We start from the raw sequence: 72,089 nt of genomic DNA on the forward strand, positions 1-72,089 counted from the left end.
AGTCTCCAAGACTATGAAGATGATTTCATTACTACAACATAGTTATCATAGAGAAAATGTAGTGTAAAGCATAAAGAGACACCAGGACTTGAATTTTCCTTTAAGTGTTGTTAAGAAGAAATCTGTAGTGACAAAAACATATAATTTGATAGCTCTAAAATGCAAAGCTGAAGATATTGCATACTTTTTCCATGCCTGTTCTCTCTCTCTCCGTGTACAAGGGTTGACAAAATAGCTCAGCAGTACACACTGCTAGGAGAAATCTGTAATGAAAGACCCCATATTAGCTCTTCTAAGCTGTATTGAAACTCATTTTTCAGCTAGCTTTGTTGATGAATCTTCAGTCAGTTCTAGAATAGATTACGATACAGCACAAGTTGCAATGGTTTCCTCAGTAAAGCTTCCTGAAGGAAGTCAAGGTGGTACAAAATGTCCTTCTTAGTATATCCCTTTGGATTTGACGATCCATATAAATCAATTGCGTGAAGCATGGTAGTACAGAGAATAGTTGTGAGTCCACTGGCTTTCAAAGTATATTTGATTTGATATTAACTCTGTTAAAAAGAAGGTTGCTATACAAGTTTCTTTCTGTATCTTGATAAGATTGATGTGAAATTGTCTCAAGAAGCTAGTTTCAAAAATCCAGAGAGAAAAAGAAAAAATTGTGTGATATTTTTACTGATTTTTAAAGGATCCCCTATTTCTCAAAAAAGTGGTTGTATTTTCTGTGATTTTTATGTTGCAACATGAAATAACATATGTAAAATATTTATTTATGTCAGTAACTACATCTCAAGGTCATTAATGCCAAGTTGGAATTTAGAAATAATAAGTGTAAACACCATGTGAATAGCATAGCATAGAATAACAATATAACAATAGAATACAATACACTGCAGTTGTTCGTAGGAAGGAATCTACAAAGATAAGCAAGTCCAGCTTCCTGACCACTTCTGGTCTAACCAAAAGTTAAAGCATCTTATTAATGGCATTACACAATGCCATCTCACTAGAAAATCAGTTCCAGTATTGGAGCATCCTCATGGTAAATGATTTTTTCCTAACATGCTGTCTAAAACTATACTGGCTCAGTTTTGTATTGTTCTTGTGAGTCCTGTTATTAGCAGGAAAAGAGATTGACAGCTCCCACTCCATTTCTCCTCCTCGGGAGGAAGGTGCCAATGAATGCTTTCAGTCACAAAATATAAAGAAGTGAATGAATCTTCTTTAGCTCAGATGTGTGGTTTTCTTTTATGTCATAGCAGTTTATAAGCAACAAAGTATAGGTAACATTCTAGGAAAAAAAATAAAAGAAGATGAATTGTAGAGAATAACAGTGTGTTGCATGTTGTCATTGAGTGGATGATGCTCACTAAGTACTTTGAAGCTCATTTCATCCATAACTGTCTGTGGAATCACATGCTTGAAAGTAATGGGTAAGAAATCCCACAGCAAACAAATCTGGGATTAATTTTTTGTTACAGTCCCAAAGAGAGATTATTTTAAATCCTGAAGTATTTTACTTAATATTTCTTGCGAAGTTTCTTTGTATTTAAAAGACTTTTGTAAACACTACTTATAGAATTTCCCGTAATTTCTTTTTAAATCTCACTAAATTCTTATTCATGTGTAACTGATGTAATTTATATGAAAGTTATGATTGCTGTTTGTAAGACATTTGTATGAATTTTCATGAAATCCATTGATCATCATCAGTCATAGCCTTCATCACCCATTTCTAGCTGCCTATATATATCACTGCATTCTGGACTCCTGTCTGTTAGGAGAGCTTCTGAACAATCCCTAAAGCATGCCTCTATGAGGAAACGAAACTATTTTCCAAAGACCTTACAAATTGAAAAACAATGTACGGCAAGTCTATGAGGCTGGCAGAACAGCAGGATATTGTAGTGCAAATTATCAGTGTGCCCAAATCATAGATGTAGCATGCAAATTAGTAGAAGCAATCAAAGAAATTGCATCTTGCACAGCTGCAGGACTGGATCTTACGTGGGAACTTCCCTGAAAGGTGCTGAGTGCCCTCAGTTCCTGCTATCTGCTAATGCAGGCTGAGGGTACTAGGAAGAACTTATCCTATTTTGAATCAAGCCTTTTGATAGCTTCAAGAAAATCTCTGATTATTATAATTTGTTTTATAGTGTGTCACTCTACACTTATGAAAAATGAATATACTTGCTATAATTCAAGTATTCTACAGACACTTAGCTCGACTAAAAGTGTGCCAAGTACACTAAAAATATATTACTTTTCATAAGGGTATAATTTCCTCGTAATCAAAAGATATCCTCTGATTCAAAAATTGCTATGATTGTTAATGTTGGTGAGAACTTCTAAGGCATCAAAGCAGAGGAATATTTGTGATGTGAAGCTGCAGATAGGTGGAGATCATCAGTGTTTAAATCATAAATAATGCACCTGCACAGTAGATTCACCGAGAGAATACTAGAGTATGCCAGATGGGTAGTATTTTTCCACTTCAGGGCAGCTTTAATGTTGGGAAACCTTGTTCAGAATCTTTCACTAAGGGATTCAAGGCGTTCCTTTTCAAGAAATTGCAGTAATAATTACTAGTATTTTAAAAGCTTCATACAATTTCTTTCTGTTTGGTCCTCACACTTTTGTAAGTCCAGTATTTTCATTGCTTCAAATAATTCAGGTGTTTCCAATATAGTGCAGAACTAAGTAATAGGGGAGGCAAGTAGGGATAAGACAAGGGGCCAAGGGAAAGATGGATTGGAATGCAGCTGATAAGGAAGGGAGAAAGGATAGAGCCACTGTAGTTGAAGTTGTTAGAAAAAAGGAAGAAAACCGAGGCTATAAAAACAAAAGTTAGTGTGGGAAATGAAGAACAAGGAAAAGGAAAGGTGAGAAGAAAGAAACAAAGAAAAGTAGTTAAAAGGCAAATAGAAACCAGGTACAAGGAAATAAATCAAATTTAATTGATAATGGACCATTTTACCTGGGTAGAAAAAGAAGTAATGAGGTATAGCACTAATCATAAATACATGGGCATCTTATGAGTTGACACTCTAAGGAATAAAGGTTTTTCTGTTAACTACTCAGGCTGTGGAGTGGAGACAGAAGCAAACTAGTCAAAATAGAGACTTTTTTTTTAGTGGCATTATGACAATGCCAGAGTCAGAACTAATGTGAGAGTAGTTAAACCTATTGGGAGAACTGTCTGTAGCTGTTGATTGTATCTTCTGCATCCAGTTGACAGTCATGGTCTATGGCACAGCAGGATATTTTTGGGTCTCATCCTGTGCTGCTTCCATGCTGCAGCTTGACAGCATAGAGAGTATAAAACTTCTGCTTCTATATGTGAATGGTTTTCTTGTGGTACTGTTGGAAGAGAAAAGTAGCATCAAATTTTGTAATATTATTTTCCTCTGTTCATCACCAAACTTACTCACAAGTACTTTAAGACTTGAAACAGGCAGTACTATGTATTCTTTTCTTTAGCAATGCTAGTGATGTTTTTGTTCTTCCCTCCCAGGCAATCAATGCTGTACATTTGCAATTATCATTTTCTTAGTGGCATTCAAACTCTTTAGCTCTAGTTCTTTTTAAGCACCAAACCATGCCAGAATCCAGGGCAGCCTGTTTTCTCAGTCCAAGAAAGCACTCCTTTACGCATTATGAATATTCAGATTTTTCTGCACTACCTGGAAGTTTTTGTCTCTCACAAAAAATACGCTTCTCCAGTGGGAGGGTGTGTATTGCATTTGTGTTTTCAGTACCAATGAATCACTGTTTGCTGCATGGACTATTTGTTTTTCTAGTTACTGTTTCAGTTGTTCCTTGACTCTGCCATATTCAACACATAGAGTAGTTTTTTGCTCTTGCTCTTCATCTGTGATTCTTTCCATCTATTTTGTGACCATGGCCTGTGCTGACTATTGCTTTTGATTTAGCTTGTGCATTTGTGCAGAAATACTATAGCTACGAAAGCAACAGGAAAAGCGAATTTTCACAGATTTATATAGTGGTAGAAGAAAAGGTGAAGTTATTTTTATTTTAAACAACAGAATCAAGTTCTTTCTAACGTGTTTATTAAACTTTTGTTTTGCAAGATGTGCTGTAAGACAAAAGTTTTTCATTACATAACCAGATACCCCAATCTTAGCCACCCACAATAATTTGAATTAAGTTTTAAGGATTCAGGTTGAACTGTTAGTACTAACCAGTAAATATTCTCTACTAATATTCCTCTATTGTCATGTATGTGATGTGCTATTTTTATTCAGAGTGCATTCATTTTCTCAACATTATATTCATTTGCATTCATTTACTTTGTGTTCTTCATACATCTTCTCAGCCACAAACTTCTTAGGATGTCGTGACCATTAGAAAAGTGTCTTTGTCTAGTTACTGTATTTACCTCAAGTTACTTCAGCATGCATTAAAACATTTAACTTGACAAATGAAAAAAGGTGAAGTAATAAAAATACTGTGTTTTATTTGAGGATTTGTAGACTAGATCACATTCAATTATTGCTGAGGGAAATTACTTCATAACCTGTCTACTATATATTGTTTAGTTTGATTTCTATATTTGTCAGGTAAGCATATAGCAATGTCTTCCAAGTGGATAGATCATTAGTAATGATCTATTTTATAGTATTGCTGGGTCAGAACAAATAGTTATGGTCCTGTTGATGGTGATATTATCACAGTAATGTTGGTTATAGACAAAAGATTTGGGCTGGAATACCTCAAGGCTTTGATCCTATAATTTAGCTAACACAGAACTCCAGCAGGGCTTTGCTCCTTATTCTGAGAGCTTATATTGATTCTTAGGTACTCAGTGACTTAATGCTACAGGCAGAGAAACACACAGATTTTCCTGATGTTTGCAAGTTTCAGGATGTAAAAATTATGCAAATTGATCATGGTTTGCCCAAAAAGCAAATTAGCATTGTGCACCTGTAGCAAGCATAATATGTGTATTTCAGAGAAAGTATGAACATTCAGCACATTTTTACCTCATTAGCACTCCGGGGGTAGCAGTGACTTAATTCTTTCCCGCTGAAAGCTCTGCAGTTGCTACTTGTGGACGTTTTACAGTTGCCCATGAAACACGTCTGTCAAAAACAAACATAAATTTTATGAAAAGTATTGAGAAGTCAGGGTAATGATTCATTCCTTTATAGAGTGAATAGCTCTGTTCAGGTTGTAAAGCCTTTTGCATTCCAATTTGGTGGGGCGTAAAAAGAAATGCCACTCCCAGATTTGGGCTGCCTGGCTTTGTAATGCTTCAGATTTGGAAGCAGATACTTGCTGCTCAGGTTGCAGAGATCACAGAACACCTGTTCTGACCATATGAAGCTGCATTTTGCAAAGGAAGAATTAGATGAAAAAGGCTTAGGAAGAACACCATGAAACAAAATGGACTTCACTGTGATGTGGTGTGGAATGAAAAAGAGATGTGAAAAATCCCATCTGTGAATGTCGTTCTCTTTGTTTATGAGATATTAGTTGTTGGATTGAGAAAGTAATCTTTAAGTCTCCACAAAGTGTTGATAACTTTCACATGAGGAGTATAAATGGTTATCATTTGTCATATTTGTCTCATACAGCGAGAAATGAGGAAAGAATAAAATGAATGAAGAAAGATAAAAAAAAAATTTGCACAATAATGTTGTTAAGTTTCCTGTTATACTTTGGAAAAGCATCATTTTGGAAGCTCTCTTGCAACCACCCCTGAACTGTTTTATTAGATGAGCAATAATCCTTATGCAAAATTAGCTTTTGTTTCCTTTTAGCTGAATTACTAAAGCATTTCATTTTCTGTTAGAAATCCTTTTTCCACCTTCTCTTTTTTCCCTATGCATTGTTCCCTTTTAAAATACATTTTTGGTATTTTAATGTGGTTCTTTATATGGTTATTTTTACACAATACTCTTTGCTGCTGAACATTCATCTAAGTCCACAAATATCCCTGAAGATACTATAGGTACTCCTGAGCAACAGCTGAACTTTTCTTTCATATGAAAGAAATCTGTTGGTAAATTTTGAAATTCAAATATAGACATAACACGGGATATAACATATCAAAGGATGTAACCACCTTAAGTATTTCAACTGAGCATAGCATGGGGTTATATTAACTTTCCTCCTCGTTAATGAACTGTCAACTATCAACTTAGGAGACAAATCTGAGAACAGTTATGAGTATATAGCCAAAGGTGCCTTCTCAATCTGCTGTTTAGAAAAGCTAGCTATCTTTTTGAGTTGTACTGAGAATTTACTGGAAGGCAATTCTTGGTAATAATTTATGCCACCATATATGATAGTATATGGCCTCATCCAGAAGCTTTGCTGAAATCTTTGGCAATCCTTCTTAGAAACAATATTGCCACATTTCACGACAAGGTCAGGAAAAAGTGAGGAGAATTGATGAGAAAGCTCATAAAAAACTTAAAAGACCAAGAGATTCCTTTATGAAGAAGAGTCATATGAGTGAACACCTGAAAAACAGCCTCTCCCACTAACAAAACTCAAACCTATAGAACAGCGTAAAAGACAATAGATAGGAAGGTATTATTTCATATTTTATGAAAAAGATACTAAGAGAAACTGAAGAAAGCTGATTCAAATCTGTGTGGGGAAATTCTTTTTCACACAGTATATAATTAAACCATGAAACACATTTGTACAGGTTGATACTGAGGCCAAAAAACTGAGCAAAATTAGAAAAAGATTTGAATATTTATATAATAAGGAAGAATATACAAAATGTTGACAGTGGTGGCTGCCAACACATTTTCAAAGACTGTTAATTTTCAAGATGCAAACAAATCCTTAGAAGAATTTTTAGTGTAATTATGTGCCCTAACTTTATTATGTAGTTCATCCTTTGATGTCCATTGTGCGACCCCTCTGAACTGAAAGTGCCTTGTTTATGCTCTAATACGGAACTGAGAGGGGCTTTCCATCCCAAACTGGGCCATATGTCCTCTCCTTCCTTCAGTGGGTTTTCTTTTTTTTTTCAATATAGTTGTTACATATTTGCCATATCGTTTACTAGGTAGACATATATTTGTTCTATTCATGCAAGACTTAGCCAGCTGTATGCCAGCTGTTCGCACAGCACTGTATTTGAGCTAGTGAACCTTGCTGAGGTGTTTGATTTTTTTTTCCTCAGTGAATGTTCAAAGGGCTCTTAAAAAGCAGCAGATTTTTTGCTGAGTGATGTAGGATATTTTTTTCTCTGACATCTCATTCTTCTGTAGCTGTATTGTAGCCTATACATCAACATTTAGTGACCAGTGCAGTAAACAAATATAGCTTATTTAAATTTATCAGGTGTCCATAAGCTGATGTGGATTTTAACATGATATATTCATTATTTTTGTCATCAAATCAGATGTCTACAAACAGCATAACGCATTGATTCCTTGCTTTTTTTTCAAATTTGTGGGATTTTTATTACCCAAGCTGGTCACATGAATATTTTCATGAACAAAAAATATTGATTTGAGTGCTACTGTGAAGCAAGTGAAGGGAGTTGTAGACATCAATAAAGCTGAATTCAGGGCCGATGTTTTAAAAATATATATTCACAGTTGCTAATGTTGCCTGTGGTGTTCATCCTGCTTTGCTCATAGTAAACATCTGACTTAGGGATTTAGTGCAAAAACTTTTCTGATGTAGCATGTTTTTTGCTTCTATAATAAGGAACAGGCAGCTACTGTTTGCTGTAATAGAGCTTAAAGACATCCCTTCTGTCCTCTTTGCATTTGAAAGAATTTATCACTCATTACTACATTGTCAAAGGCAGGATTATGTCCTATGTGCACTCACAGGAAAACCTCTGCCAACTCTTTCAGTTGCTGCCAGAAAGCCAGTGAACAGAAAATTCCTTTTTTTTTTTTTTTTAAATGAGGCATGGAAAAATAAGTATTATCTTGAAAAAAAGAGTCTTTAAGAATAGGAATAGAATACGAACAGAAATTATGATCCTGAACAATAAAAGGCCTGTGCACACCTGTCAAGACTGTGGTCAGCAAAATCAACTCTGTGTCTCTCCCAGGAGACCAGTGAATTTATTCTATCCCCTCTTCGCTATGTCCTCATATAATTCAGGAAAGACATACTGAAAGCTGAATAGTGAATGTAATTCACTTTTACTGGAGAACTCTTGGATTTAAGGTATTGAACCGCTGCTGTTACTGGACATACCTACAGCATGCTGAAGAGCATGACTCAAACGGCCCTGAGCTCATGCAGTTATGCTGGCTACAGCACCATGCATAGAGGACAGCTTGCAGGAATGCAGGAAACAGTTATTAAATTTAGACAACATTGTTAGTTATTATGAATACTCTGTTCCAACAAATTTTTAGGGGCCTTTCCATAGCTTTGCAGAGTTCAGTGAAGACATGACATTCTCTTGAATACTTTTTCAACCTTGAGTTCTTTCGTTTTTCTCATAAAACTATCCTTAATACATTGTCCTCATTAAGACATACAAGAATTTAATAATACAGCACAAGTTATGGAATAAATCAGTCTAATAAATAATCCTTATGGCATAAATTATGCAACACAGTGTGGGTCCTTTGGGAGTAGTAGAGGAATGTAAGTGAAACTGTGACAAGGAATATCTGTTGCATAAGCACTGGCATTTTTCCCCGCTCAGTTTGATCAATGGCTGTGCTACACAGTGGCCTTCATAATATATAATGATTGTGGTGTAAGTACACGTGCTCGCTTGTAGAAGGGCAAAATATTTTACTTTGGCACATTTTATTGAAATAGACCAGGAAAACTTTAAAGCCAGCATTAGTGGTAGGACTTTAGGACAATTACTTAGTGTGATGCATAGGTTAATAGCTGTTATATGGTCACTTCCTTGCACATCACATTGAATAATTACACTTTTTTGTTTCCAGAAAAATAATTAATCTGTGATGGATGGGAGACTAAATTCAGAATGTGGGGTCACGCCCCACTTTATGATGGAATAGCTGCAGATAGTTTCTGCATTTTGAAGCATTCATTTCAGTCCAGACTATATCAAATCTTTCCATCCTTTCAGGCCATGCAAACTTAGAAACTCATATATTACCTTGTAAGAGAAAACTGATATTTCTCCTGATCTTTTCACAATCAGACGGTACAAATGAGAATTGTGGAGTTATCCAGGATAGAAATGATGTCCTCTCTATATTTATTAAATGCTGCTTTCTAGTTCTAGGACTTTGCCATTGGATCAGGGGCAATCAATATCCCTTGAGTAGAGCTGAAAGAATCATGGAAATGAATGTTCTCTCAAATTTGTTTGAACATGTTTTGAGAACATACCTCACTATTATTTACATGTGAAGTTGACCAGAAAATTTACATTAAAATATACTGGAAATATGCTAATTCATTGAAATAAAAAGTGTGGACATCTATTGACAGCTTTTAGGTGAAAATTGCTTTTGTTGTAAAATGCTCGAATATCTCTGACCTGACTCAGGAGAAACTTTAAAATCTGACATTTTTATTGGAAATGTGACATTTTAACACAGATGTTTTATGAAAACATTAAAATCATTCTGTTTAGTTTCAGTGTGAAATGAAAACAAATACTGAAAGCGTAGCAGTTTTTGTGAAATGTCAGCTTTATTTGTAATCTCTTTCATAGTCTCAGTATTTTTCAAGGCCTGTTTTCATCAGAATGTTCATGTAGCATGAAATTCTTCACTGTGCAGAGAGTTAAAACAAGGTTTATGTCACATTTAAATTGTATTTAGGACTGTGATATAAGGAGTAAATAAAAGATAAACATCATATAGGTTCAATACTATGTTTAGACATAAAGAATAATTTTCAGGAAAAGAATTGCATATTAAGAAATTTTAGCGCTCATTTATTTTAAACATAAAATTTGTGCACTCAAATTGAGAACGTGAACTGACTGTACAGAAAATGAAGAAAGATAAGATTCTTCAGGATTGATTGAGGGCAACCCTTGTGTACCTTTGCCTTGCTGGCAGCTTGGCCACTTTCTCAGAGTTGACCTGTCATGCACCATGAACAAGAGCATGTACTGCAAATATACAACACTTGAAATGATAGCTGGTGGACGGGTTTCTGTACACTGATATGTTTTCATACTGATCACTTGTATGAATGAATGTGAGTATCAGTTGAAACCTTTGGCCAGATCTGTTTTAGTGAATATTTTTGTCCATCTTTATCCCCAAATTAAAAAACAATTAGAGGAAAAATGTCAAATTATTTCTGAGAAAATTAACCTCTATTGTATCTGTATTTTTAATATCTAAAGTTTTTTTCACTTTAGCGTATATAGCATGTAAGTGGGATATATTGACTTTGATGAATTTAGATTGTTTCATTTTTCTGTAATGTAAACCACAGGGTTTACATTGCTTTGTCTGAATTACTAGATAACACCTTCAGAACACTATCACTTTCAGAGACATTGCACATGAACACTGCAGATCCACAAGCTATCCACCTTTGCAAAAAGATCTTTATTTAACCATTTTAATCAAAGTGATTTCATTACAGGATAAGATGATTTCTTCATGAATTCCTGGAGAGCACAGCTACTTCAAGGAAAACTCAATGTATGTGCAAAAATTTCCTTTTGCATTAGTAAAACTTAAATGTACATTTAAATGTTTTGCTCCTTCTTATCTCTAACACTTCCTTCTGAATAGTGCCAAGAAGCCCTTAGCACTGCTGAGGGCAGATGGTGGCCTTGGGGCACTGGCAAGTTATGTAGATTATGTGTCCTCTAAAAATTGGCATTTACTCATTTTGCCAAGGAGTTCTGAAGAAGTTGTGTGCTGACTTCTATTTCAGAGTGATTTCTTTCCCTAAGCAAGACAAACCATCCAACAACAGTCTGTAGAACATCTGCTCAAAAAGTGGAAAGACTGTATAAGTAAGTATGTGGTGTGTCCAATTAAGAACTCTATGTGCATGCTTATTTAAAGTAAACCCATGTTTTAGAGGTAGGAATGATATTTATGTAATGGTTTTACAGCTTCCGCGTGGTCTGCTGTATAAATCTTTAGTTCTGAGTGAAATTCAGTGCATGGCAAATATAGAGAGAATTTGAGTATGTTTTTCTGGCTTCTCCCTTCTCCCACTTCAAGTGTATTGAACAATTTTATTGAACTACCATAAGTGAATTTTGATAACACTCCATCTTCCTGGATACTTATATACAGTTTTGAAATATTAGATAGCTTTGTTTCCAAGTCTTTGAATCACTTAAAGCTACCCAAAGTTTGAGTTAATCAGTATTAAAAGCCCCTGAATCATACATAAATTTCTTTCTCCAGTTTTAGTTTCTTTTTTTCCTTTTTCTTTTTGCATATTACATAAGAATTTCTAATACATGAAACAGATAAATGGTTTATAATCCTAATAAATTCTGTGCAGGAAAGATTAAATTTCTGTACTCTCACCACAGAGATATGCAAAGCAGTGCTACTGCTCCCAGAGAAGGCCACAGCCAATCTCCAGTACTGATGTTATTTGGGTGCCCTCTGCATTTTCACTTGTGCTTTTTACACCCTGACGTTGCATCTTCTACCTGCTACAAATTTTTTGTAGAAATCTGAGTTCTTATAGAGAAAAATAGATCAGAAGTATTTTAGGAAAACCTGCAAGAATTATCACAGGAAAAAAAAAAAAAGAATATGATTTGCTGAGTTTCTTCTCAAGTTAATGAGCAAACTAAGCCTGTGGTCAAACTCAGGGTGATGGAGACACTGGCTTGAATGTCACAAGAGCTGGGGATCAAACTGCTCCTCCCAAAGCAAAAAACCTTTTTTTAGAAGCCCAGTAACTGAAGTTGGCCTAATGAGTTTCCTGGTCTTAATGCAGAATTTTAATAGGTCATTTTTAGAGAATCAATCTGTTTTGTTTTCCAGTTCATGAAAATGAGATTGAGAACACAAATTGTTTATGTGGAGGAAAAAAAAAATCTATTTTCTGCAATTACTGGAGACGGTGAGAAATGAGAGTTTCCTAAGGGAGATCAAAGGTAATGACTGCATTTTTGATATTCATAATTCATTTCCTGGATCTGCCTTTCAATGTGGGGTAAATCAGCTTTGGTAGTTGATAACAGCATGATACGGTTTTCCTGCATATTCATGCATGCATTCATCAGTAGCTATGTGAGTGGGGGTGGGGGAGGATAGCAGGTTATGTTTATTCCTCACCTCTTCAAATGCCTCAAAGAGTAGGTTTGTCTCCCGCCTTAGTCTAATCCTAATCTTGCTCAGATGGTGAATGCAGACAGGGCACACAGAAGAAATACATTGTTGTACCTTCACTTTATAATATTCCTGATGATAACAGGGTATTTGAAACTGGAGTACTAGACACCAGAAAGCACCATGGCTGCATTGTCCCCATTCATTTCTTCTGTTTTCTGAAAAGGGTTAAAAAAATAAGTCTATGAACAAAAAAAGCTGCTAATCTGGAGGGAAATAACAAACAAATAAAAAACCCCACAGGAATAAAAACAACAAAAGAAGAACTTATTATACAGGAACTCTATGATTTTATCTTTCAGTTCTCTTGTTGACTCTTCTTAAAGACATAAAAGAATAATTCAAACTTTCAATGTGTTGAGTTCCAGAGAGTAAGAAAAAAACAAGAACCTTTCCTGTTTTCTTCAGCAACACTGGCTCCTTGTAAAACCTTTTTGATAGTTTTAAGCAAATTCTTTATTACACGAATATCCTGGTCTCTCTGTTTCTCACTCAGTCAAACATATTACTAATTCACTCACTGGCATCTTTTTCAGAGTTTCTGTACCAAAGAACATTTCCAAATAGGTTGATATTGCTTTCTGCAACAAATGCTTTCAGTTTCAGGATGCTCAGGCTTTCTATTAGCATCTTCACTCAAAAGAAAATTAAAAAAAAAAAGAAGAAAAAGAAGTTTCTTGTTTAAAAAAAGTACTGATTCATGGTTACTGATAATTTGGTAGTTAAAAAGCTAAGTCTCTCCTGTAGTAAGGAGTGCTACTAAGTCTTCAGGTAGGCTTACTGAGTTGTCAAAGAATGAGCTTTGGTGAATGAGGAAGCTGTTTCCTCTTAGATTTGTAGCTTGATTTACAACCTGGCAGCCCACAGTGTCTAATAAACAGTTGTGTATCCACAAACAAATATATTATCTGTCCTTTTTGAGCTTGTGATCCTTTTCATTATTAATCTTTCATTTAAAAAAAAAAGGCTGATTCTCTATATTGTACTGTTTCTTATAATTGCTTATTTATTTATTTATTTATTTATTTTGTGGCAATGTATGTTTGATCTGTTTGCAGTGTTCCATGTAGATTTATGTTCCTATATAAATATTTATCAGAAATAGCAAGAGCAGCATTGGTTTATGCCCACACGAATGCAGGAAGACCAGCTGCACTCTTCAGAAAGATCTGGTAGCGTATGAACTCTCTTTCAGTCAAGGCTGATGCATTTATTAGCATGTGTGAGATTGTGTGGGAACACTGGTGGAAAATAACGCAGCAGAGGAAAGAGAGCCAATGGGCAAAGCATTTTGGCTGAGTATTTGGTACACTAACTTATCTCAGGCATGAGATTACCTAAAGCTGCTTCCAGGTGCATTGTGTCCCACCAGCTGGGATGTTCATCACATACACTACTCTCCAAATATCTCATTCAAAGCTATGAAATGCTCATCTGCTCTAATAGTAAAAAGAAATCTGATTGTCAGCTAATAAATAAAATGCTCAGATAGTCATATATTGGTCTAGTACAATAATACCGTCTTCTAACACTCATCTGTTACAATATGAATAAGAGATGGTAGATATTAAGTGCTTTGAGCCAAGATGTCTGCATTAATGTAGAATTTTCCTTAGTGAGCTGAGTCTGTGACTGACTCATTTTACAGTATAAATAAAATTTTACTGTGAAATATAAAATACCCCTTTTAGTGGTTATGTACATAGAAAAGAATTATGCCAAAAAATACACTAGAATGTAAGGGTACTAATTTGTATTCGTTTCTCATATCTGCTTCTAAACTTTAAGATTAGTCATTGCAGTACTTTAGATATTCTATCCCATATCTTCACAAGTAAGCCATTGCTTTCCAGGTCCCCATTTAGCACAATTCCAATCTGCCATTTGCCATTTTAGATGCCAGATATGCAACATGTTGCATCCTCTCCGTGACAAGATGCCACATGCAATGATTTGCATCTTTTAAACAGAGAATATAAATTTACATGGCATCTTTGAGAGAAGTGTCCAAGACAATTCTACTGGCAAGAAATCCTGTATTTTTTTTTTATTATATGAGAACAGATGCTTTCTAAGGTAAAAAATTCTCCCCATTCAATGATTTAGTATGAAAAATCTTGATAAATCTTGATAAATAGTATCTTCAAATTTTCAGTAAAATGTGCTATTTTTATATAGTGCTTCTGATGTGGGAAAAGGAAAAAAAGTGTTTTTTTCTTTTTGTTTTGTTCTGTTTTATTTTGTTTTCCTAAAGTAGAGTTTAAAATTGTAACTGGTAGTGGAATACTTACCCTTAATTTTTAAAAGATGGTTTCATTCTCTTCAATATTTAAAACTGATTCATTCAGTTAATGTTGATGAATGTAAATTGTGGCTTAATGTGTATATTATACTTGCTGTTTACTTACTATATTGTATACCTACATATATCTTTTTTTGTTTAATTATTATGTTATGTTTATTATACTATATATAATGATGATACATATATATTCCATTTAGCCCACCTTCACCTCTTAAAAAAAAAAGCAATTTGATGTTCATATGAACTGATATTGAAACAGCTTCATGTTAATCTTTCACTCCTTCTGAAAGATGTGGAAAATTGGGATGCAATAGGGTGGATATAGGATGGATTCCCATTTTGTTCTATTTTGCTTCATCAGAGCATAATTCATCCTAATACATTTCTACTGAAGACCAATTTCAAGAGATTTTCATGCAAAAATAACAACAACAACAAAAAAAATAGAACATAAAAAGATTTAAGCAAACTGTTCGTTCCTGTCAGAAAGGTGAAACATGATGCTGTGGGCTAGTTCTGTACTCCCAGATTTTCCCATTCTTTTCTGAAGTTTGGAAGAATTCATAAGTGCAAGGTGGGTGGAAAATAACACAATTAGAATTGGTAAATTATTTGCATAGATAAGGGAATAACAGAAAGAAGATCTTGGCCATATGCAGTGAAGGAGAGGGCACATTTAGCTACAATCCCGATAGAAATAGAAACAACACAATCTTGCTAAAATATTCAGCCAAACAGCTGGAATTCTTGCAAAATCTGTCTTTGAAAGGATTATGAATATGAGCACAGAGGCATTGCAGAGAATTACCCATACTCAGTAACAAATGTTTGACACAATGTGTTTGAAACTGGTGCTTATTTTGAAAACTAATAATGCACGTCCTCTAGGTGTAACCTGAAGCTGTGTCACCTATATCTACATGTACAACTTGCCATGGTATCAATGTGTTGTCTGTGCCAGGCTTACCTGATGTTACCAGCTGCATTTTATATTGGGTTCCCTGGGAGACTGCTGTTCCTTGATGCTGTCAATTCCTCTGTGTTTGGAAGGATGAATCTTGGCTTTACAGGGCTATACTTCTACTTTATTCCTTCAGGAACTGAGAAAACTTTCGAGGGGGCACATAATCCTTTATTCCCCTCATTTCCTCTCTCAACTTCTCTCCTCCACCTGAAGAAATTGCTCTCGCACTGTGATCAACTCAATATCTTCATGCCAGTTTCAACAACCATCTCTGACAGTCACAACATGGCCTTTTAATACACCTGGACATGCCTGGGAAGTCAAGGATATGAGAGCTTTAGGCTTTGCAACCTTAAATCCTGTAGCCAAGATTAGAACAAAAAGAAACAGTGATAGATGAAGGTCTGTACAAGTGATGAACTTCACACTTCCACAGCTAGTAAGAACCACAGAGAAAGGAGTCTTCATTGGTAACTCCAGGGTATTAAAATCAGGTTAAAAATTAAATTTTGCTGGCCAAAGGCAGGATGATGAATTACATACTTCCCATTGTGATACAAATAGCTTTAATAATTATGTATTTTAGGAAGGACTTTGTCCTCTAGCAATGTCCCTCTTACATTGACCTCATGTTTATGCTGAGGTTTGCTCTAAAGACTCTTGTTTCCTTGCAACGAAGCATTGTAGAGATTGAAAAATATTTGGTCCTTTCTAGTAAACTTTTCACTCATGACTGCTATTCAGCATTTTAAAGTTCATGAAAATTTCATTGATGTTCTTTTTTTTCCAATTGTTTGTAAAATTCAGCTACAAGTGTTTCCCTGATGAGATCTTTGTTATAATGTTTTAGTTCATTTGCTCTATTCCATAATTAATTTTTCTGAATAATTTTTTTAGAAATTTTCTTCCTTAAAGTTCTCCCTTGAACCGTTGCAGTTGCCAGTTCATGGTTGAGAATTAAACACAGAACACTCCTACCATTCCCCCCCCACACACACACAAGCACACACAAAAAGTGAAAAAAAGGGAAGGCTACTTTGCAGTCTGCTTTAAGTATTTTTTGTAAAGGAAAAAAAACTCACTGTGGACAGATGGGCACTAGAAGGCAGCATGATGTCACAGAGGGATGTGAGAAGCTGCAAAGCCTCTGTGAAGGGGCATACATATTGAACCATAATGATCTCCATGGAAAATGAGTCGTAATGAAATAGATGGGTTTAGAAAACAGGTGATGATAACCTTTGAGTTTCAGAATGAGATTCACTGTACCAAAGATTTCACTAACCATATTGACTAGAATACCTCTATTTTCTAAAGGAACCTGGATAGCTAACACAGTTAGAGAAGACATTATTGGAGTTTACATAGGAACAGATGAACACCATCCTAAAATGCAATTAGTTTTTGAGGCAGTTTGTCTATTCTTTAATTCTATTTATTTCCTTCCAACTGAAACATTTAAACCCTGCTCTAGGAGTTAATTGGGAGCCAATTGCTGCTACAAATATAAGTATTCATAAGTATTTACTGGCTCTTTTAATTAGACTTTTTTTCTCTGATTTCTGTGAATATCCCTCTTGTACTTCTGTATGATGGATGGAGGTAACAAGCAGGAAGCCATGGAACCTGTGATAATAGTAAGAATCCAATAATGAAAAATTTATGTTAACATGTTGCTATTATGGAACAGTATGCAACTTTAACATTTTTTTTCCATATCCATTAGCACTGTATAAGTAAATAGACCTTATTCTCCCATGGATTTGACCAATTTATATTCTATTTTGCAGAAAGAGTGTGGAGGCTGAAGACAAGTTAAATTATTTGGCAAAGAACTGGAAGAGTATCTGAAGACAAAATTTAAGCATTCTGTTCTACCCTTTACATTCAGACAAAGGGGTTTGTTTGAGTTAGAGTAAGATCATTGGTAAGAGAAGGACTATAAGACTATAAAATACCTTAGTGCATAATACGGGAGTCTGATTGATGAGATATGTGGGGAAAACCCACCTGTGCTCCTGTCAGAAGAGTGTCTAGGAACCAGGATGGACATCATCAGCAAAACAGCAGTGAGCTGACGTTGAGAAAACAGCTGAGAAGGTTGCAATCCTCCACAGAAGGCAAAGATTCCTGTGCAGTTTTTGGGACAAAATTTTCATTGCTTTTCAACTATGATAGAAGTTAAAGGTTTTGGTCTAAGACCTAAGATGTGACTGGCCAGATTTTCAAGAGTATTTATGTGCTTAAAGAATGCAGATGTACTTCAGTTTTTACCTCAAGGTCAGTGGAAACACCACTGGCTGTTAGTTTATCTTCAATCTTTAGATGTCTTCTAAAAACCTACTCAGATGTTCTGCCTATTCATATACTCAGTTACCAGAGGAAAACAGAAATTCAGCATTCCTGGGCAAATTAATGTATTAGGACTGTGAAACTGTGGTCTGCACACATGCTCATCTTGAAAAACAATATCACAGCATTACTTAAAAATTTTGGCTGTAGTTCAGAAAAGTACTCTAACACATGCTTAAATTCCATTTATATCACTGAAATTTAAATGTGTTCTTAAGTGCTGTTCTCTATAGGAAAGGTCCTTTCAGTGAAGCCTTTCAGTTGGAGAAAAACCATGTGCAATAGGAGAAATAAAAATGCAGCTTTGAAAATAAAAGTGATCTTCTCATGAGATGGATTTCAATTAGTCACTGCAATCTGCATGTAAAATTTTAACATCCTTTGTTTTCCATGAGTTTTGCAAAAGCACTGTAGGCATAGTATTTCTGTGCAAGCCATCATCATTTCTGTCTTCAATATTTACAATTTTTGCTCTTAATTTATAATATTTTAAAGTATACCTTGATGATTGCTTTTCCCAGCAATCTTTTCATCATGACATCCCTAAAAGTTGATGCTCAGTTCAAAAATGTACCATAGAAAACACACTGTACTAGTATAGTTTAACACTAACCAATATATTACTTATTTTTGTCTTGGTAGTAATGTTTATATATATTTTGTTAGACAATATGTACTTCTCTCTTAATCTACATTTAAATTTAATTGATAGTATATTCAAGTTATGATTTTTTTTCATCCAAATATTTGAACAGTAAAGCCAGAGGTGGATTAAAGCTAACTGTAACGCTAACAAATCAGAGGGTTGGCTCTGTTGCAATTTTTGATGGAATGGAAGCGTTTTGCAGAGAATATAAAGTTGCACTTCCAGCTGAACAGGCTAGCATTTGAATATCTGTAAATGTTGTGTTAACCTGAACACAAACTAATAGCCTTTTGATATTGATTAACAATGACATCTTGTTTGGTAGAATCTCTTTCCCATAGAAATTACATTATTTTGCTTTTTACCATTGTGACCTAAGTATCAGTTCCTTTTGAATTGAGACAGTTACTTTCATCAAAGGTTTGAACACTGGATTGTACATACTGGGCAGTGGAGGTCCCAACAAGGGACTTAGGATTTACAGCTTTCCAACCACACGAACTGCTACCTAGTATCTTTTATGATGGTAATTTGTCGTTGTTGTCATTTTAAAGAAGACAATAAACATACCGAATACATTTAAAAAAAAAACAACAGTAAAAACTCCTCAATGATTTCTGTATTTTTATTGTAGGTGATTGATTCAGCAGGTGTAAATCTGCAACCTTTGCAAGAACTTGCACTCACTGCACATGTCATTACTCGATTTCCAATGAAAGTGAGGACATGACAAGCACTACCTGTGGCCAGTTCCAGTCAGTACTTATGATAGTTCTGACCTTGGGGTCAGAGAATAGTGTGTTTTGCAGTTTATTTCACTGACTATCTGGCCCCTACTCTAGGAAGAAGGGAAATAGGGTAAAGGCGGATAGGGGGTATGATTATGGGCAACTTTGTTCACTGCCTGTGAAACAGTCAGCTCCCCTCCAAATGAAGAAAATACTGTTGAGAAATACTTCCTGTATTCACTTTTCACTGTGTGGTGCTCTGGGTTTCTAGTCTTGGTTGTTGTAATATTTCTAGATCACAGAATCATAAAATCGTTTGAGTTGGAAGATTCCCTTACAGGTCATCTTGTCCAACTCCCCTGCAATGAACAGGGATACCTACAGCTGGATCAGGGTGCTCAGTCCATCCAGTCCGACCTTGTATGTCTCCAAGGACAGGACTTCCACCACCTCGCCAGGCAACCTGTGCCAGTGCCTCACCATCCTAGATGTATTAATTGAATTTGACATGTTAACTTCTGGATGTGTGTCCATGCACTTGAGAGTGGATTAAGATTATTCACATCAACACAGCTGTCCTTTGTGTAGCAGAAAGGAATAGGATGCTGGGCTGGTCAAATCCATGTTAGACATTTGAGTGGGCCAAGTGTATGTGAGGGGCATATATGTGGCACCTGTTGGGAAGACATGGTGGGCTCAGTGCAGGTGGCACAGCAAAATGTTAATTTATAGGGATGTCATTCCAGATTGCAAAAAGGGATGTAATTCCAGATTGCAAAAAGATGAATCCTGAACCACAGGAAAAAGAGCAAGTAGCCTAATGGTCAGGTAATGGTCTGTGTCCTTGCTGGATTTTCTATCATTTACCATTCCAACCTTTGAATGTCTAATTGTTGTCAGCTGTGGGAGTATGTTTGGGGTTTTTTACTAATTACTCATGCTATCTTTGTGATTTCATAGAAATTGTGACCCTGTGTTCTAGCCAACATTTCAGCATCCAAGCCATCCTTTGGTCTGGTTACAACACAATAAAGAAGGAAAGAAAAGTCAGTAAATATTTTTTCCCCATAGATTTATACAATTTTTTGTTTAAAGAATAGCAACTCATCCAGACTAGTTATATATCCCTTCAAATACTACATATGTGGGTTGAGGAATTTACTGTTTTTATTTTTGGCAAGTGGAAAGTATCATCTAGGTAGTTTATGTTGCTTTTTACTGTTATCATCTTGAATGTAGAAGAAATCTTGAGTTTGATTTTTATTACTTGTGTCTCATTCTTTCAGCTGTCCCGATCTGTCGTACATCTTTCTCTATATTTCCTGTTGGAATCATTAAGTTGCAAGAGACATAGATAACTTCCTAAAGCTGCACAATACTCATAAAATCTATAAATTTAATAAAAGAAAAACACAAATGTCTGAGAAGTAATGTAACAGTACTGACCATACCAATAATATATATTCTTGAAGAAATTGTAAGGCTAGTAAAAGTCTTGCTGACTTCAATGTAGAATTTTACTTTGATTGATGTATACAAATAAAATAAATATAAAATACAATAACTATAAAATGATGCGTTGTGTACATTAAAAACACAATATATTATTCTATATATGTATCCCAGACCAAGACTGTAAAACTGATCAGTTGAAATCAATAAATTTAAAATATCACAGTAATTTAAAAATAATATATTCAACAATACTATTGGTTTTGCCTGGTAAGAAATGGCAATCTAATACTACTTCTGTACTTCTGCCTTGCTTTAATTGGCTTTAGCCAGCACAGTTGAAATGTCTGAATGATATTAGAAGAAGAAAATAGAAGATACCTAAAAGACGTTTTCTAATGCAAGTAAAGAAACATCATCTAAATCTGTCCATAGGGCACATGTAACTTGAAAATTATACAATTGAAAGCTATGAATGTGGAAACTGCACAAGCTTTTTTGTTCATAAGAAGTCTAGATGCAAAATTTATATTTTAAAATTAAAAAAAAAATTTGACAATGAATTTGTAGTTCCCACTTCTATTCACTCAGTTTATGAAGATTAAAAAGATCTCTGCTGAGGTCAGATTTTAATATTGCACCTACACATTGATTAGTTTTTGCTTTTCTCATATTTCAGCACAGGATTTTTCTCCTTTCATTACCTTCTCCCTCCCCTATATCCTTACATCCTTTTGTAATGCTTTCAGCCAGCTATCTTCCAGCTGGCCACAGGAATTTCCTTGATTTTTGAAGAGTTTATTTGCCTGGTAGCAATAGTTAATAGAATATATTTCTCAGGCATTTCTTGTTAAGCCTCTTCTTGCCTGAAATGAAAATACCCTTGTTTAGGCCTGAGGTGACGTGCAAAATGTAGGTAGTCCCCTTCCCCTGCTCAGCATGTGGTCACAGTGTTGGTCCAACCATGATGGCCCCACTGCTGGAGGTGACACAGCGAACTGGTAGTGGGAAGTCCCAGACCTTCCCTCATGCTGAGGTGTCACTGCTGAGGAAGACTTTCAGTCTGGGAAATAAACTGAATTCCTGCCCAGTCTAGCAGAGAGATCAAAGATTGGATAAATGCATTGAGTGTTCTCCTCTACAGAAGTCACAGAGCTGTTTATTGGTTACTTGATCATTGTAATTTACCTAGCACACCATCTCTACAGAGCAGCTGTGCAGTTATGGGTAGCTATTTTATTTGAATCACGGGAGATTATACTGAACATAAGAAGAACTATGATTTTATTTTTAAATTGCATTTTTCCTAGAATGCTTGATTTGCTAACAAATGTCAGCTCCAGCTAAAATGTAAATTTTCCTTGTACATGGTTACTAATTAGCACATAGCAGACTCACTTCTAGACATACTTGGACATACTTGATTGTTATTAACATTATGTATGAGGGAAATGTTGTTTCCTTTTTTTTCAGAAACAAGGACATAAAGTAACCGAACATCAATGGTAAAGACATCATATAATTCCATTAGGAGTATCCAGAGTGCCATAGAACATCTGGGTATCTCTTTGTTGAAGAGTTATTTTTCATGATTAATATATCTTATTTTTTAATCAGTGAAAGACCTGTTGATGAACACCAAAGAGACCATGGTGTTTTCTTGTTTTATGTGACGTCAAACATTTGTATCCCTCTCAGAAATTACTTTCTAAAATTTCTTTGCTTTCCATAGAATTTGAAATCTAGAAAATACTAAGGACGGGACGGGCATCTAAGAAAGTGACTTTTCTTTTCTGAGTAACACCACTGAGAACAAACTTGAAAAATTAAAGTGTCAGTTTTAACAAGAAAAGGAATTTCAAAAGAAATATCTTTATTCAAAGAGAAAATATATTAATGGAGAAGACTATTTGCTAGACAAGTTTAAAAATTTTTCTTTCAATTTAGAGGATTTCTAATGGTGTAACTAGATATATGGTGCCATTTCTTTCAGAGCAAGGCCCAGAATGGAATAACATTAAGAATTTGCTCATATTTAAGCTGTGTGATAATTAGAGGGAGTTTAGTGAGCTGCACAGAAGTAAAAATCTCCAAAACTATTTTAAAAGCTTGCTAATAATTTTTACTGCTGTTGATCAGAGAACCATGGTTTATAGATTATGCTTAAAGCCAATTTCTATATCAGTTTTTGTGGTGTTTGTACCATGCAACAGTGTTTCGTAGAGAAGCTTATATCATGAATGGAAAAAAAGCCATGAATTAATTCTGTTTTATCATTGTCTAAAGAATTACAGCTTCGTAACACTGCACTAGCAGAAAGGCAGTTTCAAACAGCAGGGCTTCCATGGCTTCTTTAGGAACTGGCTTCCTATACACAGATCACGTTAAGCCATTTATTACTGTATACTTCTATGCAATATCTTATGCTATAGCCAATCAAGATATGGACATGCTTTGTACATTCTCTTTCCTCTGAGACTAAAAAGCAGCAGCATCCCATTGCTACCGTGATTTGTCCCCTGTGTAACAGAGTTTTCAATGGTTCCGCTCATTTATAGACCTACAAGCTCTTTGCTCTTATATTTGCTCTTGAAATGTCAAAATTGGTACAGCGTACATTTGGGACCTCTTTGCTTCCACTGTGAGAATCAGTGCGGTACCTAGAAATGAGTATTCAGCAAAACATAAACTTTCTGTAAATTAATGTCATAAATACTAAATTGGGCAAAAAGTGTAATTTTACTTAAAGATACTTGTACGAAAATATAAATTCTACAGAAAAGTGCTTTGTGAAGTAGAGTGTGCCTGATATGTTTTATTGTTTTAATATGTTTTTAATCGTACATTTTTACCATTTTTCTTCTTATTCACCAAGTTATTATTAGGCAACCATAATTAATAATTTACAGCCACCTATTCTGGCTTTTAGCACATTTATATGGCTCCCCCGGCAGTAATAGAAGTTTAAAGCATACTGTATATTCTACTATTTGGTTTGTAACATGAATCTGTTGTCACTTTCCATAGCATTTTAGCTAGGAATTTTCCACATTCATTTTACATTTACAGTATGTATGTTTTTAGTTTTATAATTAGTCTCCTCAGATAGAAATTACAGTCTTCAAACGCTTAACTACCTCAGCTTTTTCACTCAACGTTGCTGCCTCTGGTTGGGTTTGAGGAGTCAGCAATGTAGTTACCAACAGGATGTGGTTACTGTGCATCATGGCTTTGGTAAGCTGCCCATCACAGGTACTGATGGTGTCACACTCATGGGAAAACATCACGTAACTTCATGCCACCCTGGGGCAACTCTGCTGGGGACTAATGGGAATGAGGGCTTCATTCGTAGCGCCTGAAGAAGCTCTGCATGAGTTTGGGCTCAAGCTCATAGACCAAGTCACCCAAAAAAGTTGCATTTATGCTATCTAAAAGCAGAACACTGAGCTGTGAGCAATTTTGCCAGTTTTTGTCTGTTTCTTTACCTGGATGTCCAGTTAGCTCACTTCTAATTAAACCTGAAATGTGGGTCAGCTTTGTGACAGTGAGAACAACTGGGGAGTTTAGGCTCACATTCTTGTTCCAGGGTAAAATGACAGAACAGGCATTGCTTAAATTATCAGCTTGTCTTTTTCCTATTCAGCAATTCAGTTCAGCCTCATTCTTTAATCTTTTCCCTGTGTTACCCTTTCAGCTAACCTACAGCATGATGGCTGCAGTGTGTATCTACAGTGCTGTGTGTAACAGGCACAAATATATTTCTTGCAGTCAAATGTGAAGGCCCTATGTGGCTCAGACTCTCAGCGAAACAACAGCCTGTTCTGCCACGATGCAGTGCATGGATACTGCTTATCGATGTTTTGTTCCTTGTGAACCACAAGATCAGGAGGTGACACTTTCTTATCACCTGCACCTACAGCATTCACAAGATCTGTGAATTATTACAGCTTTTCAGGAAGCATCTCTTGATAAGTTTTATTTTGCAGCTCCGTGAAGATTAAAAAACAAACCTGTAAAGATCTTACGTAGGTTTGTGTGAGTGAGAAGTAAAAACAGGTTACAAAAAAGAACCGTCTTATAGTATCGTATTCTATCTATTTGAACAATCTTCAGTCTAAACTAACAGTTTTTATAATAGCCCCAGAATGGGGGCTGACAGGTAGCAATCTTTTTCTTTGATCTTTTGTCTATCTTCTCAGCAACATCTCACCAGTATAACTCAAAGGGTTACACATTTTAGGAACAGACAACAAAGAAAAATACCATCACTCTATGCTGTCTTATTTCTTCTACCTTTTAGTAATATACATGGCAAGGAATAGGCACTAGATTGCAGATCCTTGGAAGGAAATAATATATTTGCGTGCAAGTGAATTCAATATTAATAGAATGTATTCATTCTAAATATATTACCAGCTTTGCTTTTCTTAAAATTTACAGGTTTCAGGAATACCCTGCACTCTCCATGGAACAGAATGATGAGTTAATTGTTCTTGCAAATGACAGTTTACTCTGCTGTGAGTTTATGAGGCAGTAAATTTGCCTCATAACTTGCAGCATTTACCCAGCACTTCTTCAGCCAGCTTTGTGGTGCTGTGAGCTATTTATTACCAATTGTGTTTGGAGGGAAGTGAAATGATCATATTTGCACTCAGAGGATACGCACTATGATGAAAATAATACTTTTCCAATAACATCCTTTTGGTCTCTCATTCTCTTCTCAGTTTCTTTGCAGATATAGTGTTGCTGACATCAATGGATTCACAGTGCTATATGTCAATTGGAGATAGCTGAATAACATATGTAACCCCAGAATGTTCAATGTAATCTACAGGCTAGGTTCTTGTACTCTTATATGCTGATGATATTTGAAGAAGAACATATCAATCTGAATGACTATACTGAAACGGACTGAAGAGCTATCTAACCAAATTGTAGATGTATGAGTAAGGGAGGAATATATTTAACTGTACTTCCCCTGAGTTTCTCTCAGTTTCCAGTGCCCTGGAAATTGCTGAATGCAACAACAGTGGAGATCAAATACTTCCTGAATCAGAAGTAGTGCCTTTTATTTATTTTACTTTTAAATGCCATTTATCACACTTGTGTCACTGAAAATGCTCATCCATTGTACTGGTTGTTTTCATAATGATTGTAAATATGTAATTCCATAAGAGCCAGTAATTTAATAAGCTGATACCTAAGTTTTCTGTGACAGTAAACATCTATTCTCAGTATAATTCAGTGTGTGCAATGCATTGTAAGCACAGACATTCTCAGTGGTCCTAATGTATGCTAATACTAAATAAAGTATGTAAATCCACCCTATGAAGTCTTGTTTCCCCTTGATATGTACAAATAACTCCTCTTAACACTTGTGTGAGCTAAGCCTTATTTATTGTTAACTGGAAGATAAATACCCCAGTGACAAGGAAGCCCCGACCAGTAATGCAGTTTTGTCTGTGAATGAACAAACTAGAAGAAGAACTTGAACAGGTGCATTAAGGATGAGGTCATGGGCCCTCCATGCAGTCAGGAGGCAGCAGGAACAAGGCTTTCTTCAGCTGGAAGCTGGCTGAAGGTCCTGACCTGCCTTCCCTGGGTCCTCCTCCAGCACCTCCCCATGACCTAAAATTTCATCTCAGCCCAGGGTCCTCATTCACCACTAGTGGTGGCTGGATATGAACCATGCAGCCTTCAGAACAGAACTTCAGGCATATACAGGCATAGGTCAAGTTAAATTTCACATTCTTTCCAAAAAAGTAGGCAATTTCTCACGGTCAGAATTGTGGGAATCCATAAATAATAACCAATAGTGAGAAGCCAAAGAAAAAATTCTGGATAGACAGGGAATGTCACACCATGTTTTGAAAATCTAAAGAGAGATTGATTCCGATATTCCAACAATCCTTTCTGCTAATGTAATGAAAAGCTAATTATGAATCACAGCTGTTTGTGATATACAGCAGAAATTTTTTGAGGGGGAAAATGAGGGCAACAAAATATTACAATCTCATCTGCTGAATCACTTTCTGGGCTGCCCTTTTGACTGAGGTAGGCTGATGACTGACAGTTTTTTCCTTTCAATACTGTCAGGTTCTTTCCATCATTCATTTCCACTCTGTCTTATAAGAAATTATTCCTAATTTTACAGAATAATTATGAACAAATTTGGATGGAATGACTCCGAATGAATCATTTTACAGTATTCACTTGAACCACAGACACAAATGTCCCAATGGCTATTGCTGTTTTGTATAAATTAAACTTATTTTTCCCAGGAATTAGCTGCAGTGCAGCAGGAAAATCTTCATTCTAAATTTCTTGACCTTTCAGGGTGAAAAGAAAACAAATTTTTCTTTTCTGGAGGCTCTGCTCACTGGCTGAGAACTTTCACCAACAGTTACCAAGCTTAGTGCTTAAGTCTGCAATCTTGTACAGATATGCATGCTTTGGCTGTTGCTATAAGCATCCCCATTAGGAAGCAGGTTCTGTTTGAGATGAAGCATGCAGTGATGTAAAGTACAACTGTATCACTTTCAACAGTGTCACTTACTCTAGCACTGTCCTTGCTTAATTTTTTGTTTGCATTACTGTTCCAAAAAGAAAAGCAGATGCTCACTGTAGATGTGTCTAAATACAGTTGAAGGTTTTAGGTGAACAATCCTCCATACTTTCATCTGTTTTAGAAATAGCTTGTAGTTGTGCTTTTTTTCCCCCTACTTTAAAACAGATTTTTCAATTGAGAAATTCACAGTTTACTTTCAACTTTTATTAGTATTTAAAATCCACGTTGACTAGAATTCACTGGGTAGCTAAATCAAATAAAAAATATATCTGAAAGAGATAAATAAAGTGCAAAAGACTTTCCTTTTTGGCAAGCAGGAAAAGGATCTAAGGTGTAAGAATTTTAAAATGTGAATTATATACTGTTTCATAATCAAGTATAGACAGCCAGCTAATCATCCTCTAGTCCATCTGTGCATTCTAGGAGAAAAATAAAATGAAGTTTGGGCAATAGATACAATTGGAAACGTATGAATAATTATTTTCTGGATTTACTTCTGTGCTATGGTGAATTGTGATCTGAAGATGAAAGTGGAAAATCCAAACAGATTCTAGTGTCCAGCTACACTCTGAGAGTCCTTATTGCTATCCCCACAAGAATACAAATATTGTCTAATACAATGCAAACTACAAAATGCATTTCATATTTCTGGCTGTAGACAAGATTTTCTTCTTTACATTGAAATATTAAAGTATTCCTTTTGTTCTAAGGCTCTTGAAATATTTTTTTCAAATATTAACAAGGCTTTCAGGCACTTCAGGTTCAGGTGTAAAACATACTGAAACTGATGCCAATGAGATCCTGACTCTTAAGTGCCTCTTTAAACACTGAGATGAGGGTGACCTGTCCTGTCTTCAAGTTCCTCAAAAACAATAGAGAAAAATATGTATTCCAGTATTTCCATTAAATTTGTGCTTATTTCGTCCAATATTTCAGTTACGGGAACTCAATAACGTGCTTACAGAAAATTCGTATCTGAAGATTATATGGCTATGTTACTGAATTTTCAATGAACAGTCATTTCCAGAAATACTGATCTTCTTTTTATTCACTGGAAAAAAAGCAACAATTATAACAGGGGATCATGTTTCTAAAAAATGCTACTGGTTAAGATTTCCCAGCTCCAATATGAGTAGGCAAAAATCCTTAAATAAGCACATACTGTATTTAGACATTATAAGCTTCTAGTCTGTCTTAGAGAGACACAATTTCTTTTTGGAAATGTATGAAATGTATTCTGTTCAGAGATAATCCCCTTTATGTTGCACATATTTTGAGTATTTCACTTCCTCTGTTGTTTCTTTAAGTAATTGTGTTCTGGTAAAAAATGTTTGCATAATCTAGGTGATTTATTTTGCAGGGTTTTTGTGTTTTGTTTTGTTTCCTTTTTTGGTGTTTTCTTTGGAAGCTAGGATATAAAAACAACCACTTAAATTAGTGACATATGTAAATAACTGTGCATTATATCCTTCCTTCTGCATTATATCCATAGAAACCGATACCTAATGCCCACAGCCACCTCCAGAAATGTTTTGGTTCACATGCTGGTTAGACTACGAAAATGTAGACTTCCTAGTACTTAGGAAGTTGATTTTTACAATGCAAACATAAGGTCATGATAATTCAGGCATTTATGGACACTGCAAAGGCTTTGTATTCTTCAGCCAAGTATGGATTTTACACTTCAGTCTACTATCTTGGTGATTACAGACTTCCTTTCTGCCTGGTTCAATGACATGCAGTTAGTATTATATTTCTCTAATTCTGTCAGCAGTAAAGAAACACAAAGATTCAGGGTCACCTCCTTGCCCCAGGGAGGTATAAATATAAGCACAACTTCGTTACTACTCTCCCATGTAGAAAAGTAAGACAAGGATTAGAAGTACTCGGCTTTGCATGTCATGATTGCTTCTTTGAAATGTTCTTAGAGTGACGTAGAACATTTCCCTGCCTTAGGGTAAAATCTATTCCTAAAAATAGGAATAGAGATCCTTTATAAGGATATGTACATGTGTGTCTAGCATATGAGTTTTTACATATGACTATATGTGTGTTTCTGAATGTGTGTGTATACATGCATTTGACTAACTCTGTGTCTTCCTGAGGCGAGGTAAAAAAGGAGTAGAGGTTGCTTTTAAGCTTTAAATTGCAGTCTTGTCAGATTCTTGACCAGTCTCTCTTGACCTTATATCGGTGAGTCTTTGACTAGTGCTACAAAGCTGAGTTTGGCCCTGTGAACATAAAGCATACCACACACAGCCAAGAGACAACTACTGCCCTTTGTCAGCACTTCAGATGAAGCTCAGTACTGCTGGTATTGTTTCCTGCATTCACCACTGATCTGCCCATCCAAAGGAAAAAAAACATTTTTGTTCTTACTTCAGCCAAGTGATTCCCCTGTTAGCTGTTTGGGTTATCTTGGTAAAGTGAACGTTCACTATTCAACATGAATGGTAAACAATTGGGGTATTTTATTTCTGCATTTTTTGAGTGTCTTTTTTTTATCGTGTGCTGATTCATATGGGACTGTGTGTGCAACAACCTTACTGTTATGTAATGGTCTGCCCACACCATAACACGTACCTTCCCATCTTGCCTGCCTTTCTCATCAGCCTTGCAATTAAGCCTGGGCTGATCCTTTCTGGCAGCTCACCATCTGCAAAAGAGGAAACACTGGCTTTGCTGTGATTTCACACTTCTCTTGATTAAGCTCGTTTATGTCTGAGAGCCTTCAAGGAGAGCCATGTAACACATGGTGGCTGTGGTCACATTTTCTTTGGGGAAAAACAGGCAGAAAGGCAGCAGCAATGGAGTACAATCTGGAGTACGCAACAGCGCTGTCCAAACCTGTTAGCTTCTTTTATACTTCAAAGGCTGTGTGTTATGAAATGGATGGTCTAATTTCAAGGCGTACGGCTCTACTTTCCTAGAGGGAATTGCACATATTGTTTTATGACCTTGCAGCCTACTTCCTGGTGGATAAGCACAACTGGAAGGATGAGGCTGGCCCAAGCTCTGTGAGCAGCAGCATCTGTTTTAAATGGCTATGGCTAGAAAATCAAATACCCTCTAATTGCCAGTTTTTCTATAGACTGCTTTCTGCTTTCCAGGCTATAAGTCCACAGCAAGAAGTGCAATAACTGTTACTGTCAATGATCTGTCGCTGTTACTCCTTAAGGCAGGTAGGGTGTTCTTCTTTTTTCTTTATTTTTTTTTTTCCATTTAAAGATGCTATGAAGAGAAATGACTGTTCATGGCTGAAATTGTTCAATTCATTTCCAATACAAGAAAATACACTGTATTTCTTGTGTAAGACTGTAAGTTTCTAATATATACACTCTTCTTATAATATGTTGACTGAAGAAACTGAAGCACACAGCTCTTATTCATCCAAACTTTTGATTCACTTCACTGCTCTGATAGTAAATTTCCTTCAGATGGATATGACTTTCCCTTCCCAGGTTATTTTAAAATTTTCTCCTTCTACTGTGAATTTCCTTCCTAGTTGTTCTAACTGTTTATCATGACTTTTTTCTATAGGAGCAAGAAGGTTTCTCTTTCACATCACAGATCTTATATAGTAAATTTTGGAAATGTATCTAACTACAGCAACTCATTAGACCATTTTGGTCCTCTGGGGAGATATTGGCTATGTTAATCTTCTTTCATGGTCCTTGTCTATAGTCTTGCCTCAGCCCATCAGATTGTATGTTAATCTGATGCACACTGATACAGAAATATTGTTTTCCAGATCAAGAATGTGCTTTAATTTTGACCTCGTGATGTGCCTGAAATTATGAGTGAGAAAATCACAGAAGTTGAAGTTCTGACTTAATTTCATTGTGTAATCACAGGAAATATCTATGTCTCAAGTTATTTCCAAAATAAATATTCCAGGATAGTACTCTCATCCAGCAGCTTGTCATATTCCTGCCTTAGTTTGTGAACTAAGGCTCACTACCTCAAACAGTGTTTTTCGCTGTCCATGAAGTTCCTTTTATGACACTAGTACTTATCTGATGTTGAGTGCTTCTAACATTATTGTCTCTGCTCTGAGGATTACTGAGATTTATAACTTTAAAAGTTAGTACACTGAGTTTGAAAAAATTTTGTGAGGATCTAAGTCAAAAAATACCCTGGAACTCCATAGAAAGTTGAAATGATTGAAAGAAGAAAAAGAATAATAGTATGATTTTAATTATATCAAACTGAAACATAATTTGAGTGTAATATGAATGTGGTAATTGAATGGGATTGGGATCCTGTAGTGATTTGTTATCGATTTATGCCATGTAAAACACTCATAAGAACTCACAATGAACATGTGTTTCCTTAATACTTGTTTTTTTGTTTTGTTTTTTTTTGTTTTCTGAAGTTGTAGTCAAATTAATATTGTCTTCATGAATCTCAGGAAATTTTCCATAAATTATCTATGTGTAAATCCACACATCAATAGAGAGTAAAATCTTCCAGAAAGATTTCAGCAAAGGGGGACAAAGATGATTAAGGGTCTGGAGCACCTCCCTTGTGAAGAAAGGCTGACAGACTGTTCAGCCTGTAGAAGAGAAGGTCTGGAAGGGATTCCATCACAGTTTATAAATGTCTGAAGTGTGGGAGCCAAGTGGATGGTGGTGGACTCTTTTTGCCGGTGAGCAACAGTAGAACAAGGGGCAATAAGCACAAACTGGAGCACAAGAAGTTCCTTACAAATACAATGAATAACCTCTTTTCTGTCTTCTTTACTGTCACTAGAATAGTCTGCCGAGAGAGGTAGTATTCAAGACACATCTGGGCAATTTCCTATGCAACCAACCATAGGAAACCTGTTTTAGCAGGGGGTTGAACTTGATGATATCTAGAGGTGCCTTCCAACCCCTACAATTCTTTGATTCTATGAATATGTAATGCAGTGTACTTGGAGATACACTGACATTTGCTGTCAATTTCAAATACTGAATGTATTGGAGATATTCTTGTTAGCCAAAGTTCTGAGTCTTTGCCGACAATTACTGTTATGCATATGTGAGACTGACTGTAAAAGTAGGGCAGGAAGATATATCATAATGCAGATCAAAGTGGACCAAGCAGAAAATGGAAATAGCCAAGCAATGTCAGTCTACCATGAGATGAACCAGTACCAATAGCCTGAGAGAGTACTAAGTATCTCTTCCTGCAAATCCTGCCTCCACTAGTTCATCAGAACTGTGGCAACACAACCTACAAAATCAGGAGGTGAGTGTGTGATGATTTATGAAATACCATATAAAAAAGTATCATAGAAAAGTCTGTGCAAAAAGTAATGTCAGTTTTCTGAGCTGGATTTGAGTAGCATGCAGTAAATAAAGTGCTTCAAACAACAAGGATAACACAAAATATTGACTGGCTGCTCAGTAAGTGAACCACATACATATTATGCCCTGAGGCAGGCATTCTGTTGGAAAAACAGTATGTGCTCATGTAATTAAAGAGTATAGCATCATATGCCCAAACAGAGGGTTCAGAAAAAATTGGCACTACAGATTGCAGTCTGATATTTCGTAACTTTGGATTTCTTGACTTCACAGCTTTAAAGATGGTCTTATAATGTTGCACATTGCACACAGAAAAGTGTCCAAGAATCTGGAGTGGTTGTACCTCCTTACATTTCAAAAGTCTTGTAAAGCTGAAATAAATCGTCATGTATTTTTTACATATATCAGGAAATGTCTCATGTTTTCTTCCTCTTATTTTGAAGAGGTCAACAAGACTTAGCTGATTAGCAAACAGTTGAATTATCTACTTGTTTTTTGATTAAATATTTTGCAAGAAAGGTGATACAGTACAATTAAACATTAATTCACATTTTCATAGATACTCAAGCTGCCCAATCTAAATTAAAAAAAGATAATAATGAAAGCTTGGGCTGGAAAATGTGAGTGGTTATATTGTACTATTTTGTTTTGTGCTAATGAGATTTGCAGGAAATTATTTTCCTGACATTTTAATGTACAGATCACATGACCTCTAGCATTAATTATTTCCATGAGCTAGTTAACAAATGACTCCTTCAGGGCCTATGACATCTAGAAGTAAATTAATCCTCAGAGTTTTATATGATTGTTGGATAATATTTTAGCTGAGCCATTAGTCGTGGAAGTGCCAGTCTTCTCTAGTTTTCCAGGCAAAGGTTTTAAAACACCTCTGTAACATTACTGGTCTTGCAACCAGCTTAAAATGGAACATAAGGACCATTGTTTGATAGAAAGCTTGATAGAATGTTTCCTTGCTGAACATGTGCTGTTTAGTGTTCCCCACTAAAGCAACACAACACCGTAAAAGTTTAGCACTGCAAATAGTGCTGTATATGTTGATTACCTTAAGCAAGTATCATAAAGCATAAAAGAAGAAAAATTTAGATAATACAGAGGAAAAAAAAATATGGGTGAACTGGAAAAGTGCTATTTTGCATAGTTTTCCTATTTCTGACAGTAAAATAAAATTTTTCTCTTATCGTTTGTTTGATATAATGATGCTTTACTGGTAAGAATTGTAGATGAAGTGAAAAAATCTGGTTGTAAAAAAAGTGCAACAAATGCTGAAATTTGGATAAAGTATTGCAAAGAAATACATGTATTGGAATTTTTATATGATAATATATGAAGTGTGATCCCAATCTAAATTCCTTGGATGGGCTATTCCCAGTGCTTCAGGTGTTTGGAGAATTTATTTTTCATAATAACAATTTATGAGAATTTTTAGCTCAACTCACATGAAGAATTTTATGCCAGTTCTCAAGTGGATGCAACAGAGACTTACACTCTGGGTTATCCTTTGAAAAAAAGATGTCAACATCATCCATTCAACTGTGTATGTCTATATACTTTCATAAAGTTCAACTTAACTCTTAGTGTGCTTGATTCAGCTTCTTTACACTTTATACCCTTTTTAGTCAGTTAGTTTAGACTTCAAGGAATACTGAAAAGACAAAATGATAGTTCAGTGGGTCAGAGATGGGAATATGTAGTTAATCAGATTTTAGCTTAATGATTCAATTCTCCCTTAGCTTAAATCTATTCAAAAAAATATTCTTGTCTGTGAATTCTTTGACATTTGTACAATACCTTAATATACCCAAATGCCTGCAAGAAATTTTTCTGCAACACAAGAAAATGTTTTATTTGGAATTAACTGGAAGTTTAGACCAGCTAGGTTGGGAAGAAAATGAGCTACCACTTATAAATTAGGAAAAGCCCAATTGACATCTAATGACAGATTGCTGTAAAAGCAAAAAGGAGAAAAAGGGAAAGAGAGAATGTTTTTGTTGTCTTGAATATTTTTGAATTATGGTAAAACTCTACTAGCTTTTGCCTTTGTATTGCTATGTTTCTGACTGGAGTCCATGCATGAATATTTAGGCTTCAAGACAATTGTACTATATTCCAGGTTGGTCTATGAACATCAGTGCAGCAGCTCTTGCTGATGCACTTTGACAATCCTCACTGAACAGGTACTTTCTTAACAGCCACATATAGATAGATCTTGGCATAACATAAATTAATTGAAGTAAATATCCCAGACACTGACACAATCTTGGGAAAAGGCAGTATGCACCACCAGTGACCAGCCTATGTTAACGAATAGTGAACAGACCTTTGAGTAATATCATAAATACTGTGATAGTCTGACCACAGATGTTGACTTGATTGAGAGTTTTTAGCAATCACTGAAATTTCTGAATGAAGGCTACATTGCATTTCCTTCATCCTATTTCCTTCTTCCACCTCTTCCTTTGACCCTGCATTTTCAGGCCCTCCCCTGGAGTGTCATTTTCTCTGAGAGGTCTGTACAATTCAGATGATGAAACCTTTCATAAGTATAGATGTATCATGCTCTTTCTTCTTTCCTATCCATAAATTCACTGATGCTCAATTTCACTGGAAGAATAAAGCAGGAGAAATTCCAGGGCCGTGCTTAATGCATGATGATATGGGCAATAGCTATTGCTTCTATTCTATGAAGAGAGGCTTTTCACTGCTCTTCATACTCGTCTCTGAGTGTGGTTCTGTGTATTAGATTGCCCTGAGGAGTTGAAGGTTTTAAAGCACTTTTGTTCACAGAATAGAAAACTCACTATTGAGTAACAGTGCCTATAATCATGATCCTGATACTTTTGAAGCTGTGACAGTAGTTCATAAGTAATGTTAAATCACTGGAGCACGTATGTTGGCATATGCAATGCTTATATGCTGCCCTAATTCTAAAAGGTTAGAAAAGATACACCTAGACATTAATTTTGATCTAACCAATGTTCTTAGTAATGCTTTCTCTAGATTAGTAGATTGACTAATTTCTTTATTATACAATTATTCATAAATGATTATAGGTCATTTCTTGTAAAGTTTATGCTCTTGCATGAAGTGCATTAATCAGCCAGCGTTCTTGTTCTGTGACACTGGAGAAACAGATGGCAACAGCAATAGCAGGAATGACTGTCTCTTGCCTCTGCAGCCTAAATGTCTAGTCAGTCAAGAAAATTAGATTATTATGCCCTCAATTTACTTGAACTCCAGTTATTTTGTCCCCAAAGTGCACTCGAATATTAAAGTTTTAAATCCATATTTTTATATTTTTCATCTGAATGAAACAGATTATTTACATGAGAAAAAAATTACAGTTTCTATACCTAACGTACACCTTGACTAGTAAGTAATTTCTATTTCTGTTTGCAAACAAAAACTTAATCTTAGAATGGAAAAGGATTCTGTCTAAAAAGTCATTGTTTTCATGTTCTAGTGGCATTAAGTTATCTGATTCACCTAGGTTTTAGAATGCTTTTGAGCCATATCTAATATAGAAGGTGGACCTGCTTCTGATGAAGTCAACTGTGTAGGCTTATTGAATTATGACTCCTGTGTTACTACTTCAAGGAGGAAATGGGAAGCATTCTACAGAAACACTGTATTAGCTGAGTTTTCAGTGAGCTAGAGAGCATGTTTGCCTCCTCAGAGCACCTTTTGGGACAGTTGTCATCTAAAAGCCTAAATCGTTCCAACGACAGTTTCCTCAGCTTTCCAACTGGAGATTAAAATAACTTGTAATATAGAAGGCTATAACTGCTGTCGTTTAACCTTGGAACATGAAAACCAGAAGTTTACATTTTGTTGAGCGATGCTCTGAAGCAGTCTGCCTTCCTTAGCTTCACTGTACCACAAGCAGATCCTTTTTTTCCGCCTAGAATTATTACACTGTCATGTTTTTTCTTCATCTTCAAAGAACTATGCAGAGAAAAAATTGTAAATATAATTTATTACTTAGTGGCATATGCCATTTTCATAGAAGAAAGGCTCATTCTTTATTGAGTTCTTTATAGTGAACAAAACAGCACATGGTTGGAAGTACACATACCCGCATTTTTCACTGTTTTTCGCACATGTAAATAAAAGAATACACACTGCAGAGTGATAGTGTTGAACTTCCAGACAATTTCTCAGAAGCAATCCATTTCACAAGGTAAGAACAAGCTGCAAGGAAGGAAACATTTCCACTCAATTCATGCTGGCAGTGCTTATCCTAACATGATGCTCCTTAATCCCAGACGCTTGGATACAAATTGCCAAGGTAGCAATAGCTGAAATCTGCAGTAACAGTAGTTTGTGTCAACTCACTTAGGGAAAACAGTCTCTCTGCCTTAATGATTGTTTCATCAGACACATTGAAGCTCAGATATTCAGATTTGCAATATAAACAATGGTTATGATTCCCCAACCCAGCTGGTGCTGTCATGAAAAAAAAACCTGCAGTCATTTGAATGCAGCAAGATAAACATACAAGAACGTTAATTTGTTCAAATATCATTCCACTTTGTTACCCATCTTTGGCAGATATAAGTGCTTAATTATAGTAGTGATGTCCACAAGTATCACAGAAGATTTTTCATCAGGTGTTTATAATACCAAAAAAAAAAACAAAAAAAACACCATCAGACAGAAGTATAATAAGCAACATTTCAGCCCTCAAAAATTATGTGTAAAACAGAGTGAGAAAACCTACTTTCAGTCAAATTTTCCAGGTGGAGAAGTGTCAGGTTATATTCTTGTGTTTTGAATATTGCAAATTTATTATGGGACCATTCTGATCCGTTCTTCTTCTTGCAATTGCTTTGAAGGTCAGAACTTTGTAAGTGCAAAATCCTTCTATATTGCAGAATTCTGAGCAAAATTGAATGATATCTAAATCAAGTTAAGAAATTTCTAGAATCTTTTTAAAATGAATTTTTCTGCTCAACTACATTTATTATTGCATTTGACTGTATCATTCATCTGAGCAATGGCCTATACAGCCTGAAGAGTGCTATTAGGCAGCTTGCTTATGGACATGCTATGGAGCTATGACATGTCAGAAAGCCCTCTTCCATTTTTGCATTGAGTCACTCATTTTCAGAATTTTTTTTTAGTCTGTATCCTCTGAAAAATTGCCAAACAGCTTCTAAAAGAATATATATGTTTATTTTATAAATATAGGTATACTAGTTCTCCAGTTCCTAATATTTGAACACAATTGTAGCTTCTTAGAATGGTTTGGGTTGGAATGGACCATTGAGATCTAGTTTTTAAAAGCTAAGAGGGGGCAATTTTTAGATATTCCAGTTCCAGGGAACAGTGTTCCATCCATCTCTTTTTGCCCTCTCTCTTCAGTCGCCTGCGCCAAACTCGTGTTAAAATCTGTATAGCAGAGATTGCAATCTCACCTTGCTTCTGCAAGGAGCTATAGTAGCTATGTTTATGTACTCTTTAATTAGATAATTCATGTTTTCTCACTATGAACACAGAAAACCATGGCATTAGATGTGCAGTATGATTAATGCATAGTTAATAAGCAAAAAAGAGGCAACATGTAATAATCCCCTTCATCCCATGTTTGTATATAAGAATTAAATATTTAACTTTTGTTGGAAAGATGATAACATGCATCCTTGATTCCTGCAATCTTATGATTTATTTTCAATTACTTAAATGCTCTACTGTTAAATAAGTAAATAAGTAGATAAATAAATAATGGAATTAAGTAGTAGAATTTGATTTTATATGTTGACAAAATAGTTCAGTTGAAAGAGACCTACAAAGATCACCAAGTCCAACTATCAACTGGCATTTTAGTAAAATCCAGATTAAAAAACATGGCTATTTACATTTTATAAGTGCACACACAATTAAAAAATCTAAAAATCAAAAAGTTTAGAGTATATATGGAAGTGAAATAGCAGATAATTTTCCCAACTAAATATTTTTCTGCCATATAAAACTGCTACCTGCACAAATGTTTGCATACATTAAATATTTTAATGACAGTAATGCAAATTTGTGCAATCAAGACCCCTGCATAGATCTTGGACATCATTTGAAGAAGTCTGACTGAGTAAATATATAGAAATATATCCTGTGACACTGAAAAACTTGGTGACACTAAAAGTTGCTGGCTGCCTACGTGGAAAAAGATGAGGTAATTAATACTTCTGAAAAATTCACTAGCTCCCTATTTGCATTTATAGACAGTTTAAAATTCAGGGCATCCACTACAGTTATGGTTTGGAGTAGTGAGGATATTGTGTTTTTCAAAAACTAATTTTCAAAAGCTAATTATACCTGAATTATTTTAGTCTGCAACAAAACTAGATTTAAGTAGAACTGCTATTGACAACACTACATGCAGTTTGGGTATTACTCATTAGAGCCAATGCAATAAAAAGGAAATACCGTCTTCATACTAGGCTAGATTCTGGAACATATATGAAAATATAAATTTCAGTGCAAACAAGTTCTTGTTTTTCTCCAGGCAGACAGAAAGCCTTAAATCACTGCAGAACTTAATTTGCGAACATCTGACATTTTCAGAATTTGTAGGGAGACCTAAACAGGCTCTCCAGGGATCCTCTAAATAGAGGTGAACTCACACAAGCTAGGTATACCTTGGTGATTATGAACTAAGAAGTAAATAAAAGTAATGTTTGCTTTCAAATATATCTTGAAGTAGGTCATGGATTATCTTCTCTGAAATTCAGATTATTTAAGGCATTGCCAAATGCCAGTGATAATTGCTTTGTTTAGATCTGAAACATGGACATGAATGGAAATTAAATGGTATGACTGTTAAGAAGAAAGGAAGGCTTTTTTTTGCATTATTGGGAAGAAAATGTAGTTTATAATGCTACATTACTCCTGTTTTCAAAAGAAGAATAATCCTGGTGTAAGATGTCTCTTTCCCAGGAGTACAGATATGCTGCAGTCTAAATTTCCGTTATTAAGATTTCCTTCCAAGAGAAAGGAAATTCCTTTCTCTATTGAGGAGGAGGAGAGCATTCCAGGTAGGCAGCCTACATGCTATCCAAACACAAGGTGAGAGTTTCAGGTTTCCTTCTGACTATATTTGGTTGACTCATTATAGTCCTTTGTCATTTGAATTTTCTTGGAAACAGAACAATCTAGACTAGAACAAAACAATTATGTGACAACATTAATCTCATCTAATAATTATTCTAGTGACCTATTTTTAGACAAGATATTATTATTGTACCTCTTCTGCAAAGTCTTCTTTTATGGTTATGAGAATGAATCTTTCAAAATAAGCTGAAACTGCCTGCGTTTGGCACAAGAGAGTAATTTTGATTGCCTTTCTTTTGTTCCCCCAAGAGCTATTTTTCATTTCTGCATGAGACCAAAAAACCCTCTTTATTTTAAACTGATTTCTTTTCTTCTTCTTACTTTCCTTCTCTTTTTTTCTTTTTCTTTCTTTCTTTCCTTTTTTTTTCTTATGGCAGAGAATCAATAAGAAACTCTCCTCAGTACCAGAGAGAATGATCTTTGCATTCTCAGCTGATGATACTGCAGAAAGGTTTGACACTGGTATGAGGCTATTATTTCTCTGCATTCTCCAGATACATGGAATTTTCCTAATACAACTATATATAAAATTAAATGAGGCTATTTGTTAAAAATGAACACAGATGTCTGTAGTTCTGCTTGACTGACAGCATTTGTCTTCACCAAACATTGTTTAGAGAGTCATTAGAAGTTTTACCAGGAACAATTTTCAATGTAAAGAATGACTTGATAATGCAGTTTTGTGAGTAGTTGTACAGCAGTATTACTTCTCTGTTCCGGTGAGATGATCAAAACAACTTCACTTATTCACTAAGCCTTTCTGAAACAAATTTGTCCATACCCACATTTCCAATCTTCCTTTTACAGCTTATGCCATATTTTGCTCAGTTCAAATCTTTGTTCTGCTCATAAATGCCATAAATGCTCTTATGCACAGGGTGGACATAAACCAGAGCAAACAGTTAAGATTATGTACTTCATTCTTCTACACATCATAAAGGCAATTTGGAACAAACTCTTAATACCTCATTAAGCGTTTTTTCCAGCCTGGTCTGGCTTTGAAAATTTCTGCCTGCATCTCTCAATTGCCCAAAAATAATGTCTGTTTTTTCAGTTTGCATTCATTTTGTTCACATTTCATGGACCCTCACAAATTTACATCACGTGGCTATTGACTGCAGTTGTTATTTCTATACTGCTTGTGCAGATCCCGCATTGCCTATCTACAGAGCTTTCATAGCAAACACAATGTAATGAGAGCAAGTCCTTAGCTTGAGTAGCATAGCTGATGGTTTGATGAAGACCTAATACACCAACATATTAGGAAATAATCTTGAAAGTGAAAATGTTAGCTGTAATACTGAGCTGCTCAGATTACACAGATACAGATTAATGTTCTTTAATCCAACAAACAGGTTGATGAAACCCATACTGTTTTCTTTAGGCAGTTTATCCTGTAGTATCTAATGTTACATACAACGTATGACATATGCTTACAGCTCTTTCCCCGGCTTCTGGTGGGCAGCAGCTGAGCAATCAATATTGCTTAGCACAGTATCAGTCACTATTCCCTAGTTCTGAGGAGCTGCAGAAATGACTGAAATAACAAAGTATCTGAGACCTTCTGTAGATTTCCTGTGGTACTGGTGGATTTCATATATAGAGCGTGTAACACATTTCTTTCAAATTATTTCCTAACTATTTTAATTATGCTCCATTTTATCTCCAAAACTGCCAAATGCTAATTTTTTTTTTTATTATGGGATCATTCATTTTAATAAAGTGAACAACACACATACTGCAGCAGAAGTTGAACAATGGTCTATATTACATTTATCTTAAGTTTTAATTTAGGAACTGCAAAGAAAATGTACATTTTTATCATCTATGGCAAGTGCTTCCAAGTAATTATCTGCTCAGATCAATTGTAATTCATTTTTGCTCTGCTAGCAACACACGACTACAAACCTGAGAAAGTTCAGTTCCCTGAACAAATGACCTCAATCTGTATGTGGGAGGCATCCAACCACATCTTTGCAGCAGCATTATCATCCATACTTGAACTTACAGGAGTTCAAAAAACCTTCAGGATAGTTAAAGTTGGTTAAAGTCTGCTAAGGCAGATTATTTTGTGAAAAGCCACTCACGTGAGCAAGGAACACAATTTTAACATCTTAGAAGTTACAGACCAACACACTCTCTAGTAAATTTTCTTGCTAACAAGATAAATTGAACCAATTATGTATACTGGAGGTTCAAATGTAAAAGAAGATATTCAGCCCACTTGAGGTGGTAGGAAGCATTGCTTATATATTTCTGCTAGACAAGACAATGTCTTCAAAGCAGATGGAAGTTGGATGTACATTTCTTTAAATATAACAATCTAAAATAATAGCAAAATGTGAGTAGGTTAGGGTGTTATATTTGTCTTTACTGAAGTCACACATGCATCTAAAAGAATTTGTACGCATTTAGAGGAAGATTTACATATGAAAAGTTTTGCAGCGTAGATTTGATTTCCCTTCATTATCTTTGAGAAATATTCCTCTTAGAAGACCAAAAGAGTAACCATTCAAGAATGAAAAAATTCCTATGGAGATGAGGCAAAATATACAATTAGATAGTAGTGCCAAGCTATCAGGTGTATTTCCCTTCACTGAAGTAAGATAATCAACTGAGAAAAAAAAAAGTTGTCAAAGGAGTTTGTATCTCTAGGTGGAACTGGACTATGAAAGTGGAAGTTGTTATTCACCTGATCTTTAGCAAAAATAATGTAATCTAAAAATTAAGAAACTCGCTTAAGTTATTTTTTGTGGATGTCTCAGTAGTCTATGGACACAAAAATCCCCAGAGTATAGTTCGCTCTATCTCAATGTCAAACATCTAAAACTGATGTTATGAAATAATCATTCAGCAAGCATCTGTCTGTCTCTGATAGTAAGGAGAGAGGAAACAGGGCGAGCAGCTTGTAACAAACACCTGCTGTTTACTAAATTGTAATAAATACCATCTTAATTTTTAGCATTTTGAGAACGCAGTGTATTACCTTTTTATTTTTCAACACTCTGTTAGGTCAGTTTTTTGTTTGTAAACTCTATAACCTAAAAGAAGAAAAAAAAAAAGAATCATAATTGATATTAAGACTGCAATATTTTGTTCTGTTGAAACTATCCTTATGTGCTCGCATGTGGACTGGAGGTCTGGATCTAGATAAGCTGTCAAGGTTGAAGTCTGCATGCCTGACAGCCTTTCTTACTTTTGCCAGTGCTCATGGTTTTTAAGAATCCTACACTGAATTCACTGAATTCATAAAGAAAAACGTAGATCTACTTTTGTTTCATAATGAACTCTAACAATTATTGATAAATTCTGATAGTTTTATATATCTGTTTACGATGTACTTTCTGGTTACTTGTCAAATTAAAGTGTATACAAAACAAAAAGGTGGTGGAGGAAGCAGCTGTAAAAGCTACAGAACTCTGATGGGAATAACAAAAGTCTCTTGACAGTGTCTGCAGATCCTGTGAGCCAAATGTATAAAGTATGGAAAGAAAAAAGATTTTGGCTGAATGGTGAATGGTTGTGGAATTAAGAAGGGATTATAGCCCAATGGGCAAATCAGGGATTTTCACTTGGAAATGTGACACAGTGATCCCAGCTGTACTGATCAATCACTATATCAGTTGAGGATCTGGGGGCAATTTAGGAGATTCATGATCTTTATTCAGGCCATTTGCTCAGAGATCATTTTCACAGTGAACAAATGTCGAACTGAGTGGTGTTTATGAATTCTTCACTTCTGATTCAATTCATTTCTGAGTGTAATGACATTACCAAGTCAAGGCATGCTGATGTTCAGCTTCTGTTTTTCAGCCTCAGTCTAAAGTAGGGTGTACAAATAGCCTCGTGCCAGCTCATTCAATAAATTCTAGATATGAGTTCTGACTGGATATCTGAATGCCATACTGCCAGGGTTGCTGCTGAAGTGGTTTACTGAATCTGGTAATAAGGGAAATAATGAGAATAAATTATGGACAACTATCAGACAACAATTAGTGAAAAGAAACAATACATTTCTAACAAAGAATAACCCCAAAGGCTGAAGTATGTAATAAATTAAATTAAATATGTATTCATTGAAAGACAAGAGATTTCATAAATGTTTGCAAATAATTTAGAAATACAGCTCTTACACTACTGTTAAAACTCTTGTTTGAGGCCCGTTCATAAATAATACTCTTTTCTAGAATTGTGTGAACATCTTAATTTTTTCATATAATTGCTAACTAATAAAAATAAATTGCTAACAATTCTAAATAAAGAAATTAAAGCTCATTTGCAAAGCATGCCTTATTGCTCAGTTTGAACACTTTTCGCATTATCTTTTGCATGCTTTTTAATACTTTTAATGGTATGGATATGACATTCAAAGAAATACACAGAGGTTACTATTTATTATAATAGTTGCAGAGAGTAGTCCCACCGTCAGGTTTCTGATAACAGTATGTTTCTAGTTACTCTTGCATTAGTAACTTAGTTGAAACATTAAGTTGCTGACATATTTCATATTTAATAAGTTTTATAAACCATGCTTTATCAACATATGTTTGATAAAAATATTATAGGTCATTTATAAATCAGTATAAACCTTCAATTTTTTGTTAACTTTCCACAAGTTGTGGAAAATAACTTACAGTTTTATTAGACAGTACAAATTTTCTTTGTATTATCAACAGGTATTTTATTTCAGAAAAGGTTACTCTTCAATGGGGTCCTTATTATAGTTTAAAGAATTTTTATTTTGTTGATACATCTGTATCTGAATTGTCATAAGGTTACTACACTATTTAATAATAAACTAAGTAATGCGCATACAAGTGACAGATGCAGGAATATCGCATATAAAGGTAATTGGATGCATATCCTATCTTCTCAGCCTAGTATCCATGTATCTCTACATTTGTACACTCCTTTCAGGCAAAGGATGTCTCCTAAAGTTTTGTTCTGTACTGTGACAGCAGAGTCTAGAAATCCTAACACTTGATGCCACGCCGAAGCTCAGTTAAGAAAGGTCTGCAATTTTTTTTCATCTATTTCTGATCATTTTCTATTGTATACAATATCTTTTATTTTTGAACAACTTGTAATCAGACAGATAGCTCTGCCTGGTCATTTATAGTACATGTCTTACTGTAACACAGGAAGCTGTGGTAATGGATTCCAGAACATACACTGCTGCAGTGTTGTCTTTCTTTAATTTTGCAGGAAAGTTAAAAGCATCCTTAAGTCCTTTTGGATCACAAAAAATACTATTTTGCAATGATAGTCCTGCTGATTTCAATGGGAAGCTTGGCTGCAGTGACTGGCAACATATGATTCTTAATAAGATTAAAATTCAAAGTCTAATTATGCTCATTTGAGAACATTTTCATGGCTGATCATCACCAGTTGAGGCATGTCTGGCTGGCGAACATTTCCAGATTGACTAGATTTACTCATCTCAATTGACATTTGACAGGAATAAAAATGCAGTTCTGTCCACATAAGAAGGGAAAATTCTGCTGCAATGCACATTGCTGTCCTGAAAAGATATTGGTATTATTTCTCACTGACGTGTTTAAAAGAAAGATGCAATAATAAGTATTAGAAGAGCATAACAACTGTTTTGTTAGAAAGTAGCTTCTGGAATTATAATGGTGTACTGACCATTTTCCCAGTTAGCATCATAGACCTTTGGAAAGTATATGATCAGTACACCTTATCTTACAGGTTTTAATTTGTAAAAGTAAAAAAAAAAAAAGAATGTTGCTTGAATAAGTGCATGTGGTGAAAGTAAAGGGCAGCAGTTTCTTGAGACCTTAGCAGCCTCAGTATAGCATCCTGATTGATCAAGCATGCCACAAAGAGAAGACACGTACTCCGTATTCATATGCAGATATTCACTCGGGGCCACCTAGTTTATTAACCATGTGTAGATTAGCATGAGGAGTTAGAGTTAAGCCATATTTGTAAAGGACGTTGAGACACATCTGGCTACAGTCCAAGGAAATCTCCCAATCAGTCCTTCATTACATAGTGTCTTCCCCCTGAGAGGTGAGGATACTAACCTGGTTAGCTCATTTAAAAGTTATAATCTCTTTGTAGTCAGAATGTCTGCAAAACAACCTATAAAACAAATTCTAAACCAGATGTCTCCTTACTTCTCCATTAGGTTTGGATTCTGCCAGAAACCATGGACAACTGCACTGGCACAGCACATCTCTGCCCGTGCTCTTGATTCAAAATACTTTTTCTTTGGCCCTTTTCTGGATGCAAATGTACTTCATGGATTGAGAAGGGGCAAGGCTGGGTGGAGGGTCAGATCCATCTAGAGCTGCAGAGTTAGGATGAGGTAGCAGCTTCTAGACTTTGATTAATTCTTGGCCTTGAAGGAAGATGAGGTCTTATGCTATGGCTTAATTACTGATAAGCTTCTGATAAACGCTTTTTTTGTATCCATGCAAATTGGAAAAAAGCTGAGTACTGCAATTAAGGGGGAGGAGGGCATTCAGATTGCAGCAAATTCCTTAAAAAACAAATTGAAAAAAAAAAAATATGACATACAGATTGGAAAAGGATCTGTGTAGCAGTATGTCATGAACACTTTCCTCAAGCGTGTGGCTGTGTATTGTATTTGTTCCTCAATATTGCCTTTGACCTGTTTGGTTTCCCAAATCTGACCTTTTTGGAGTGGATGAATGAATCTTTTTTTTCCATTTATAAGAAAATATAGATGTTCTCTATGAATTATTCTGAAGGCAGAATCTCATCTTGAATGAAGCCTAGATTGGGATACGGCCTTTTATGAATTTAGAACTGATTAGATTAAGAGCCCTGGAGTTAGAGCAGAGAAGGTAAAGTAGGGGCAGCCATTTATGTTGGTTCTGTATAGTTTAGTTCAGCAGCAATAAACCTAGTTCTTTTAAACAGCTAATTAATATTCTTGAATGCCACTCGTGAGGGCTTAGTATTAAAATAGAAAGCTGTACGTATGGAATAAAGGAAAAGAAAATTCTGTGCTGAAGTGCAGCACAGTGAAATACTTTGGATAGTAATGTACACTTACAGATAAGGAGCAAATTCATATATATTTGCAGACTCCTTTGCTGAAACACAGGGAGATCACAGCTGCTTAATTAAACTGTTTACATCCACCTTAGGGACATAATACAGGGGACCTGAGGTCCCAAACCTACTTTTTTTTTTTCTCTTTTATGTCATTAAAGAATGCATTTCCTTCATCTTCTGTACAGAGTAACAAAAGTTTATAACTTCTTATGATATAGATGTCAGGGAAAGACTGATCGGAAATACCAGTTCAGATCTTACTCTATCCAGCAGAGGGCACTAATATGCATATACAGCATTAAAAGTATATTAAAGGTTATTTTGAAAAATAGTTTTTCAAAAACATTAATTAGAAGCCTATTCGCATTATTACTGTTAATATAATGTTGGTTTTATATTATAAGGGTTATTATTTCTATGTGTGTCACTGGGATTATTATTTTTACCGGCTAATGATTCAAGAGATTATATTGAAAAATAAACTGTTCTGTATGAGTAGTGTACCATACTTAATCTTTTTTTGCCACCTAAAATTCATACAATAACACTTTTATCAACAGAATAATGTTAAGAAGAACCTTGAATCAATTTAGTGTCTGTACTGAAGCACTAATTATAGTAAATGGTATCCTTTATGTGGTTTCCAGAAAATCATACACTATTGAAATAGGAAGTTTAGGCAGTTCCTGTTTATGGCAGAGAAGGTAAAATAATTACATATAAGCATGATCACTGTGAATAAACTGAGTTTATATCTGACTTTATTAAAGCACATTAATAGGCTGAGAGCATAACTTCCTCTTAAATAATTGCTTAAATGATCTGAAGATGCACTAACGAAAAAGTAAAAATAACAAGAGCTACAACTCTCATGACACACTGCATACCTAGTTCTAAAGGCAAGATAAAAATACAAAACGTTTATGCACACTGCATGCATTAAGGTCAGCTTGAGCAGATATAGTGGATAAGCTTTCCTTTCAGAAGGAGCAACTGATCTGTTCTTAGCCTTTCTGCTTTGAGTTGAATGCAGTTTCTGAGTTAACAAATCATACTGTAATTAGTAACAGGTATGCGAACTCACACTGAAAGCAAGTAGAATGCAATTTTCATTAATCGGTTCATTAATTCATTTTTATGGAAAGAAGGAAAAGTAAATGCCTGGTGGCATTACTTGAAATAATGATGGAATCAAAGCTGCAACTCAGTAATAAAGGGTTGCAAATAAGCAGATTCAGTTTTGTTTCCATCAAAGGCAGCATGTGATGCAGGTAGGAGTAGGCTGTAAGAAAGTAGGAATTTTTTCTACTGAGCCTGAACTGAAGTTAGCTCAATCGGTGTTTGAATGAATGAGGAGTTTGTTGTTGGTTGATCATTAAGTGTCGTCACAAGAAATTACATGGGTAGAATATAGCAGGAGTTGTAATGATCATTAACGTCATAACCTGCTTTTCTAAACGACTGTTTCTAGAAGCTGTGTCAGCTATCTTAGTAAATTGTGTTGAGCAGGAGCAAAATGGCTGGTTGGCCTACTAGGCATGTGGGGGGGTGGGGTGGGACTCGATGACCTTTAGAGGTCCCTTACAACCTCTACAATTCTGTGAATCTGTATTTATTTCTGCTGTTCTTCACAGTTCCAAAAATACTTGATATGGAGCACAACTGTTATCATCTCTAACGTCCACTTTTCATCTGCTCCTAAAGGCCTACATTTGTAGCTTTTCGTATTTTCTTCTTCTTTAAAAATTAAACATCATCTGCAGAAATCTGAATCATTCTAACTTCACTGTTAGTTAACCTCATAGAAGTCTTCTTGATAGCTCATTAGATTCTCCACTCTTAAAAAAAGTACATGAAGAACAATTAACAACTGAGTTGATATGCATCAAGTCTCTGCATGCAGAGAAAGCCTTTGACATAGTGGTGTGGAAATAATTTGCTGATCTCAAAAAGTTTCATCTTTTCTGTTCAGTTCTCTCCTGGCAGAGCAAGAGCTGTTTGATTTTAACTTTAATAATTTTAAGCATTCAGCATCACTATTCTAATTCAAGATTGCTTACAATTTTATATTTTTCAAAAAGATTAATTTATACTGTTTTTACTACAGAATGTATGCAACTATCTAGAGCTTATCTCCATTAGAATATTTGGAAAAAAACATAGATCCTTTATACTTAAAACTAGGTAGCTCTCGTCCATGATTACAGAGATCATTAGAAAAGTAGAGCTAGAAAATGAAGTTGCCTAATTTATTTATACTTACTGTACGTAAGCTAGCTTTGATTATTCATTTTATCGGTAGTAAATGCTATAGGAAGAGTAGTACTGTGTTATTAATGCTGCATGTTGTTATTGATCATTATGCTTTTTTAAAATTTACTTGCAACATATACTTCTACGTGCTATTTAGAATAGCAACGCTCAACGCTCATTTAACGTCGAACTCTGAAGCTCATTCTGATGAATGAATTGCTAAAAGTATCATTTCAAATACTCTGAACTTATCCGTAACCAAGTTTCTTTCAGAACAAAAGGGATGGCTTTTCCACTGCTTAGGTCTGCGAAGATAGACACACCCACACAAACAAGATTCCTAACTCCCTTCCTTATTGTTACAGACGTAATCTTTACTATGAAGGATAAAAGGATATAATAATTTCTTCTCTTTGAGAATTATATTTAAATCTTCTCTTGCTTGTAAAATAGCTCTTAGGATTCAGTATTGAATTTGGTATTTATTGTGTTACAGGCTGTTAAACAAGCCATATAGGAGATAGGCTACAGTTGAGGTGAAGACCAGAGACAAAAGAGTCAATTTCCTTCCCGAACAACCGATAAGCTAGATATTATATCATCTCTTTAACAATATAATTATGTAAAACATCCTAACCTCTCTACTGTGTTTCAGTGTTGGGCATTGTTCTTAAGTGGGGGGGGGAGGGAAGGGGGAGGACGGGACACGGACGACTGGGGGACCTTTATCAGTTCAAGGAAGCAGATGCCTTCATTTGGAAATACTTCAGGCAGAAGGAAAAGCTTTGTTTGCCTGAGTGGACCACTATGGCGCTGATTACGAGAATGAATGGATGATTTGAAACCAATAGGAATTCAGGTGGTAACATGTTAGCCTGTACCAGCCTAGTCGAATGTGGTTTTGAGTAGTTCATGCACTGTAAGTTAAACATATTGTCTCGAAGACGTAAGTGTAGAATTTTAAGGAAAATAGGTATAAGTCATTTTGAGCCTCCAGTGTAACATGGTATCGTGTTAATCTCATCGAACCAATGCTAGTATTAATATATTCAGATCTAGGGTCATCAAAAGCCTCTTGGAAATGTTTGAGCTACAGCATTTACTGAACTGAACAACTAAAATATGCTTTTGGTCTTAACAAATAACATTTTTTATTTTATTTTATTTTATTTTTACTTCCAGTATTCAGTATTTTATGTACATACAGATAATTGTGACTCTAGCTGACCCTGTCACCCTTCAGAAAGATTATTAATTTGCTGAAGCTGCCTGAAGGCAGCTTTCATCTTTCTCTGTTAAGTGAGTCAGATAGTTCTATGGTAGGAAATGCCAGGAAAAAAATGGAGGAAAACACATAGACTGACATAGAAAACGTGATGGAATAAGTATAAAAATAGCAACGAGATTTGTAGCAGATAAGATTTATGATATATAATTTCAAATTGTACATAAAATTGATCTGGATCAGCGTCAATTTGTGGACTTTATATTCTCAGTATATTATAAATGTGAACAAGGGCTCATGTTCTTTCTTTAGCAACAGGAAGATAAAAAAATAAAAATAAAATAAATAAATAAAAAAAAAGTAGTTTTCTGTACCTATAAACTGAACAGGTTAGCAATTGGCCTAAGCTGGTTATTGTTAGAAGAGATAGCCTTATATACCAGATTTGATTTGTAGAGCACCATGAAGTTTGAACTCAGTTTATTGTTTGCTCCCAAATGAATTTTCCTCTGGTAGAAAATATATCATACTGACTGCAATTTGCTCATATTCCTGGTCAGGACAATTTTCAGACTGAGAAAAAGCAGAGCACCTACCTTTCTGTGAGATGTAGTGATCCTCACTACATATTTTTCCAGGCATTGTAGATCATGTAACAAAACTTGTATCTTTGAAATTAAATGGGAAACCTCTGTCATTCATCCTGGATTATAAAACTCATATGATATGAAAGCAATAATGATATTTTGGAATTGGATAAAAGCTATGCCAAGAAATTGTAGAAAGTCAAAGAATCATATTCCACCTAAGAGATGCTAAGTACCTTACACATCTACTGAGAAATACAGACTTTGTAAACTGTCTTTAAACTCACATAAAGAAAGCATATGCCCATAAACCAAGTGGGTATCTCAGTGTCCTAAGTAATAAAGCTGGAACTGATGATGCCTCTGACAGCCTGTATTAGACAGTGCCTTTCCTTCACCTACTCCTTGCTAATCACAATGTTTTCTGAAAGGTAATAATCACATAAAGCAGTACAAATTTCATGAAGCTGCTTGAGGAACTTTCTACTGTTCACTAGGAATAATTCAGTGTTAATAACGAATTAATCAATTAAGTTTTTTGTTGTTGTTGTTCAGTGATCAAAGAAGGGATGGAGAGTTTAGTTTTCTTCTTTATTTTATTAAATTTATTTATTATTTTATTAAATGGAAACGATTCTTCCTGGCTTCTGTGGTTTAAAACGCTAAAATTTGCAGTTGTGTTCATTTACTATATGTATCAAGCTAATGGTTTGTGCTAGTGTTATAACCATCTAAATTTTAGGCTGACATTAGATGACTTACCAATTACATTTTTATGATAGCATTTGAATCAGCCAGAATCAGTTTTGTATGTTGCTGTGCCCTTTCCCAACTGTCACTAGTCACTACATCAATGCACGTATTATAATTACTGCTTGCTTTATTTGTATTTTCTGTTTTACTTTATTTCTCTGAACACACAGTGACCAAAAGCTTTCTTCTGTAGTGAGTACTGAGGCTGAATGAGTGAATAAATGCCTCTGAGAAGTGATATGCCTCTAAAAATACATCATCTTCATTTAACAAAATTTATTGTACTGTACATTTGCCCACAGCACTTTCAATATGGTTCTGCTTGATGACTGTGCATTCATTATCTTATCATAAGTGTAGGTTCATGGATTTGAACCAGACAGAGCTGGTTTGTGAATTCATTGAAGCGATACATTCATGGAGAGGAAATGCTGCATAATAAAAAGAAACTGGTTGCAGCAATTATTGTATTCTGAGGAGAAGGCTGCCTGGTACACAAGTGCCCTCACAGTAGGGAAAGGAAGGAAAATGGACTGCCCTAGGCTTTGATCAACTTTGAGAAAGTGCTATTCTATGAACCAGATATATTGCAAAAATGTTGAATAAACATGTCCTAATAAAAATGATACTGTAAACCTCAACATATGTTGTTTCAGTTTTAGGGACACAAAGGCAGTTAAGATAAAATGTACTCTTCTGTAAAAGTGTAATATGTAGGAGGTAACAATGCAGTAAATGATACTGGGCAATGCAGAATATAGAAAGAATGACTAGATTCTGTGCCAGCTGCCTGCTGATAAAGCTGGGACATCTAGCATGCTTAGCTGTATGATGCGATGCAGTTTTGGTATAAAAAATATCAAAATGCCCCATATTGGGTATGCAGTGTCTAGAGAAGTTTCATTTGGCTTAATTTTTGAAGTAACAGCTGCTTACAGCAGAAATCATGTGGGTCAGCAAGTATTCAAGTATTTGAGAAGCAGGTTGGCACCAAACTTGACAAAATATGATCTGAAATCATTTAAGAATTTTGAATACTTGTTACATGTTAAGTGATTTGGATTCCAGCTGTTGCTTGCATGTTATCAGCAGAACAGAGTAATCAGGCATGCTCATGTTAGCCTTCATCCCAGTTGCCATCTCATGGAATCAGCATGTATTTGCAGTGCTACTTTGATGGTGTGAAAACTGTCCAGAAGTGCCCACTTTTCTGATCAGCAGAAACAGAGCCACTGTTGCTTAGGACCCAAGTGCCCTCCACATTGCCTCCCGTTTTCCATCACTCAGGATTTTTCATTCAAATGTTGTATCTGTCCTGCCATCAACTTCTAGAACAAAATTAATTAATTTGATAAAGAACATTGTAAACTTTGAACTAAGTTTACATTGAAGCTGAATTTTCAGTATGAAAGTTGAAATATTTTCAACTAGCAAAAGAAAACAAAAGTATATGCCATCTTATTTATTCACGTATGTATCTAGGTAGGGTGCAGGAATAATATCATTTGATTTGCAAAACTGCATGTCAGCTACCCATCTGACTAGAAAAACACAAACTCTAAACTGTCATTCTTCACAGATTGCTGTAGGATAATGAACTTATTGTTAGCCAAGAGTCATTCAGTGATGAAATAACAAACAAAAAAAACTGAACGGCAAGTGCATTTGATAAGTTCTAGAATTCATCACTTAGCTGTCAGAAACAGCTGCAGGAAGAAACCCATATGCATTTTAAGAAATCTTCTTACAGAGAGCAATATAATCCATACAAATATCTCACTGTTTCTCCTACCCAAACACATTAAATTCATGGCTTTATTCCAGTGACTCTGAATAATTTAAATAATACATGATTTTTAAATGGACAAGGAAGTATTACTTTTTTCTTTTAATATCCTATTTTCCAGATTCTGAAAGTGACATTTCTGAGCTGAATTGCAATACCTGTACTTAGATCACTTTTTCTGCATTTCTGCTGCCAGCCCTCACTCGTTTTAGCCAGCACTTTTACCAATCTACAGAAGAGCTAGTTGAAGACCAAGATAACTATAGCTTGCAAGACTGTCTTGCTGGGGATAAAAACAAAACAAAACAAAACAAAACGAAACAAAACAAAACAAAACAACAACAACAATGAAAAACTGCTGTAACAAGCAGGACTCAATAGGGATCGGCTGTTCTGTTGAGATTTTGATGTATGGTCCGAGCTGGTTATTCCCATCTTTAATTTCATTACTTTATATTGCAAAGTGTTAGGTTTTACACAAGCAAATCTAGGGTGTCTGAGTATGATTTTTGGTCTCTTCCACATTAATTATCCTATATTTAATTTACATTAAATGACTTGTTATCAGTCCATCATTTAACTACATGACATTACTTTCTTACTGCATATGGGCAATTTTTCTTTTATTTTGCTCATATCTGTAAAGAGAGATAATAATTTTTTGCTAGTCAAGACCATTTACCTTCATGAATCAAATAAGTGATCATCAAACTCGCAAAACATCACCTGAACTTCTCAAAATTCTTAATGTTTACTGCATTTTTCTATTGCTTCCACGTGCAGGCATAAGCACTTCCTCTAGGCTGCTACAAAGTTTCAGAGGTATCTATAATGTGTAGTGTCAGAGGTGAGCTAACAGCTCCATGGTTTCTCTACCACGATTTTGCTAGTGTTACAAGACAAGCCAGCTTTGGTGGGCACAGCTTTGGTGGGCACAGCTGTGCCTGCCCCTATGCAAGAGGCCTGGGTCTTCCTGGAGGCTGAGGCCTGCACTGGAGTTCCTCTCCAGCAGCCGCTGAGGCTGATGAGGCAGGTCCTCCCAGCTGGGGTTTTTAACCTGCCCTGCTGGCTGCAATTTGTACACGCTGGCATGGCAGACATTATTCCTGGCTCTGTCCATGATTTATCAGCCACTCTCTGAAAACTGCCAGCTCCTGGTGGGTGTCTGCACTCCCTCGGTTTTCCCTGGCTCAGGAATTCCCAGGTATGAAGCCAAAAGCTGCTATCCCTACTCTGCACCGGAACAGGCCTGCACCGGAGCTGGTCACCTCGGTGAGTGGCCATTTTGCTACACTGAGACATGACTGCACTTCTTAGTCACTTTCTGCACATTTCTGGGATGTGAAAAGTGCCTTAAACACATGTCTGTGAAGCCAGTACATTTAGGTCAGTGCAGTGTAAAATACAGCTTTGAAAGATCACTCTCTTCTATAAATCTATCTAGGTTTTTGTTTGTTTGTTTGTTTTCTTCACTGTTAAACAATTCCATCCATATTGTGTAGTTAGAAACCAGCTTCAGAAGAAACTGTATGCTTAAAAAGAACTGCTAACAGTTATCGAGCTCAGCTAAAAGGCTGTCTGATGAGATTTCTTACAGTTCTAAGGTACTACACCTAATTTCTCAGCAGCAGATAATTAGTAATAATAGTAAGTGCAGATTTCCTAATTTTGAAAAGAAAGAACCAAGATTTTTACATTTCTAGCGACCTTCCCAGTGCCATCAACTGATCCAGTGACAAAACTGGATTAGGAAAATCCAGTTACTAACTTCTATTCTAAAATTAAATCTGATAAAGCAAACAAGGGAATATTTGGTTACAAACCCTTACTGCGCTCTAAAGTAATGTAATACAGCATACTTATTAAAAGAGTGCTCAGTCTTTGTAGAAAAAAAAGGTACGTAGAAGCATTAGCTATAATTAGAAGAAAAACCTTATGATTAATTATGATTAGCACACATAAATATTATATGAATAAATATTATACATAATTGAGAAACTCAAGAATAATAAATAGACAATGTTTTATTGAAATTTACTTTTTAATGGATCAACTGTTTATTTTATTCTCAACAAGAAAATCACTCTTGAAAAGGTTATGGTAGTATGCTTGAAGCTCATTGGATAAGTAGTTGTGTCATTCCTTAAGAAAATACTGCTATAAAGTACAAAAAAAAAAAAAATTAAAAACTTTAAGTGAATTGTCTATTTATACCCTGGATACTTTAGTAGTTACCTTGCTTATGATCACTGAATGTGATTGCAATGAATAATACCTCTGATCTGAATTGCTTACAAAAAAAGATAGGATCTGCCACATTAATAAGTAAAATCTTGGAAAAAAATAACTTGACATTTGAAGAGGGTGAGAAAGTGTCAAGAAATAATTATTATTGTTCATTATCTTTTGTGATCTTCCCTAACTAAGTCTGATGCTTTTTCTATTATTTGTCTGGAGAGTCCATTCCCTAAACTAGTTACAATTAGTAATAAACAATTGCACACAAAATGACACATCTGCTTCTGCTACATTTTTGTCCCTGCCTCCCAGCTAAGTTGTTCAACATATGAAAAATTTTACTACAAGTTTTCATGTATATATATGTATAAGCATCTGAGAAAACCAGGACAGTGATTTCTAAGGTGCTTGCAAAATGCTATCTTAAGAGGCTACCAAATTCTTCAGCACTGCTGATTTACTGCGTATTTGATACAAAATTGATATCTTTTATCCAATCCCAAGGCCAGTTACAGCTGCCTCTGCAAAATGAAGTACTTTTAAAGCCATTTCACTTAAACGGGGAAGCTTTCTTTATAAAGAAGGATCCAATGTAGCTAAGCACCACTGAGCCTGTCCTGCTTCACACTTCGTGCATCTGCCCCATGTCTTCCTGATTCATCCCAGTCAACAAGGGGCCTGTGCACTGCTGCCGTCAGCTGTCTGAAGGGCTTTTCCTTCTGTATCACAGTTATTGAGCCATAAGTTTTGCTAAAGCCAGGAAGTACAGAGATGGCCTTCTAAATTTTAAGACCTTACTTTATTATTTGAACTTGCTTGCACTTATATAAATAGTGGTTAAATCTGGTGCAGTATGTGCACACAAACATTTTATATCCTGGTGTTAAATCATGCTAGAAGCAGAACATTTTTTTCAAATTAATAATGTAATGTCTTTATCCAGGGGCTGAGATAACTTCTAAAAGCATGTTTTAGAGAATGTAGACTGAGTACCCTAAGAGCTCTCTCAAGCACTGAGCAGAGATCATACAACAGGAGAGCAATATGGTTTGACCTTCAGATGCTATTGTGTTCTCATATTCTAGCTACAGCCGTTTCAAAAAATCTTAGGATTTACTTTTGAATTGAAAATTGGTTTCAGTGCAATCTGCAGACAGAAAACATTAACATGATGTGGAATAACACTATATTGTCATAAACTGTGCAATGTCTGATAGCCTTTCTTGTTTAGCAGGAAGCTGAAATGGATCAGAGCACTGTTTCCTGACTGTGATAAAAACATGTGAAGTTCTGTAATTAACATTTTTAACCTCTTTCTCTATGTATTTCTAAACAAGGGGAAGAAAAAAAAAACAAACACAAAATATCTTGGAAAAAAAAAAATCCTGAACAGGTTATTCTCTTACTGTTATCTAGCTGTGTAGATTTTATTTTCTGTTACATGTTTTACATTTGAGTAGAATCAGAAAATTTTAAATACTGTTCAGGTCTGAGAATGGATATTTTCTCATAACTATTTTCTATAAGTCATGTGAACCAAATACAGAGCATTGAAATTATTAGACTGGGCTGATAGGCATGTATATGTAAATTAAAGAAAATTTTAAGAGGCTTTTGAAAGGAATGCATGTGATAAAACTGTTGACTTCTGTTCTCGTGCTGCTGATGTGACATTGGAGCATGGAGTAATACATATACACACGAAAGAGGATATTTTGCATTCTCTGCGGTGGATTAGCATGGTCTGGTAAATTCTAAAGGAAAAATTCATGATGAAATGCTGTAGTCCATGTAAAAGAAATACAAAATCAAATGCAGTATGAGTTTTCTTTGTTCTGGGAGAAACTCTACATGAAGAGTTGTACTTCCTCAGGCTCAGTATGCCTTTTTTTCCTTCCAGTCTATGCTGGTTATGTGAATCGTTGCATTTTTTTATGGATAGACTCCATTTGTCAGTTAAGACAGTTCTTCCTTGGATTTCTGTTATAATATGTTAATGAGTTAAGTCTTGGCTCTGTTTTACTCGTCACACTTGTGGAGGAAGGATAATTTTGTGTAATTATTAATGCTGAGGGATAACAAATTCTTGTTTCTGTTCCAAAAACTTCCAACTCTTGGCCTGAGAAATGGGCATGTATGAAGTCTTCTGCAGATGACTGACTAGATCCTTAAGTAAGGATGCCAAATGATTGTCCTCCAACCTCACTGGCAGGAGTTTCCTGACATTGTTGCGAGTGCTAGACCCTGAGACAAGACCTCAGGAATTCTAGACTCATTCTGGTGAGGCACAAAGGGATGAAGATTTTATGAAGAGGGGTTGGTTAAGAATAACTTGTGATACACAGCTTTCCTCCTTTCCCAGGAGACTGGCAGGACCAGGCTGGGGAATTTCTTCTTTATTTGCTATCTTATAAATCTTGCTTTAGGAAAAAGAAGAAAAACAGAAGTTTCTTTTATTGCACTGCCAAGTTTTGATTCCTAGTCTACTGTGCCCCTATTGATGTCTTAATAGGGCATAGGAAATAATTCTTCTGGACTAGAGAGTCATAACTCTGCTATAAGTATTTGCTTATTCTGTTCCATTCTTTCTTTAAATATTTGTAAGGCAACGTTTCAGAGAATTCATCACTGCAACAAGAAAATCAGAGATTAATGTCAGTAAGGAAAATAAAAATGCCCTTGCTAAGGCAAATTGAAATATCATATACAGATATTTGGAAACTCATTTAATATGTTAAAATAAGTGACTTAGAAAAGTTATTGTACTTCTAGAAGCAATACATTTTTCTAGCTGGACACAGTTTTAAATTAAGATTTTTATGTCTTTTTCTTTTTTTTTTTTTTCTACAATTTATTAATATATAGATTATATCCTGGCCTAAATACTCAACCCTGAAATCTTTGGGCTATATTTATCTTGAAAAAGAGAACTGAAGCACAGTGATGCTTTGATTATTTTTCTCCCTCTGCACAAACTACATAATCTGAACCATTTATGTCTTGTGTTTGTTGCACTGTGCTGCATGGTGGGTGTTTATACACTATGTCTTCATCAGTTTCAGTCATCTGCTCAGTCTTTCCTTGCTTTTTTTCACATTAGAAAAACAATATTGAAAAAAAACGCCTTCATAACAACATTCATGATCCATTATTAATTCCATAAAATATGAATGTAGCTTAAACGGAGTCTGAACACCTCTTCCTGCACTTGTTATACCATTTGTAACAAAACCAACAAATACCATAATGGAAGAATCAAGGGAAAGACAAATCACCCTCATCCCTTCCTTTACCAAAACAGAAACTACTTAAATTTGGCCAATGATGTGCCCCGTCCACAGAGAAGGCTAATGGAGGGCTGTGTTAGGCAAAAAGTTTAACCAGCAGGTTAAGGGAGAGGGGTGATGCTTTGCCTCTGCTCAGCACTGGTGAGGCCACGTCTGGAATGCAGTTTTGCCTTCCCCAGAACAAGAGAGACATGGATGTAATGGAAAGAGTCTAATAAAGGGCTACAAAGATGATTAAGGAGCTGGAGTGTCTCTCATGTGAGAAAAGGCTGAGAGAGCTGGAACTGCTTAGCCTAAAGAAAAAAAAAAAGGCTTGTGGGGGGATCTCATCAGTGTCTACAAATACATGAAGAGAGGATGCAAGGATGACAAAGCCAGGCTGTTTATGGTGGTGTCCAGTAACAGGCCAAGAGAGACTGAGCAAAAATTGAAACACTGATGTTGTTTGAACTTTGAGAAACACTTATTTTATTGTGAGAATAGCCTAGCACTAGAACATGTTGCTGAGAGAGTTTGTAAATTTTCCTCCTTGGAGATCTTCAGAAAATAACCAGAATGACTTCCAGAGGCGACTTGCAACATTCATCACTCTATATTCTTTGATTGTCCAGAAACCAGGCTGATACCGTTTTGAGAATATGATGAAATTCAATGCTTGTTGCTAAAATGTCACATATTCTCACATATATATAGTCTTTTAAGTACGCTGCCAGAGTTCATGTAACAGCAGTGAACTTTTTTCTTTTTGTTTCTCTTTCTGGATAGGTTTCAGTGACAGTTCATGGTTGGCTTGTTTATCATTCTTTCCATTTGCTCTCCTCTCTATTAATCTAATTCCAGCTTTCTCAGTACTACTTTAGAATTATCAAGGCACGTCATATCTGGCAAGTATGAATGTTGTGAATGTTTTGCCTTGATGCTGCTGTGCCATTTCGGGAGGAGAGTTGTGCAATTGTGACAAGTTGCTGGTTATTAACCTTTGATTGCTTAATGTTGTTTGTTGAGATACAAAAAGCAGGAACATAAAGGCAATTTGAATTCTCTCATCCTTATTGACTTCACACACTCTTTCTCTTCTTGCTTGGCTGTTGTGGAATAAGCTCCCATTTTCAATTCATTCCCCAACATGAATGTGCTCTTTCATCTCTTTTTTAAAAGCTCACTTATTCTCAACAATTTGTTAACCGAAGTCATCTCTTCTCCATGGTTTTACTTCTATTTCACCTGTCCTTTCATAAACCTCGTTTGCATTTGCTCTTTCCTTTCTTGCTCCTGTCATTGTGATTATTTTTGTAGCTCATTTTATTGTGGTATATAAAAATATGTGTAGAATGACCTAGCCAGGGGTGGTCTGTATAATAAGCAACTGTAAAATAATCAGTAGGAACCTCAAAAGTAAAATTAAGTCTGCAATGTAAGGCTCAGATTCTGAGCATGAAGTAAAAGTAGACATATACTTCATTAACATTTGCTCAAGAGTGCTGTCCTGTAGTTCATTGGAAACACTGAAGTCACAGATTTCACCTCAGTTAGCAAAATTATTATTTGGCCTGAATGAGAAATTAAAAGGTAAGATAGAATGAGGAATGAATCAGATTAAAATGTCCAATAAAATAGGTATAAAATGCACTTTATCGCTATTTAACACCCATTTGCATAAGAATATTATTAAAAAAACACAACACTTTAAAAATGCAGGATTATACATATACTCTTTGAGCAGAACTGAAGCCATGACGTTAAATAAAAATTCTTAACCACAGAAGTATAACAGAAAAGAAATTGTTCCTCAAGTCAAAGTAATATACAATGAATTAAGCCTTTTAGTTCTTCTTAGAAAGTTGAATACATTAAAAATATCGGATGCCTATATCTTTCTGTTATCCTTTGAAACACAGTTTCAAATTCTTCAGTGTATGATCTCTTGAATTTTGTTAGTTCCATATTTTCTTAGAAGCTTTAATTGAACAAAAATACACATTTCTTTTAAACTTTTTTTGAATCAAAAGAGATACATTCCAAAACAGATAAAATTTAGGCTTTATTTAGTTAAATATAGTGATTTGAAATGAAATTTTGAGGGCATTTTTTGTTGCCATCGTTCTTCTTTTTCTTATTTTTCCTAGCCTTTTGGATTTCATATAAGAACATTCTGGTCACAAAGTGAAAGATATTTCTGATCCTACCTGCATATTTCCATTCAGAATTTTAAAAAGTTTATTCAAATAAGTATCACATTTGCGAGTAGTGTAAGGGAATACTAATTTTTTGAAGAGAAAAAAAATAAAATGATAAATTTATAAATAAATAAAAAATAAAATGATACTACTGTGCTGACAGTTGTCAGTATTTCCTCCATGGCCCTGGTAGCTGTGATGCCCCATGTGCTGCATTGGCTCATGTTGCTGGCACCTGTGTGAACAGATTTGGTTGAAAAAAAGCAAATTTACAGATTTTTTTTTTTGTAGACAGTTTAAAGCAGCACATAATATACAGTGTGTAGGATCAAATCTGGGCTGGATAGGGCTCTGGGCAATCTGATGTAGCCATGGATGTCCCTGTTCATTGCAGGGGAGTTGATTGGACCAGATGACTTTAAAGATCCCTTCCAATTCTAACAATTCTATGATTCTATGACCTGCAGAAAGTGAAGCCCCAAAACATGCCTTATGTGTGTGCTCAGCTGTGAGAAGTAGAAGTACCAGAAAATCTAACAGTAATCTGAAACAATTACTGATAATAAAAGAGGAATGAAAAGAAGACTAAAGTCTGAAACAAGCTCAAGCAAAATGGGCTACAGATATTACTGACAGATTGTGAGATTTTGTCTAGTAAATAAAAGGAATGTTGGCCTGGAAATCAATGAACAAAAATTGGTATGTTGGAACCAATTTTGGTTCATTGATTTGGATTTGTACATCTCCCAGAGGAAAAAAAGGTCTGTTTTATCAAAAACACAAAGGGAATCACAGTAATTGCAGCAACTGACTTGGGATTTGATTATTGAATCAATCTTTTCTTTTCCACTTCTCCACTATGAAGAATGGCATGATAGATTAAGAAGTTCTTAATATTGTTTTGTGAAATTACCTTCATGGCCTGAAGTGGATCATCATCTATAGAAGAAAACACGTCAGTTGGATTCTGATCTCTTAATTTTTTTATGCTTTCATAACTACTTTGACTCCGTTCTTTGATGATAGCCTTTCTATGTGAGCTAGCAAGCTGAGCAATCCAAAAAATACTCGTGTTGTTGCAGGAGAAAAAAGTAAGTTCCATTTGTACCTGAGGGAAGCCTCCTGGTGTTGTTGATGATGTCTATGATTACATGTCTCCCTTAGCCTTCAGATTCTTGGATAAGAGTTGCCCATTATGCTCTGGCCCTGTCTCTAGTTAAGCATCCAAAACCTGGGGCACCTAAAACACTTTTGGAATTGTGAATACTTGGCTGAGAGGATGCAGGTTTAGACTGACTAGGTTTGGACAGACTCACCTAAGGTTGGATGTTCCTGTTATAAATAATCTGTTTGTTCATTTTATGGGTACTAATGATGAGGATGACTCATGGATTTGAAAACCAGATGCTTCTTTTTTCTTTTAAGATTTTTTCTTTTAATACATTCCATATAAATGATACCATTAATAAAATATTCAGAGTTTGCCATCAACATAACTGAAGTCACTCATTGCTAAGAAATTTAATCTGGCCATGGACATTTTCAATATTTTTATAGTATTTACATGGAGTTGGAAGGGAATTGGATTTTTCTTGGTTTTTGTTATTGTTGTTTGAATCTTAGTGCAATTCTGGTGATGTAAAGTTTTTTTAATTTTTTAAGGGAGAAAAGGGTAGCTTTCAACAAATACTGTGCCTTACTAGTGCATACAATATAATATGTGAGAAGTGTGTGGTTGCTCATGAGACTTTTTGGAAATTCCTTCATTACCTTTCATGGCAGCAGATTGAAACTGATAACAAAAGTATTTGAAAATCTTACTGAAATCTTGCTGAAAATGGCTCAGTCAAAAACAGGGACTATTGTAACTTTGTATTTCATTCTGTATTTCCCCCCATGCTAACAGATTTATGCATACATCCATAAATGAACACAATAAATATATGTTCCAGTATGTTTTTTATATATATAGACATATATATATAATTTATTTATATATATATACAATTAGATATTATAAATATGTACTATGTATAGTTAAATATTTAGAGAGAAAAAAATATATATGCAGTTGCTTTTATCTCATCTTACCACATGAAGTTTGCAAAGGTTCATTAATATGTCAGAGAAAATAAAAGTACACTGAATATTGAACAGGTTTTTCAAGGTTTCTCCTGCCTTAAACTCAAAGGAGACCAGAAGTATAAAATTGTATGAAGATTTTGAATAACAGGTTAAATGCTATTCTGTTTTCAGTCATGAGCAAATCTCTCATATATATAATATAATATAAGGTGAAGAATACTGTGATGCAAAATAACACCAAAAATACAATGACAATACAATAGTTATCAAACAGTCGCAGAAATGAACATCCAGAAGAATTCTTTCTCTGTTTAGTTGGTTCAGTGTAAGTAAAGTGTGCTTTTTTGACAGCTATGAACTTCTGATCATGTGACGTTAATTTGGGGGTGATTTGCATCATAATTTTCTTTTTACTTTTGTAATGGAATTTCAGGATTCCCTGTTAGCATCCACAGACTATCCATGGTACTTCCATTACAAAAATAAATCTTCCCTTCCCTTGAATATAAATTAAAAAAAAAAAAAGAGAGACTAATAAAACAAATACAACTCTCTGGCTCATGTAAATTTATCAGCAACAATTGGATATTTCTCTAGTCTGTTAATAAAGCACATGTTCAAAACAAATATCTTCCAGACATTGGTTAATATAGCAGATGTTCCAGGCATCAGTGAAATATAAGTAAAAGTTATTTTATTTGCATTTAATACATTTCAAACCTAAGTGTTTCAGGTTTCCAAATAGAATTTGACAAAATAATGCTTAAGTAGCCCCAGCATTTCTGAGGTCAGTGAGAATACTCCTGGGTGTCATCGAAGTGCAAAGAGTTTTATGATAAGACAAGAGAGCATATGAGATATCACAATCAGAAACTCTTTGTCCATGGAATAGAAGTGGAAAATGAGAAATAATACAACACTCATGAAAGGAATTTCAATGAAAACAAAGAAAAATGCTAAAATTGTGGCAACTGTGTTGTGGCTTTTTTTCATAGGAGCTTTCCAACCTACAGGAAACACTCTGGGTTTTCACATGGATATCTATTAGAATGTAGACACATTCTATTTGAAACAAAATGAAACAAAATGAAACATGTTTGCAAGATTGCAGTGCCATGGTGGATGGTTACAGAATTTTCAGGGGCTACAGGCAGGGAAGGAGGTGAGATAGGACAGACCTCTACATTAGAAGATGTCTTCACTGCATAGAGTAATGGTGTTGAAAGAATCAAGTGTCTTTGGGTAAGAGTCATGGGAAATGCCAATATGAGAAAAGAAGCAGCAGATAAAACATTCTATGAGAAGCTAGAAGTGTTATGTTTGCTAATGCATGTTCTAATGGGAGACTTCAGCTTCCCAGACATCTGTTGGAAATACAGTGCAATGGAGAAGAAAGAGACTAGGAGATTCCTAGAATGTGTAGAGAATATCCTCCTGACACCGGTGGTGAGAGAACTGACTTAGGAAGGTACCTCACTTGACTTGTAGTAGCTGACTGAGGTACTTAATGCCTTCTTTGCCTCAGACTTCGTTACTAAGACATTGTTCACAGAATACCCAGCCCACTGAGCTGGAAGTCAGAGACAGGGTGTGGAATGAAGTCCTTGTAGTCTGGTGAAGTGAAATTATATCTTCTGGTGGCCTGTCATATGTGGCACTCCCCAGTGCTCAGTGCTAGTGCTGTTTTAAAAATAAATATAATTTTATTAATGATCTTAATGGGAGTGAGTTTGCTGTCAGTGTGTTTGTGGATGACACCAAATTGTTTGTTGGCCTGCCTGTGGATAGGCTTTACAGAGGTCTCTAGATAGGCTAAATTGCTGATTCACATAAATTGAATGGCTTTCTACAAGTCTGAAAGCTGGGTATTGCACTTGTGTCATAACAATCCTATGCAGTGGTATGGGCTTGGGGAAGATTGGCTAGAAATTTGCCTGGTAGAAAAGCATCTGGGATACTTGTTGATAGCCAGTCAACCTGAGAACATTGATGGCTCAAGTGACCAAGAAGGCCAATGGTATCCTGGTCTGCTTTAGAATTAGTGTGGCCAACAGGACTGGAGAAATGATTGTCCCCCCGTACTCATCTCTGGTGAGACCATATCTTTATTGTGATAGGAAGGGTTGAAAAGTTTTCAAGTTGCACCAGGACAGATTTAGACTGTATATTAGGAAGAATTTCTTCATGGAAAAGATGGTCAGGCATTGGAACAGGTTGCCCAGGAGTTACCATTCTTCAAGGTATGTAAGAGACATGTGGACGTGGTGCTTAGAAGCATGATTTAGTGCTGATGTTGGTTGTATTTGTTTGATGATTGGACTTGAGGAGTTTAAGAGTCTTTTTCAACCTAAATGATTATATGATTCTTTGATTTTATGCTAAAAAATCCGTGAAGGCTAAAGATAGAACTAAATAAAAATTGTAAGTGTGTAGAGAGTTCATTCAAATAATACACGTAATGATGGCATGAAGTTTTAATTAGGTGGTTGTGGAAATAGAGGAGGATCTGACATTCACCTAAGACTTTATCAGTGCATTTGCTTCTTCCTCCTTCCAACTTCCTCTGTTAACTGATTCCAATATCTTTTTAGCGTCTTCCTGTTGAGCATCAGGACCAAGAGAGCAAAGAAGAACACGAGAAGCATGAAGAGACAAATGACAAAAGCCTGGAAAGGATGGGAGGCCCTGGGAAAAAGGACAGTAAGTGGGAATATCTGTAGCACTAGTTTTATAAATAGAGAAAACTTTTTCTCTTCTACAAGGAATGCTGTTTTAAAGGATCAGGTATTCCTTTGCTACAATTGGGTGCGCTCTGCGAGGGACACTTCATACACGAACTGATGGGAGACCAAAATGGAGTTCCATCATGCAAGTTTTATAAAGTATATCTATATTTTAATATGATTACACTGCTCAGCAGCAGTCTGCAATGTTTATTTATCTAGTCATTTGCTTGTTATGGATCTTTTCTTCTTTTAGCCAGGATCATAGTTTGTTTTGGTGTTTTTTTTTTTGTGTTTGTTCGTTTGTTTTAATTTATGGATTGTAACAGTGTGTAATGTATAACGACCTTTTTCTTCGCCATATATTTAATCTGAAGTAATACTCAGTTCCATTTGCAAGGTGCATTTCTCAACAGCAGAATAGAAAAAATAACCTCGGCTCATATTTAGTGATTTCTGCTTTCCTCTGTTTGCCTTAAATTCTATCTTCTATTCAAAATGTGCTATAAAGTCTTAGTTAAGCTTAGGAGCTGCTTTTCTGAGTTACCAGCTAGAGTCATAAGAGAAGGAAGCAGCTCATGATTTAGAGCTTACAGGTGCACTTTTTCATCTTTACCACATTTCTTCTTGCTCTTATTTTTAAAATGAGAATATTTTTAACATGAGATTCAGGAAACAACAGAAAACAAATAGACAATTTGGTAACTATTATTCAGTTTTAGAAAGAGGAAATGTAGATGATTTTATAGCAGTTGTATAAGTAAATGAATTGTCTGTGATATAAATAACAACTTGCCTTCTCATTTTTCTTCACAAATTAACTACTACCTGTGGTTAACTTCTAACAGCTGTAAAGAAATTTAACCTTCAGATTTTCACATGCTGTTTTAAAAGAAGCTCATAACCTTACTGCAGAACACACATATTTGCACATAAAAATGCACTGTGTATTCTGCATCCCATGTCAGAGCAAAACCAGTTGCAATTGGTACCTAGTCTTGTATATCCTGAATACACGGGATCTTCATGTGCAGGTTGCTTATCTGTGACATATTTGATCAATTTGATGAATCTAAAATGCACAGATACATTCTATGTATGAAGAACTCTTTGTTCATGCGTGCTCTTCAAAGAGCGCAACTTGAGTTCAGTTCTTGCAGTAGTGGAGATGCCCATTCTTCTGCACAAATTCAAATAATTCCTGTGAAATACAGCCAACTCAGAGTGGGTATATGTGTGTAAGTTATGCATGTTTTAACCAGAAGTAGAAGACAAATTTTTTTATTAAAAAAAAAAAACTATATTTTTTGAGTGATATAAATAACATCTGTAGTAGTCTTAGCTACATGCAATCCACTAAATACACTTCTAAATAGTAAAACAATACCCTCAATATACACTGTGCATATGGGAATGAAAAATAATGAAAGCAAAGTCCTATGAAAAATCCATAATACAGAACTACTCGTAAAACCTGGCATTTTATAGTCAATCTATGGGTCAAAGCAGACATTAATTAATTTTCATAAGTCCTTTGAGTGGTGGATGAAGAAAAATTAAAACTGGAGAAACTAAGCCAGTTAAACATTTCATTTCCTCAGGCTATGTAGCATAGAATATTATGCCTTGATGTTTGTTTCTATTAATGCTTATATTTATGTTAATCAACTTACTATCAATTCTTTACATCCATTTGTTTAGAAACTGCATTTCAGCTGAAGCCACAGCCTCACTATATAACTGCAGGAAATTGAGTAAATTTTTGTCCTGAAATCGCAGTAGTAAGCAATAGTTCCTTACCTTGTGTGTTCTTTACTTACTGCTTCCATATTATTCATTAAATAATGTAATAATTTAGGAAAAAAAAAATGCAGGTAGATGAATAATATTTCTGAAGCATTAGCCATTTAGTAGCTATATTATATGTATAAAGCTGTATTGATGAGGAATTTTCTGTGTTGCAAACTAGCTGCGTTGTTTCACAGGTCCAGGAAAGTTTCCTGTGCTTCCATATTAGCATTTGACACTGTCTTCTGCATTTATAGAGGACTGGTTAATCCACTCAAATCTTGTACAGTTGCAATTGTCAAGATATGCAGAATTACATTTTCTTTTATATTTTCATTTTTGTCGAATTCTGTCAAAGTGCTTGGGAATAATAAAATTATTGTGATAGCTTGCTACTGTGCTTCTTAGACAAGATATAAGTAGGCAGAGGCAGATCAATTCAAACAGGAAAGTAATAAAGGGCTTTGGACCAATGAAAAAATGTTGTGATGACACAGACCAAATGGTTTGTCTTGTGAATGCAATGCATTTGTTGTAATTTGTTTAGTCCTAGGCTAGAATATTGTAGTGTACTTGAGGGACAAAAAAAGTTGTGTTCTGCCCTACCCATCATTGCTGTCCCTACCTATCATCCAGCATAGGAAGACTGGGCCTCTGAATCCCACCCACACACCAACTGGCACAGTTGCCAAACTGAAGTGGAAGCACTATTGATAGCCTTTGCAGTTTTATCTTGATCTTGGTATACTAGATATTTTACCTTGATCCCCTCTATAGGAATTATTAGGAAATTTCCACTGTAGTTTAGAAATAAAAACTCTTCATACTTGCAGTGAAAATATTAAAGGCATGACCTAAAGATATTTAGAAGACAAAAACATTAAAAAAAAATAAAAATTAAAGGGACAAAAATTCTGTGTCACAAATTTCGGTGAGCCATCATATTAAACAGATACATTTTCTGATACTAGAAGACTGCAATGTTTCATTGAGGAGTAAAAACATGCTGTCCTAGGCCCAGTGGCCACAATTAATATTCTCATTATTGTGTTTTTTAAAACAGCTTTTATACACAAAGTCCTTTCTTCCTACAAACTGTCTGTTTCAGAATCAAACGCATTTCATGTATTGAATCTCTTCCTGTAACACAGAAGTTCCTGCACTCTGGATGAGAAATAAGGCTCATCGTCAGAAATATTACGAATCCTCATTTCAGAGAACTATATCTAAAGATGTGGATTAACTTTAGTCAAAGCTTTTGCATTTATGTCTAACACCATTTTGAGAAGTCATTTTAATCTGCTGTACTTCTCATGCACAGAGTGATCGCAGTGAGTGTAGATTTAGAAGGGAACTGCTAGAAAGAATTAAACTTTGCTGACATAGACTGACAAGGGTTTAACACTAATAATTGGAGGTGTATGCATATATATGTAGAAGGGGGGAAACGCTTCATTTTTATTAGAAATAATGTCAGCACAAACTAAATACAGAAGTTGAAGTGTAGTACTTTAGATGCAGCAAATCAACACTGAATTGTGCAACAGTAAAGCTCCAACAGGAGCTTAAAATTAAGTCAGTCCCCTGGCTAGATATGTGATTGTTGCCTGTGCAATTAGCCTTGCAGTAGTACTAAGATGAGCTGAGAAGGATTTACTGACTGAGGCCAAGTCTTATCAGAGAAGCCTTTTCGGGGTGTAGATTAATGTGGAAATGACTTTTGCACGCCTCAGTAAGCTAGTGCATTAGGAGTAAAGACTTTGCTAAAATGCATTACAAAGGCCATTTTGCCTTGTACTAGAGAGAGCATGCTTACCTTCTCTGTGGCAGATGTTAAAGATTGCCCCTGCTGATTGCACTGGGATTCAACAAAAGTCTACAGTGTCGAAAATTAACAATTTTTTGAAATTTTGTTAAGTAAAAGACAGTAGAATCTTGCAAAAACACAGTAAACAGTGATTGATGACACAATCTAAAATAATACTATCTGAAACAGCGATGTACAGAGGATGAGAAAGTGGAGACAAGTCATTGGAATTGAAGACTCACTTTTAACAGCCAGGAAGCTATTATGGACAGTGACTGATAAAACAAGTGCAGGCTAACAAGTGGGAAGAACAAAGGAACAAATTAGTCATTATGCAGGGGTGGCTAGACACAGCCCAACAGAATGAAAAATTGCATAACTTAATAAATCCAGAGCTTTTGGAGTGTTTTAGAAAACAGATTTATTTCACTTGATGTTGAAATTTTATTTTTATTGCAAACAAGTTTTTGAAATCTAATATTAAATACTTTTTAAAATTCTTAAAGAAATTACTTTGCTTTCAAAAACAACAGGAAATGCAATTCTTGTAGCTTTTCATTGAATAACTAGCACAGTCATTGCGGTACTTCATGAAACTCCCTTAACTTGTCAGATTCATAAGAGTTTTGATTTTAGTTGTTTCTGAGATGAGCAACACTGACACAGCCTTAGCCACTGCATCTTTCAGGGCTTTCTTGTTCACTTTGAAATACTAACATGTACATTAAACAACTGCTCCATCCACTTAAGTCACAGAGAATATAAATCTGACCTAGCAGTGAAAGCATCATAGAGAGGTATAATGTGGCTGTGGACTACGACATTTTTAGCCGCAGATATTAGTAGAGGTATAAGTGAAGAATGAAGGAGCTTACAGAAAAAAATCTGCAGGAAAATCTATTAACATTGTAAAACCATACACAGATTACAGTGAAGATACTCTTAAATGAAAGTGGCTGCTAGAGTCTAGGGAAAAAGTATCTTTGCCTTGTTTGAATACCGAATTCGTGTAAGGAGCAGGGTCTGTACACACGGTGCTGTCCTAGTCAGCTCTTCCTACCCAGCTTTCTCTAGTCTGTGTTAGTAGTAGAGTAGTGAACAGGATGTGATTTTGGTATGATCAAGCTGGTTATGTTAGGTAACTTTATTGGAAGTGTAAAGTGGAAAATTAATCCAAGCTTTATGAAAATTATATATAATGTAAATTTAAATGTTTTTCAAATATTTTGGAAGATAGAAGAGTTTTGGATTACCTCAATTGTTTGTTGAAATATTTTTTTCATTCCTTTCACTTAAACACAGAAAGTTAATATTCATCTATGAAAGACACAGATATCTCTTCATGTCCAATTCTGCTAGAAGACATAGATATAGAATGTCTAGGAAAGGGAAATAGTTGCAGAAACTTTGCTGCTGTAGTAGGTTTCTTCCTGAGGCACACAACAGAGGACAGACCATTGACCATTCCTGCAGTCTGTTCTAACACTTTGATTACCCCATCAGTCAGGATATTTGCAGCAAGCAGACAGATCACAGTGGAAAAAGGTGATGTTGCTTTGTTGTGATACATGGAACCGCTGTGAATGTCAGAGCTTTTGCTTAGGTAAAGTGTGGACTCCTTGTGTGTGATGCATGTACAAGTGAGACCATGAAACTCATTTGGATAGTACTCTACAGGAAGCTTCTGACAAGTTTGAAGGATGAAAGGAATATGAAAGATGATGGAATCGGTGAAGATATATGAGGCAGAGAAGCAAAAGATTTTCATGTCCTGAAGTGTTTGAATAGTGAGGCATAGCAAATACAGATTAATGTATTGGTTTATAACTTTATCAGGAAAAGTTTGTCCATTTTATTGCTGTAGTGTGGCCTATTGGCAGTTCTGATGCTGGGGACAAAAAAAAAAGAAGGTAATTGTCAAAGATAGTCTTCATCTGTGAAAGGAAAAATCAGAAAGAGATGAATTACAAAATCATTAATTAGAAACATTTATTACCTGGCAACATGATATTTAGAAATAATTGTGCAAAAATTGAGATACCATAAAACTGGTTGCTCAGCAGAGGGATAAGTACTACCTTGAGTCAAGTTTCAATGACCTTTATTTCCATCTTGAATGTCAACATGATGCTACACATCCGTTTTTGCAAGAGATATTGTTGATGCTATAGATCACTATGAAAACTGAAATGACTTGCAAGCTGAAGATGGAAGCAATCTTTTTTTTTTCACAAAAGTGTAGAATAGATGCAGGTAATAGCTTAACATAAGATTAGATTAACTAACATCTAAAGTCAGCTCCTGTTCATATTCCCACATGAATGCAGATAAGTTAATTGAATCTGATTTGCTGTCATTTATATGGAAGAAAATTTTGTTGCGTGACAATTGTCACAGAATTGGGACATACCATGACTAAGGAGAAAACAGGACACAAGGATAGATTTACAAAGTTCTCCTAAAGTTTAATTCATTTCCTTCTTTTGTTAGGAAAATTCTTTCTCCCTCCTTTTGTAGGGAGAAAGAACTCCATTAAAATCTGCAGTAGATTATGTACAGTTTCTAATAAAACACTATTATAAACACATCCAATCATGTAATTACAGCAGACCTGAGCCTGCAAATCATGT

Source organism: Meleagris gallopavo, chromosome 2, assembly GCF_000146605.3.
Source record: "Meleagris gallopavo isolate NT-WF06-2002-E0010 breed Aviagen turkey brand Nicholas breeding stock chromosome 2, Turkey_5.1, whole genome shotgun sequence".
Lineage (NCBI taxonomy): Eukaryota > Metazoa > Chordata > Aves > Galliformes > Phasianidae > Meleagris > Meleagris gallopavo.